At 41.9% G+C, this 56899-nt stretch overlaps 2 protein-coding genes across 2 annotated transcripts; both read left to right on the top strand.

The window, feature by feature from the left end:
- The first annotated feature begins 417 nt into the window (after positions 1-417).
- Positions 418-22247, top strand: LOC133367329 (vomeronasal type-2 receptor 26-like). Its single transcript, XM_061591431.1, has 7 exons — positions 418-1063; positions 1597-2222; positions 7676-7851; positions 9391-9682; positions 11660-12520; positions 15706-15832; positions 21346-22247. The coding sequence occupies exons 1-7, from the start codon at positions 418-420 to the stop codon at positions 22245-22247; spliced, it is 3630 nt and encodes a 1209-aa protein (XP_061447415.1).
- An 11888-nt stretch (positions 22248-34135) lies between these two features.
- Positions 34136-54297, top strand: LOC133366169 (vomeronasal type-2 receptor 26-like). The gene is made up of 5 exons (XM_061588959.1): positions 34136-34299; positions 44558-44849; positions 47793-48647; positions 52777-52903; positions 53396-54297. Exons 1-5 carry the CDS (start codon positions 34238-34240, stop codon positions 54295-54297), a joined length of 2238 nt encoding a protein of 745 aa, XP_061444943.1. The 5' UTR covers positions 34136-34237.
- The last annotated feature ends 2602 nt before the right edge of the window (positions 54298-56899 follow it).

Below are 56899 nucleotides of genomic sequence, written 5' to 3' on the forward strand. Positions count from 1 at the left end.
GTAGATGGAGACTCTGCAGTGGCTGAGGATTCCGGAGGCATGATAAAGGCAAGCCTGTAGTGTAAATCTTCTCCCTCTCTCTCCTTGTCGGCATAGATAACATTACCAAGACAACGTGTTTATCAGTCTTAGCCCACCGTCTCTTTGAGACAGCATCTTTCTAACATTACCTCTTCAAGTCAAGGCTAACCTCTAAAGCCCTAAACTGCTAAAGCTGTTAATGACGAGATAAGATAAGATAGTGAAGTGACCAGTAAAGTAGCAGTAGCCAGTAGATTCTGGTGGAATTTTACAACTCATTATACTGCTGGATAGGAACTTGTGCTACAAACTGGTCTCTTATTTATAAGGGCGACGGAATACTGTTACATTGAGTGGGATTTACCCTGGCTCACAGCTGAAGTGGCAAAGTCAACAATGGTCTTAACAAGGAATGCTCAGAAAGCCCTGGGTGATATCCCAAAACTAGAGAGACTGCCCCTGAGTGGAGAAGTAGGAGGAAGGGACCAAGCTCAGGCCTCAACATCCAGCAATAAAACCTCAGTGAAGATCCAGAGGGGCCAAGCAAAAATTACAAACTTTTTTACTGCAAAGGAGGGAATTAAAGGGAACCCTATGCCAGATATACACCTGCCCCTTGATTGGTCTCTCTCCACCAGGGACATTACCCAGGCAGTAATTGGGGAATACTCTTCAGTAAGTTTGGCTGCGGAAATTGCACAGGCAGAGAACCCCCAACCAACTTACCCAACTCTCCTGGCTAGAACCAGCTCACCCATCAAAAACACCCTAGCCCTTAATAAAAGCAGTGGCAAAGAGACAGTTTCTGGAATTCTGTTACAAATGGACTCTCGTAAGGAACTATCCTGGACACAGCCTAACAACTTGGCTGACGTTCCTATCGATGAACCCCCCACAACAAAGGAGATGCAAACAGATACAAAAATTGGTGAACAAGGCCACCTTCAGCAACCAGATACACCCGGACATGGAATATCAATCTCAGGCTGGTTGTACCTAATAGCAATGGATATCGATCACATGAAGACTTTCCTGAGGGAATGTAATAATCTTTTAACGACCTTAGTCAAATCACATCGAAAGGGAGCCCTGAGCCCTGAGGAGCCATCCACATCTGAAAGGAATTTACAAAATGTTAAACGCAAGAAGGGGGGAATTAACACACAAAAACCCAAGAAGACTAGGAGGGGGAAAATCAACATCAAAAAGTCCAAAAACCTAAAAAACCAAAAGACAGCCCGAGGTCATAAGATGAATTTTAAAAAGCTATTTGAATTGCTGGATAGACCCTCTACCCAGGCAGTGGTGAGAACTCCTCATGAGATCTTAAGTGGAAATACCTCTACAAATATTGGTGAAATTCAAGGCAGGTCTATATCTATATCTGCCCTCCCCCTTCATACCCCAGTATCCTCACCATCACAGGTGTCTCTTCCGGTTCTTCGAAACTTGCGGCCGGATGCCCAAATAAAGGAGACCACGAAGCTGTTAGAAGTGGATCCTAAAAAAGTTTCAAATTGGAATCTGATATTGAATCCTTTTAAATTGGTTTGGCAAATTTCCCCAAACCTAAAGGCTCCTTGCCTCAGTTCAAGCGTAAACTACATCTACAGGATTTATTAAGGAAACTCCTCTCAATCCAGCTAACTGTTTCAGAAATTGAACTGATAGAGTATCTATACTATGACGGCAGAAGAGCCTGCGCTGTGATCTCTTTCACCACTCGAAGTGTGGCAAATCGAATACTCAACTGCAAGATCCTTCTTGCTAAGGCTGGAATTGCTACTTTGAGATACTTTGAGGACAAGGCCCTCCCAGTAGCTTTAATTCCCTCCAGCAATCCATGTGCTGGACCTTCGAAAGAAGAGATGGTGGAGAAGCAGGAAAACTCTAATAAAATACTGGGGCCAGAAAGTGCAAGTATGGGCCAGAGTGTTAAAGAACCAGTTAAACACATTGGGAATATAGCAAATGAGCATCAGGGAGGTGACCAACCCTACAGTAAGCTTGAGGTTACCTTTGATGAGGAAGAGCAAATGCTGATTGATTCCTTTGGAAAGTTATCACCTGGAGGCCAAATTGATATCTTGAAAAGACTCGACCATCTCAAGTCACATCTGATACACATTTTTAAACAGAAGAATTCCTCCCCTGACACCAATGTAGGGGCAACGGAACCAATCCCAAGGGTCCCTAAGAGTGTGAGTACCCACGACAATGCTAAGGGAGGGTTGGTTCCCTTTGGGACCCAGATCACAACTATGAACTCTAAGGGGGTATCCCCTACCTCCCCGTCTAGCAGTCTGGGGGACCACGGAAAAGCAGGGTGGTCTTTATATGAGACAAGTTCCCCCCGCCCTGTTACCAATACATCACGGACAGTAAGGCCCTCTTCAGACCCGTGGTCGATAAGTCTATCAAGATGCCATCTATCCCCAATACAGTGGAAGGAAACAATAACTCCAGGTCTTTTAGCCACTGGCTTAACATGCTCACCCTGGAAGAGGAGGAGATGGGCTCACCCGAAAGACCTACCTCGCTCAGTGGGGCAACTAGCATCAAAGGCCAGGTTCCGGTGGAAGTAAATTTCATCTTACACAAGTCTTCTTCTAACTTCACTACAAGCCCCTGGGAGTCTGAAACAGTAGCCACAGGACCAAGCAATCGTCATCCTGCCAATACTATACCCAGTAAAGCAAATGGCTGTGTTTGCGGCTCCAAGGACCTTGATTTAATTACTTCATTTTGACTTCTGCCGATCTTATCTTGGAATGTACTGGGTTCGGAGAATAAGCAACACAATACGGACTTTGTCTCTTACCTCCAAAAATTTCAAATCCTATGCTTACAAGAAACATGGGCGGTCAAATCTAATTTACCAGTCTTACAGGGTTTTCGCGCATTATCAATACCAGCTGTAAAACGCAACTTAAAAGGCCGAGGCAGTGGCGGCCTTACCACCTTTATCTCTGCAGATCTACCAGTAGAAGTCCAGCAGCTGACCAGTATTTCTACACAATATGTACAGATCCTGAGGATTAGGGGTAATCCCATAGGATCCTTAGTTTGCATTAACGTATACTTCCCTCCTCCTATTGCTAAATGCTTGGGGATAAATAGTATATGGGATCAACTATCAGATTCCTTGTGTCAAATCGAGAACCACTTCCCTAATACAAAACTGCTGCTACGTGGAGATTTTAACGCTAGGCTAGGGGATCTAAGATCAAACACAGAGGCGACACTAAATCATGGGCCTAACTCGCAAGCCCCCCAAATTAACAGGGTTTCCCAAGATAAAATCTTTAACAACCAGGGGAAGAAATTAGCAGAGCTCTTGCAACTGCATCTTCTAGAAAACCTTCATGGCTCAGAAATAGATAAGACTAAAGGCTCATTTACCTATCTGACCAATAGGAGGGCCAGTACTATTGACTATATGTTTGTATCTAACACCCTGTTTACAGATGTTCTCAGGTTTGACGTAAACAGGTAAACAGGTTTGACGTAAGTAGAAAGTGACCACTTTCCATTACAGATGATTGTGAGCCTTCCATACTCTCACTCACACCAACCTTTGCTGCCATTAGAGGGGATGCAACTGGCAGAACGGAGAATACGTTGGACTACTGACCTGTGTTCTGTCATCTCCCAACGCCTAGCCAGTAACCCTTTTCAAACCCTTCGACAGGGTATTATGAACTCCGAAACGGATGCTCTAACAATATATCAAACTATTGTAAGTCAACTAAAACCCCTGTTAGTACAGAAAAAACAATGCATGGCTAACTGCCACCCAGGCAACAAATGGTTCGACCAAGAATGTAAGATAGCCAGGAGCCAGATGCTGAATTATTCTCGGCAGGCCCTTAGAAACCCGGGGAACTACTCGCACTCACACTTAGTCACTCTGAGATCGCAATATAAGCTTTTATTAAAACAAAACAAGGCCGCGTATGCCAAAACACAATGGCAACGACTAAGCATGGCTGTGTCAGAAAGGCGTGGGAGGCAGTTTTGAGACCTTGTTGCTCTTGGGATGGGAGTGTCCAGACCATTAATTTTTGGTCAAATATCAACTACGACTTGGCACTCTCATTTCAGTAAGCTCTATACATCTCCACCTGAGGATAATGAGCTCCCCCCTCCCCTGTTTGATAACTTAAATATGCCTCAGTGGCCTCTCGTGACCCCCTCCCAGATCAAAACTCTTATAACAGCTTTAAGCCCGGGCAAAGCACCAGGTGAGGATATGTTACCACCAGAGATTTATAAAAACTTTCCAGACTGTTGGGCTCCCCTCTTGGCCAAGTTATTCAACCAGATTAATAGTACGGGTATAGTACCAGAGGGTTGGAAGCAGAGTATAGTCATCCCTATATACAAAAATGGAGACAAAAGCGACCCCAAAAACTACCGCCCAATTAGTCTTTTGGACATAGGATCTAAACTATACTCTAAATACTTTCTGAACAAGCTAGAAGATTGGGAATCGGCTAATCAAATAATTTCCCCAGAACAAGTCGGCTTTAGGAAAGGTAATAGCCCTGTTGACCATTGCATGACCCTTCACTACTTAGCCAGACAATGCATAGCCAGCCCTACTAAACACCTATTTGTAGCCTTCATCGATCTTGCCACGGCTTTTGATTCAATAGATAGGAGTTTAATGTGGGCCAAATTAACAAAAACCAACTTAGACAGACGACTCTTGGCCCTGATAAGAGAACTGCACATGAACACCAATGCCCGAGTTAGGGTGGGATTATCTGGCTCTCTAACAGACCCTATTGTCGCAAATAAGGGGGTGAAGCAGGGATGTCTACTGGCCCCATTCCTCTTTAATCTTTATTTAAATGACATAGTTTTAGAACTATTGGATCCAGCCTTCTTTCTTCCTTCAATCGGATCCAGGAAAATATCTATATTACGATATGCGGAGGATATGATATTACTTTCTATCACCCACAACGGATTAAAGAGGATGTTGTTAAGACTCAATGATTATTGTACTAGGGGAAAGTTACAGATCAACTATAAGAAGACAAAGGTGATGGTCTTTGGTAAAAGGGATGCTAAATTTAAATGGTCAATAGCAGGCAATACAATTGAACAATGCCGAGTCTTTAAATATTTGGGCATATACTTCTTTGACAATCTTTCCTGGAAGAAACAAACGGAAATGTCCAAGGCAATAGCATTAAGAACAAGCGGAGCTATAGTCAGATTTTATTGCTCAGCAGGGGGTAACTTAATTGCCCCCGCGCTAAAAATGTTCAGATCCAAAGTCCTCCCGCAGATATTATATGGTGCGGCAGTTTGGGGATGGGATGAAGCTCAAGCAGGCAGTCTTGAGGCAATTCAAAATTGCTTTATGAGAAGACTTCTAGTACTTCCCCCTGGCACCCCAGCAGCACTGCTTCGTGCAGAGTTGGGCCTCCCTCCACTCAGAGCCCTTGTACATTGCACTTTGATTAATTTCTGGAGAACTATAAAAGATGCTCCGTTTAAGTTAATACTTAATCTCTGTTACGAACAGGCCTTGGGGGAAAACTACTGGATCTCAAGAATAAACAGGCTGTATCAGACCTATCATATCTCGCCACAGGCCCTTTCCTCACTAAACAACAGAACGAGACTAAGGGATGCAATTATTCAATGTGGAGCCTACATTGATAGATTGGCTATCATAAATTCAAAATTCTCCAAATGGTACTGGATTTATAAACATGATGCTCTTACAGCAACATATTTGGCTCAACCTATATCAGTAAAACTCAGGCAGGTCTTTACGGCATTATGTTTCCAAACCATGCCGAATGCGGTAATGGACGGCCGCTATTCCCAAACACCTTGGCACCAGCGCTTTTGTATATGTGGTGCATTGGAGGTGGAAGACCTGCCCCATTACTTATTGGCCTGCCCACTGTACTCCCACCCACGAGCCAAGTACCTAAAAGACCTGCTGGCTCATCCACACTTAGTGCAGGACCATCACAAAATATATCACCTTATGTCCGACACGGACTCTTCTATAACATATAGGGTTTCGCTGTTTGCCTTGGCCGCTCAAAAGATCCGCGCAAAGCTCAAGTTAGAGACTGTAAATAATTGATGGGTGAAGTTAAGGGGTGATCACTTACCATTATAAATTGAGTCCTGAAGGAAAGCATTACTCTCAGGACATTTTATTTTATGGCTTTATGGTTGAATGAATTTTAACACTCTAGTAATGACATGTAATGAGACGTGGGTTTTAATAGAGATAACTTGGTATCAGATTTTAAGTGTCAAAATTTTACTGTAAAACTTGTTCTGGTTATGCGATGGCCTATGGCTAAGCAATAAAGTTGATACATACAATTGAACTGAAAAGATAAGAGTGTTGGTGCCAGGCGCACCTTGTCAGGGAGATCATTCCATAATTTGGGGGCCACCACTGAGAAGGCCCTCTCCCTTGTTGCCACACTCCCAGCTTCCTTTGGAGTAGGCACCGGGAGGAGGGCCTTGGATGTTGAGTGTAGCGTATCGGTGGGTTCATGTCGGGAGAGGCGTTCCATCAGGTATTGTGGTCCCAAGCCGTGAAACAGCTGTGAAACATTGGTGAAACAGGGATAGCAAAGTTCAATAGTAAGAGTAGTGGGGATGGAGGAGAAATTTATTTGGTTCACATTTTAAGTGTCTGAATGGACAACAGCACCATGAGGTTTGATATTAATACTCAGGCTGCATGATCAGTATGCTCAGTAGATGCACATCTTCATTTTTTTCAGATTGCAGATCTAGTGAATCTGTTACATGTTTCTGGTGCCTGGTATTATGGGTTGTATCCAATGTTAGTCATATACAGAGCAGAACTATTGCAATGAATGAACCTAAATTAATTATTCCATTCATTTCAATGGTCCTACTCTGAGTATGACTAACCTTATGGGTTTTCTTGTTAGGACATAGAACTGTTCTCTAATCCTACTGATTACTAAATGACCACTGAAGTTTTCATTTGGATTTTTGGAAGTATTTTCCTCTTGAAAAAACTGGCTAAATACAAAACCTTGTATGCCACCTATGAATGCAGACTTTGCAAACAAAGTTCCTTGTGGTAGGTTATTCTTCTTCCAGTCTCATTTTTCTAAGGCCTTTTCAGTTGCTCTCAGTTGTTACAAGCTGAAGTCTCTCATGTTGTCCATGTGGTGAAGCTCACGGAAAGCTTCTGTTGAGATGTGATAAACATGTTTTCTTCTGCAAAGTCTCATGCAATGTATCATTCTCAGTAGGCATTGATTGTTCTCAATTATCAACTTAGTCATAATGGTTTGTACTTTACCTCCAAGTCCCGAGGGAGCTTCAGTACTGTACTAATCAACAGCAGAACTATGAGCAAAAGAGGGAAGTAGGATGTTAATATAACTTGTATCATCCCAAGCTGGGGCTTAGAGATAGTCAGGACTCTGTTGGTCTGATCACTGAGCCTTTGTACTGTGCGGTTTGAGCTGTGCATCAACCAGCTATGTGTCTATTGAAATCAGGCTGTGCTACTCAGCATAGGACTTTGCGAAGGGCTGTGTGGGGTCAGGTGAATGGGTCCAGAGGAGGAATTGTTCCTTGCAAGTTAATGGAATTTGTAGTATTAGTCCTAGTGTTTTTCCCTCAGGTAATGTGCAAGATTCCGGAGGTCAAATGCAGCATCAGTGGCCCTCTCCCTGTTCGTCACAAGTTTTACCAGCCGGGAGAGGTTATCATTGCTGGCATTATGTCACAGATATACATATTTTGCAATCCAATATTTTTTGTAAAACGTCCCTCTACTGATCTCTTTGATGAAACTTTGTAAGCCTTTTTAATTCCTCCTTTTTTAAAAATCACACATTACAACAGTCACCAACATGGCACCCATGGGCATGCATGCACCCACAAGGCCTTTCTGGTGCTCATCCCTTACTTCACTGAAATTAGTCTTGAAATGCACCCATTGTACCCAATATTTACTGGTTGTAAATAGAACCACTAAACTGTTTACAAAAATAAGATAAAATAAAATAAAATAAAATATAACCTTGTTGTAACTATAAGAACTAGGCCAAAATTATTATTTCTGATTGTTCATGGATCTTGTCATACTCTTATACTTTATAATGTACAATTTCTGTTCATGTATGTATTCTTTAAAAATGGGTCAATGTATTGTGGATGCATTTGTTTAGTCTTTTTGGAAATCAAAAGTAATTCAGGGCTTTAAAACATGGGGAAAACACTGAATGAGGTGAAGGTTGAAATCCAGACAAGACTGAGATGCTGCTAGTGGGTGGTTCTCTGACCAGATGGTGGATGTCCAACCTGTCCTGGATGGGGTTGCACTCCCCCAAAGGAGCAAATTCATAGCTTGGGGGTTCTCCCAGAATCATCTCTGTCACTTGAGGCTCAGGTAGCCTCGGTGGGACGGAGTGCCTTCTACCAACTTCGGTTGGTGGCCCAACTACTTCCCTATCTGGACAGGGATAACCTGGCTTCAGTTGTCCATGCTCTGGTAACCTCTAAATTAGATTACTGCAATGCACTCTATGTGGGGCTGCCTTTGAAGACGGTTCGGAAACTGCAGCTTGTGCAAAATGCAGCAGCCAGATTGGTAACTGGGACTAGACGGTCCGAACATATAAAACCAATTCTGGCCCACTTACACTGGCTGCCTGTATGTTTCCGAGCTCGATTCAAGGTGCTGGTTTTGACCTATAAAGCCTTACACAGCTTGGGACCACAATACCTGATGGAACTCCTCTCCCGATAGGAACCCACCCGTACACTACGTTCAAAATCAAAAGCTCTCCTCCGGGTGCCTACTCCAAGGGAAGCTCGGAGGATGGCAACAATGGAGAGGGCTTTCTCAATGGTGACCCCCAAATTATGGAATGATCCATGTGACAAGGTGCACCTGGAGCCAGCACTGTTATCTTTTCAGTGCCAGGTCAAGACTTTCCTCTTCCTCTAGGCATTTTAGTATGTGTTTTATATTGTTTTAAATTTTTAAATTGTGTTTTAAATTGTTTTTTAAAAGATGTATTTTAAATTGTATTTGTTTTTAGTTACTGTAAACCGCCCAGAGAGCTTCGGCTATGGGGCGCTATACAAGTTTAATAAATAAATAAATAATAAAAAAACATCCTAATGCTATCCACAATCTTTCAAAACTGTTTTGGATGCATGAACACAGATAATAAAACTCCAGCTCCACAGAACAGTGTTTCTTGATTCATATCTGCATTGGAAATAATTTGTGTAATATATTTTGAAATCCTATATTGAATTGGAGTGTAGTACACCTCAAATTCTGAAGCAAATGCATTGTGACACAGCATGTAACTCTCATTTCAGGTTCATGACTCAGATCTACCAGCATATCCTAGCCTTGATATTTGCTGTAGAGGAGATAAATGAAAATCCCCAGATTTTACCCAACATCACCCTGAGCTTCCATATCTATAATAGCTATTTTATTCCAAGATGGACCTATCAAGCCTCATTGGAACTCTTCTCTACACAGGACAGATTCATCCCTAACTACAAATGTGATAGTGTCAACAATCCAATAGCTGTCATCGGAGGACCTACCCCTGATGTCTGTCTCCACATGGCAACCATCTTGAGCATCTACAAGATTCCACAGGTAAAACATGTGCAACAGAGCATGCAAGTTTAATAAGCCATTTGCACTTTAGCTATCTTTTTATTTATATTTATTTATTTCATAATATTTATATGCTGCTTGATTGTAATAAAACCTGCAAGAGGTTTACAAAAAAGGCATTGATATTTATCAATTAAAAGACAGCTAAACATTTAAAAACATTCAAAATATTATTAAAATCAGCAATAGGCTAAAATGACATGTATTTTAATCTCAAGTTCTACATGTCTCGATAGGCTTGATTAAACAAAATAGCTTTAAGCAGAAGTCAAAAAAACAATAATGAGGGTGCCTGCCTGACGTCAATAGGCAGGACCAATGTTTCTGAGGAACTCTTCTATGCTGATGTCCTGCAAAATTCTTCAAGAACATGAAAATGAAGACAGGAATGTGAGAATGAAAATGACAATATTTGATGAAGACATCATACTTTTCAACCAGGAAAAATAGGCAGAGAACCAAGATGAGCTTTACTGGAAGTTTTGCTATTGTAGCTCCCAGAATCAAGATTCTAGATAAGGAGTTGGGAACCTTTTCCAGGTCAAGGTCCACATTCCCTCATGGAAACCCTTCTAGAGGGATGCATGCCAGGGGTGGGTCAGGCCAGAAGAGGAAGCCATTTTAAATGGATTTAATTTAGGTACAGTTGAATACTGTCCACTTGTTTCAAGTCACTTTCTTTGTATAAATGAAAACAAGAACAAGAACAACTGTTGGTTTGGGACTCAGGTACCTAAAGGAAACCTGTTCCCCATCAATCTCCCTACATACAATTGTATGATTACAGTATGTATTCTCTTTCCCTTTAATGTAATTTTTTGTTTTAATATGCAGCAATGCAAACTACATTGGAGAACACGTGTAGAATGGCTGAATAGATTCCCTCCGCACAGTCTTTTTTATTTTCTTCTATTCTTCCTTTTAACAGAATACAAATAATACCAATAAAATACATACAGTAAGAGAAATTTCATCTAAATCTTGTCTTCTTCACTTTCTTGGTGTGTTTCTGTCCACCTGAAGAAACTAAAAAGAGGTGTTCCTGGGTGATGTTGCAACACAAACCCTTCCTACTGAATTATAATGGTTCTGTTCTGTGTTCCAAATATGACACTTGGCTGCTGAGACTGCTGGAATCCTCTGGGTTTGTTTAATATAATACTGAGGCACAAACAAACACAAATGAAGGGATAACACATTTTAAAGGTCGCAGTCCTACACTTTATATAAGCCACTGAAGGGCAATATAATGATGATATGGTGGAAGACTTGGTAGGGCAATATATGTCACTCCCAAAAACTCTGACCCCACCAGCATATTTGCTATGTCGACTCAGCTCTGCCATCTAATCAGTTACATATCACTATAACAGCATATCAGGGGTATAGCAAGAATGGAGTTTTTTTTTCACCTCAAGGGCTGCATTCCTTCCTGGGCAACCTTTTGAAGGCCATGTGCCAGAGATGGGTGTGGGCAGAAGCAAAACTGAGTGGAGAAATACATGTAAATATTTCCTCTGTATTGTAGGTTATTTTCCACATGCACACCTCTCAATCCTCCAGGTAGGCAAGGGCATTATCTGCCACATTCCAGCCAAGCAAAAGCTTTTGAGGTGTGAAACTGGGCCAGTGAGCAATGAGGCCAGGGAGAGTCTTGAGGGCCAAATAGAGAGGATTGGAGGGCCACATTCAGTCCCCAGGGCTGAGGTTTCCCAACCCTAGTGTAAGTAAATGCTCAGCCTATCTCTGCCTTTGGAATTCCTTCACTAATGCACTCACTTGAAATTTTGAATTGCTTCAGTTCATCAACTCTCAGTCAGTACATATTTTAAAACCTGGGTGAGATCTTAATAATAGTTGTTAATACGATTTTGAAAGAATATAACTATACACAATCCCCCCATTTATTTTGAAAGTATTTCCCCCCATCCCTTCATTTTCCTTTCTTCTCTTTAGTTCATATATGGCTCTGCTCCAGAGATGAATCAGAAACACCAGGTTGTTTCCTACCACCAGATGTTCCCAGATGTGCAGCATCAGTATAAAGGGATTCTCCAATTACTGCTGCATTTCAGGTGGACCTGGATTGGGGTGTTGTCTGTGAGTGATGATAACGGTGAGAGGTTTGTACTGAACGTAATCCCCATATTTGCAGAGAGAGGGATTTGCTTTGATTTCATAGAAAGATTCCCAATAATGTCTCACTCTAATGACATTGCTGACACAGTGGAAAAGGGGATGGAAACACACAATGTTGTCTTGAGAAGCACTGCGAATGTCGTGGTTGTTCATGGTCAAATCGACACTGTAATAATTCTGAGAATGTTTCACAAGTTTTCACAACATGAGAATATACCAATAAAGGAAAAAGGTAAAGTTTGGATTATGACATCTCAAATGGATTTCACATCAGTTCCCTTCCAACGGAGTTGGGACATAGACTTATTCCATGGTGCTATATTCTTTGCTATTCACTCAAAGGAGGTGTTAGGATTTCAGCGGTTTCTTCAGATGAGAAGCCCTACTTCAGTCAAAGAAAATGACTTTCTCAAGGCATTCTGGGAAGTAGCATTTGCATGTTCTTTCCAAAATTCCATGATAGATAATAAAGATGGGAAAATCTGCACTGGGGAGGAGAAGCTGGAGACTCTTCCTTCATCTGTTCTTGAAATGAGCATGACTGGCCACAGCTACAGCGTCTACAATGCAGTCTATGCCGTGGCACATACTTTGCAAGCCATGCATTCAACTAGATTAAGGCAAAGAACAATGGTGGATAAAGGAACAATGAAGTTTCTGAGTCAACAGCTGTGGAAGGTAATGTCCTGAGGATACTGATGCAGGAGAGGTCACCATATCTGTAGGAATAAAAGAGGGAATCCAGACATTGTATGAAGTTATCTATGAAGGCTATTCTGCATCTTAGGGTCAAATCACATGGGGCATTAAATGGATCACTTGGAATTCAATTCCTTTTTACAACTGTAAACAGCAGCTGGTAGGATTTGGGCAGTGGTTCAGAGGGAATATGACCATTTCCTCTTGTAAAAGGGAGTTGTCCCTCCTGTAAAATGGCAGCTACTGTGTGTGTGTTTATGAAGACTTTCCTCACAAGTGTGGTGCAGTCAGGAAGGGTTTAGCCTAATCCTGATTTCTTGTCCATCCACAGCTTCTATTGACACCTTTTAAAAGATCATCTCAAGTCAGAGTGACATCACACAGTTTTGCTCTGAGTCCCAGGCTTATCATAGCTTCCAGTTTGAGTTTATATTGGGTATGTTTATCTGGGAAAGTGTGACTAAACACAGGAAGCTGCATTACACTGAATCACACCATTGATCCATCTAGCTCAGTGTTATGTACACTGGCTGGTATCTCCAGGGTTTCAGATAGGAGACATCCCTAGCCCTGTCAGGGGATTCTGGGGATTGAAACTGGGATCTTCTGCATGCAAAACAGATGCTCGACCACTGAGTTATAGCCCTTCGCTATAAAATAAAGCTGATGATCTACATTTGATTTCAATATTTCTTTTTCAAATTGATGTTATATGATTACTTCACAAATATACCTTGTTTGACTGCGCATGAGTTTTGAGGTAGACAGAATTGAGCTGTCCATTTTGCCTATGAATAGATAATGAGTGAGATTTGTCCTTTTTTGGATGGAGACCAAATATATTATTTATTTAAAACATTTCTATATGTACCTATGTAGATACTACGAAAATGTGCATCATAAGATCCAAAATAGCAGATGAAGATTTGGGACAGATTAAAATGCTTCTATAATTTTTTTTTTTAAAAAAAAACAGAGCCAACTTGGATGGCTTTAGAAGAGGGTTAGAGAAATTCATGGAGGATAAAGCTATTAATGGCTACCAGCCATGATGACTATGTTCTATCTCTACTGGGAATAACAAGAGGGGAAAGTGCTCCTGGGTTCTGTTGCAGCTCGCAGGTTTCCTGCAGGGTTCTGGTTTGCCATTGTAAAAACAGGGCACTGAGCTAGATGGGCCACTGGCCTGATCCAGAAGGTGCTTGTTATGTTCTGTTTGGAATGTGGGCCTCAGGTGAGTCTATTTTGGGAGGCAATTCCACAACCAGGGCATCACTGCAGAAAATATTATCTTTCTTTTCTTTGTATACCTTACCTCTGACAAAGGAAAAGACCTCAGTTGACCAGGAAGAGGCAAGCTGGTGTACAAAAAGATGCTTGTTCAGCTATTTGGTCCCCAGCTGTTTAGGGCTTTAATCGGGCCAATAAATGAAAGGCAGCCAATGATGTGATATGCATAAGCCTGACTGCAGCAATCACAATTTTGGCAGCTGTATTCTGTACCATTTGAACCATCAAAGTCATCTTCAAGAGTAGTCTCACATAGAACACACTGCAGTAATCCAACCAGTAGGTTACCAGAGGATGGGCCAGCATGGCCAAACTATCCTAGCTCAGAAATGGCTACTGCTGGTTAACCAGGTGATGTACAAGGAATTCAGTACCTTTAGTAGAATAGGAAAAAAAAAAACCTGCTTGCAGTTTAAGAACGTACTTATAGCCAACAGATTTTCAGTCAAACTTTAAAAAGCAGGGAACTTGGGCAACTATAGTAAATTCACCAGGGGAGCAGGAGACCTGACTTCCTCTCTGAGATATTCTACTGCCCTACAAAGTTGTAAAAATGCAAACACATTTGGGGTTGGTCTTTCATAGTTCAATCCACTTCTTGTGAAGCTTGGAAGAATTTAGTAACGTGTGCCTCTCAGTTGTTTGGGAAGGAATGGATATAAATTTAAATAAATATATAAATGAAATGTGGTAGGGAGGTTCACAGTCAATCCAGCCTGGATGTAAAACCTCTGACATCCCTAATTACTACTACTATTATTACTATTACTAATAATAATGCAATGTCTAGCAATTTTAGTGCTTAATTGTGTCTAGTACATCTCCGGCTACCTTAGACAAAGGGTCTAATGGGTTTATAACCTATTTGCCAGAAGTGGGAAAGAGCCTTCACCACTGACATCCTCATGTTCTTCTTCTTCTTCTTTTCTTTCTGTCCACAATTTAGCTCAACCCCTTTGTGAGAAGCATCTCATTTAATAATACTGCTGGGGAAAGAATTTCCTTCAATCAAAATGGAGAGTTAGAGGGGTTTTTTGATATCATAAACTGGGTGACATTCCCAAACCAGTCGTTTCTTAGAGTGAGAGTTGGAAAAATCGACCCCATGGCTCCCCAGGAAGAATCCTTCACAATTTCTGAGGATGCTGTTGTGTGGCCCAACAGGTTTAACCAGGTAAATCATTCAGAGTCATCTACACAGTGGTGTACTGACAGAAAGCTCTGGCTCTGTGGTTTTTCAATTGAGAATTGTTAATTTAAACTTTTTAGTCAAATGTTTTCAACAGGTGTGGGAAGCAGCTACAAAAAGGTTGGGAAGCAAGCAAGCAAGCAAGCAAGAAGCTCTTAGACCACTTGTGCAAATGAGAGTTTGGATGAACCATGATTGTGAAAGTTTGTAGTCATGCATGCCCATGTTCCAATTCAATGCTAAACATAATGATGGTCCCCACACATTTCAAACACCAAAAATAATTTCCAAAACTTATAAAAACACATATTTAATTCTCATAGTGAAAATGCACCATGCAAGCAATTAATAACACCCCCTTGTGTGTGTGTGTGTGTGTGTGTGTGCGCGCGCGCATTATATGGTACTCACTAGTATAGAGTACCATCACATCTGTTTTTGCTGCACATGTCAACACAAAAGCACTGACCAAAACAGTTATTATGGTATACTAGTAAGAATCCATTTCAAAGGTGTGCAGTATTCATCAAGTTTTTCTAAAAGTCCTAATTTCTTGGGGGGGGGGAGAGATCTTTTTGTGCAGAACTCAAAAAGGAATGTTGACAGATTGCTCCAGATTGCATAGTGAGCCCAAACCCTCCCACATCCCTAGTAACAAATAAAATCTTCTTTCATTTATGGACAGGCACAGCCTCTTTCCGTGTGTAATGACAATTGCCATCTAGGGTTTAGGAGAGCCAAGAAGGAAAGGGAGCCTTTTTGCTGCTATGATTGCCTTCCTTGTCCAGAAGGCAAGATCTCAAACCGGAAGGGTAAGAAATTCCATGAACAGAGTTTATCATGCATAATCGCATTAGGATGTAACACTTTCTCTTGTGTCAAAAAGGTTCACAATTCTACAGTGGTGGTAGATGCTGATAGAAATGAGGAAACACAAATGGTAGGTAGAGCATTGGACTATGACTTGGGAGAACATAGTTCAAATCCCAACTCAGGGGGCAATCCAAACCCAAGATCTGCCAGGATAAGTGAGTTGGGATCTGGTGGATCTCCTCCTGAGCTGACCAGTTCCCTACTTAGCTGGGTTATGCTGGTGCAACTAGGTCAGCCCGGTTGACCTAGTTGGGGCTCAGCCAGGTGAGCAGAGACCAGCATAACTTATGGTGGTGTAAACTCAAAAGATGGGCATTCCAGGGGAGTGGCAGGGGCGGGGCTGGGGACGGGACTTACAATGGATCCCAACTCTGTTCAGCTCAGTCACATGACCTGGCAAGCTGGCTGAACTTACACAGGTGTAAGTCAAACTCTATTTTACAGGCTTGTTTTCCCTCTACTGGAGTTGGGACAGCTCAGCTGGCAGTACCTCACTCTTGAACAGGGTTTGGATCTGCCATACTTTGCACTGGCTTAATGTAAACTGGTATAAATTATTCTGGGTTCCATAACTCAGGATTGCTGTGTCAGCTTTGAAGCTTCCTGGGTGACCTTGGGCCAGTCACAGTCTCTCACCCTAGCCTACTTCAGTTGTTGTGAGTATAAAGTGGAGAGAGAAGAGAACCAGGTGCCCCAGCTTCAGCTCCTTGGTGGAAAAGGTGGGATATAAATGTAATAAACAATAAATAATAAACTAACACGTAGTTATATAGCCCACCCAAACGAAATAATATTTTTATTTATTTGTTTCAATTTATGAATCATTTTCTATGAAATATCTCAAAGTCAATTAACAATAATATTAAAAATAAAGCAACAATTTCATGTATAAACCCAATTAAAACAATTTCATATATAAAAGCATATCTACTTACAAGGCTTGCTGAACAAGGACAATAGAGAGAACTCCCATATAAAGGAAGGGAGTTCTAAAGGTTAGGTGGCACCATAGTCAATCCCTGAATCCTACATTGTATAGAATGAACATCCTGATGACATGGTACCTTCAAGAGGCTTTCTCCTGCTGAATGTAGTAATTAATTGGATATATAAGATGTGAGATGAGAGCCAGTGTAGTGTAGTGGTTAGAGTGTTGGACTACACCATAGGAGACCAGGGTTCGAATCCCCACACAGCCATGAAGCTCACTGGGTGACCTTGAGCCAGTCACTGCCTCTCAACCTCAGGGGAAGGCAATGGTAAACCCCCTCTGAATACCGCTTTCCATGAAAACTCTACTCATAGGGTTGCCATAAGTCGGAATCGTCTTGAAAGAAGTCCATTTCCATTTTCCAAGGTGTGAGATAATCATTTAGGTATTCTGGTTCCAAGCTGTACACATTTAGTCCACTAGTGCATTTCTGAATTCGCTGCAGCTTCCAGGCCAGCCTCAGGGGAATCCCCACATTCAGTGTATTTCAGTAGTCCAACATGGAGGTTACCAGTGCATGGACACAGTGGTCAGCCCATCCTGGTTCAGAAGTGGCTGTAGCTGTCATACCATCTGAAGCTCATAAGAGAAAATGGATGCTTAAATACATTATATTACAAGGAATCTTTTTAAAAAAGACAATAAGATAAGCAGATTAATGCATGGAATGGAATGGAATAGAAATATGTGAAAGTGGCATAGATCAAATATATTTATTCATTTATTTGGAAGAGGGGGGAAACCCGACAGGAGCTGAGGAAGGTCCGGTTCGGAATAAACCTCCCCCCTGTGATAAAAACCAAAGAAATGTTGAAATGTTAAAAGGGGTAGGCCTAGAAGTAGGCATTGTGAGAGCAGGGACACAGGATATAAATTCAGAAGAGCAAAATTACCACAGGCCAAACCACAAGTGCCAAAGACACTTGAAGAGAGACACTGCTTACACGTGCCTGTACGCTAATGCTAGGAGCCTCCGAACCAAGTTGGGAGAAATGGAGTGCTTGGTCTTAGAGGAGAGCATTGATATAGTTAGCATAACAGAGACCTGGTGGAATGGAGAAAACCAGTGGGATACGGTTATCCCTAGATATAAACTATATCGGAAGGACAGGGAAGGACATACTGGTGGCGGAGTCGCTCTATATGTGAAAGAAGGCATTGAATCCAGCAAGCTCGAAACCTCAAAAGAGGCGGACTCCTCCACAGAATCGTTGTGGGTGGTGATACCGTGCCCCAGGAGGGACTTAATACTGGGAACGATCTATCGTCCCCCTGATCAAAATGCTCAGGGAGACCTTGAGATGAGATATGAAATTGAGGAAGCATCCAAACTAGGAAATGTGGTAGTAATGGGTGACTTCAACTACCCGGACATAGACTGGCCGCATATGTGTTCCAGTCATGACAAAGAAGCAAAGTTTCTAGATATTCTAAATGACTATTCCCTAGACCAGTTGGCCATGGAACCGACCAGAGGGACAGCAACCCTGGACTTAATCCTCAGTGGGGACCGGGACCTGGTGCGAGATGTAAGTGTTGTTGAACCGATTGGGAGCAGTGACCACAGTGCTATTAAATTAAACATACATGTAAACGGCCAATTGCCAAGAAAATCCAACACGGTCACATTTGACTTCAAAAGAGGAAACTTCACAAAAATGAGGGGATTGGTAAAAAGAAAGCTGAAAAACAAAGTCCAGAGGGTCACATCACTCGAAAATGCTTGGAAGTTGTTTAAAAACACTATATTAGAAGCTCAACTGGAGTGCATACCGCAGATCAGAAAAGGTACCGCCAGGGCCAAGAAGATGCCAGCATGGTTAACGAGCAAAGTCAAGGAAGCTCTTAGAGGCAAAAAGTCTTCCTTCAGAAAATGGAAGTCTTGTCCGAATGAAGAAAATAAAAAAGAACACAAACTCTGGCAAAAGAAATGCAAGAAGACAATAAGGGATGCTAAAAAAGAATTTGAGGAGCACATTGCTGAGAACATAAAAACCAACAACAAAGAACTCTATAAATACATTCAAAGCAGGAGACCATCTAGGGAGGCGATTGGACCCTTGGATGATAAGGGAGTCAAAGGTGTACTAAAGAATGATAAGGAGATCGCAGAGAAGTTAAATGAATTCTTTGCATCTGTCTTCACAGTGGAAGATATAGGGCAGATCCCTGAACCTGAACTAACATTTGCAGGAAGGGATTCTGAGGAACTGAGACAAATAGTGGTAACGAGAGAGGAAGTTCTAAGCTTAATGGACAATATAAAAACTGACAAATCACCGGGCCCGGATGGCATCCACCCGAGAGTTCTCAAAGAACTCAAAGGTGAAATTGCTGATCTGCTAACTAAAATATGTAACTTGTCCCTTGGGTCCTCCTCCGTGCCTGAGGACTGGAAAGTGGCAAATGTAACACTAATATTCAAAAAGGGGTCCAGAGGGGATCCCGGAAATTACAGGCCAGTTAGCTTAACTTCTGTCCCTGGAAAACTGGTAGAAAGTATTATTAAAGCTAGATTAACTAAGCACATAGAAGAACAAGCCTTGCTGAAGCAGAGCCAGCATGGCTTCTGCAAGGGAAAGTCCTGTCTCAGTAACCTATTAGAATTCTTTGAGAGTGTCAACAAGCATATAGATAGCGGTGATCCAGTGGACATAGTGTACTTAGACTTTCAAAAAGCGTTTGACAAGGTACCTCACCAAAGGCTTCTGAGGAAGCTTAGCAGTCATGGAATAAGAGGAGAGGTCCTCTTGTGGATAAGGAATTGGTTAAGAAGCAGAAAGCAGAGAGTAGGAATAAACGGACAGTTCTCCCAATGGAGGGCTGTAGAAAGTGGAGTCCCTCAAGGATCGGTATTGGGACCTGTACTTTTCAACTTGTTCATTAATGACCTAGAATTAGGAGTGAGCAGTGAAGTGGCCAAGTTTGCTGACAATACTAAATTGTTCAGGGTTGTTAAAACAAAAAGGGATTGCGAAGAGCTCCAAAAAGACCTCTTCAAACTGAGTGAATGGGCAGAAAAATGGCAAATGCAATTCAATATAAACAAGTGTAAAATTATGCATATTGGAGCAAAAAATCTTAATTTCACATATACGCTCATGGGGTCTGAACTGGCGGTGACCGACCAGGAGAGAGACCTCGGGTTGTAGTGGACAGCATGATGAAAATGTCGACCCAGTGTGCGGTAGCTGTGAAAAAGGCAAATTCTATGCTAGGGATAATTAGGAAAGGTATTGAAAATAAAACAGCCGATATCATAATGCCGTTGTATAAATCTATGGTGCGGCCACATTTGGAATACTGTGTACAGTTCTGGTCACCTCATCTCAAAAAGGATATTCTAGAGTTGGAAAAGGTTCAGAAGAGGGCAACCAGAATGATCAAGGGGATGGAGCGACTCCCTTACGAGGAAAGGTTGTAGCATTTGGGGCTTTTTAGTTTAGAGAAAAGGCGGGTCAGAGGAGACATGATAGAAGTGTATAAAATTATGCATGGCATTGAGAAAGTGGATAGAGAAAAGTTCTTCTCCCTCTCTCATAATACTAGAACTCGTGGACATTCAAAGAAGCTGAATGTTGGAAGATTCAGGACAGACAAAAGGAAGTACTTCTTTACTCAGCGCATAGTTAAACTATGGAATTTGCTCCCACAAGATGCAGTAATGGGCACCAGCTAGGACGGCTTTAAAAGAAGATTAGACAAATTCATGGAGGACAGGGCTATCAATGGCTACTAGCCATGATGGCTGTGCTGTGCCACCCTAGTCAGAGGCAGCATGCTTCTGAAAACCAGTTGCCGGAAGCCTCAGGAGGGGAGAGTGTTCTTGCACTCGGGTCCTGCTTGCGGGCTTCCCCCAGGCACCTGGTTGGCCACTGTGAGAACAGGATGCTGGACTAGATGGGCCACTGGCCTGATCCAGCAGGCTCTTCTTATGTTCTTAAGATTTATAACCCGCCTTTCAGTCTAATGACTCTTGAGATGTGATACAAAAGAAAGGAGAGCAACATTTACACATAAGCACTCAAGCGAGTCCCAGAAGTCCAAAATCTTCTGTCTGATGGGTGGGGAAAACTGTGCTTCCCTACAGTTCTGCAGTCTTAGAAGAATTGGCAATTGGTATAGAATGTTCTTCTAGCAGGCAGGGAGTTAACAGTGGTCCTTGCAGCTGTTCCTGCCCTAGCCAAAGGATACGGCAAGGCCACACCAAACAGACATTAGAGATCCACAAATCTCCATTAATATGTAAGAAGAAAAGACATCTCCAGTGACAGTTGCTCCAGTGCTGATGGTTTGAAAGCCATGTGTTACTCATCTGTGAGAATGGTACCTTGCAAACAATGACATAAGATGACTTCAACTGGACAGCTCTCATTCAGGTCTTTATAATATTAAGATTTGATTATTTTACTGGGCTGCATTAGGACTGCCATATTTCAGACCTCATGTTTTCTTTTCCAGATATGGATTATTGTTTTCAATGTCCAGAAGATCAGTATCCAAACATTGGTCGGGATTCATGCATTCCAAAATACATAACCTTCCTAACTTATGAAGAACCTTTGGGAATCACTTTGACCACTTTTGCACTTTCCTTTTGTTGCATCACAGCTTGGGTGCTTGGCATCTTCATTAAACATCAGGACACTGCCATAGTCAAAGCCAACAACCAGAACCTCACCTACACTCTTCTCATCACCCTCTTGCTCTCTTTCCTTTGTGTTTTACTGTTTATTGGCCAACCTGAAAAGCTTACCTGTCATCTTCAGCAAACTGCTTTTGGCATCATCTTCTCAGTGGCAGCTTCTTGTGTGTTGGCCAAAACTGTCATTGTAGTTCTGGCGTTCATGGCCACCAAACCTGGGAGCAGAATGAGAAAGTGGGCAGGGAAAAGACTGTCCATTTCCATAGTTCTTTCCTGCTCCCTTATTCAAGCCACTATCTGCATTGTGTGGCTGACAATCTCACCCCCATTCCCAGACTTTGACATGCACTCAATGACTGAAGAGATTATATTGCAATGTAATGAAGGTTCAGCCTTCATGTTCTACTGTGTCTTGGGCTTCATGGGCTTTCTGGCTACTGTCAGCTTCACAGTGGCTTTCCTAGCCAGGAAGCTACCTGACAGTTTTAATGAAGCCAAATTTATCACCTTCAGCATGTTAGTCTTTTGCAGTGTTTGGATCTCCTTTGTTCCAACCTACTTGAGCACCAGAGGGAAATACATGGTGGCTGTGGAGATTTTCTGCATCTTGGCCTCTAGTATGGGGTTACTGGGCTGTATATTTTTCCCAAAATGTTACATTATTATGGTGAGGCCTGAGTTGAACAATAAGGGGCAGCTAAGGAAAAGAAATCATTGAAACACCTAACATTCTGTGGCCCTCATCTAGCTCAAATAAGGTATGAATAAACAATTGGATTTTAGGCTGCAATCCTATAGTTACTTAACTGAGGGGGCTTAAGGGCTATTGTGCCACTATAGAGAACCAGATCAACTCTGATCAGTGGAGTTGACATTTTATGAACCTCTACTGTAATGGTGTTTTAGATCACCAGATAAATAATATCTACATCTTTCAGTCCTTAACAGCATGCTCAGAGTGGGCCCCAGTTACACCTGATGAAGTCTTCGCCTTGGTTAAGTCCTTAGCTGATGACAAAGTGCCAGGCGAAGACATGCTCCTGGCAGAAGTATTCAAGTACAATATAGAGTGGTGGGCTCTGATATTGGCCAAACTATTTACCATTATTAATAGGCAGGGAGAATTACCTAAAGGCTGGAGTACTAGCACTGTGGTGCCTATCCACAAGGGGGGACCAAAAACTGATCCTGACAATTTCAGGCCGATCAGTTTACTGGATATAACATCTAAGATCTACACCAAATATCTTTTAAACAGACTAGATGACTGGGCTAATGCAAATTCTACTTTTGCACAGGAGCAAGCTGGGTTCACTAAAGATAAATCTACGATAGATCAATGCTTCATATTACTCCATCTTATACAGAAATATGCTCTACACAAAAGAAAGGAGTTATTTGTAGCCTTCGTAGACTTCTCGGCAGCTTTTGATACGATAGACAGAGAGCATCTCTGGGCAAAATTGTCCAATACAAATATAGATTGACGCTTGCTTTTTTTACTTCAAATTTTACACTCAAATACTTCACTGAGGGTGAGATTAGGGGCAAATGGCCTACTTTCTGAGGAAATCCCTACCAAAAGAGGAGTCCGTCAGGGCTGCCTTCTGGCCCCTTTTCTTTTTAAATTTTATATTAATAATATAGTTCAAGAGCTAGTTGGGGCTCAGTTCTTCCCGCCTGCCGTTTTATCAGATAAATTGTCAGTTTTATTATATGCGGATGACTTGGCTTTAATTGCCACAACCCAGATTGGTCTGAGAAGGCTGCTGGTCAGCCTGGGGGAATATTGTGCTAAGGAACATCTTAAAATTAATTATGATAAGACCAAGGTTGTGGTATTTGGTAAGAAAAGAACCAAACATGTGTGGAGATTGAATGGAGAATTTATTAAACAACAATGTACCTACCGCTACTTGGGCCTATATTTCAATTCCAATCTATCTTGGAACTCTCATTTAGAGGTGGCCCGGTTGAAAGCTGTGCACTCCGCACACCAACTTTGCTGCTTCTTTAATACCAGGGGCGGAAGTCTGGTCACACCAGCTGTTGACATTTTTTACAAGAAAATAATTCCACAACTCAAATATGGGGCTGAGGTTTGGGGGAATGTTAATAACGCTCCCCTTGAAAAGGCCCTGAACCAGTTTCTTAGATTCATTCTGGCGGTCCCCCGAGGTACTCCGATCTCCCTATTAAGGATGGAGACCAGTACTCAATTAGTCGAATCTTTGACCCATGTGGCACTGGCCTCCTATTGGCTGAGGTTGGCATCTATGGACAATTCTGCTCTCCCCAAAAAATGTCTCCTAGAACAAATAAAATCCCCCTCCTCTACCTCCTGGCTAAAATGTGTCAAACCCATAATGGCAGCTTATGGGATAACTGTAGATCTATTACCTACCAACCCCTACCCCCGGGCTAAGAAGCTTCTAAGAGATAGGATATTATTATATGCACAGAGATGGACAACCTATTCGGCAAATTTATCCCCTTTTCCCCCGGGGATTTTCTTGGTATAAAACCTTATTCAATATGGAGCCGTACTTCATTTGCCCCCACACCCAAGAAGACTCGTGACACAAGCTGGAATAATGTTATATTTATTAAATATAACATTCTACATCAAATGCAGATAAGCCAATTCATCAGATTAAATTGCTTCGGGCAGGTGAGGCCTCCTACCTATGTGGGAATAATCCCACGCCTTCTAAAGGCAAATACTCTCTTCAGACCTTAACTCCATAGTCAAGGACATGGGGGAAAACCCCCCTCCTTGCTGCTGAAGTCATCTGTGGTCCCAACCTCCGCACCATGGCCCCGCCGTACAGGCGTTCACCCTGATGCGCAAGCAGGTCCCACAAGGACACTCCTCAGTTCGCCACCAGGCATTAAGCTTTGATGGTTCCCTGGGGAGTGCCCCTTACCTGTATACCTTAACCGCCTCCACATAACCCAATATACCTCACCTGCCCGAATTCCATGCCACAAGAGGGGATCAGCTCAAGCTTGGTCCCCTCAACCCATAGAGGGAAACAAACTCCCTAAACCCAACCTCAAATCCTCTAGGAACAAATCACATCCCAACTCTGACAGGTGGACACCATCGTCCCTAAACAATTGAGGAGAATAAAACCTTATCCTGTCATGAATTATGCACGCCCCCCCAAGGGATGAAACCAAATCCCTGACCTTCCTATTCACCCATTTGCACAACCTATCAATCTGATTTGGGTGCAGAGCACCCCTCCATACTCGTCTCACGAGCATCTCTGACCACACCAAAATTAAAGTAGGATAAGAGCGCCTAAGCCACGTGAGATCATGAGTGACCTTGAGCAGCAAGTCCATACCAGGGCGCTGCACAAGGTCATTCTCCCCCAAATGAATTAACAAAATATGCGGCTGAGCCGCTGACGCCATGGTTCGGCACACCAGTGGCAACAAAGCGTCCCATAACATGCCCCTCCACGCCTCCCAGCTAACTATTGCTGATGCAGAAAGCTGCAGTTGCGTCCCGGCAAACGACGAAGAGGCCCTCCGATGCGCCCAGAACAAGATGGAATGGCCGCACAGAACGATCCGCACAGGGACTGGAAGACTTAAAACACCTAAAGAAAAACAAAATAAATACAACATTAATACCGGATATAAGACTGAAAAGCGGAGGAACGCCACCTGCCGATCGCCTGGATGTCACCAACGATCATGCCCACGAGGGCAGCAGCCGTGGCTGCTCCAATCCGAAATGAATGCAGCCCATAGACTCCAGCATCATGACCAGTGGCCAACAAGGCCCGCCGAACAATGGCCCAAAATTGGAACTGAGTCAGGGCAGAGCCATCCGCATGTATAAAGAGATAACGCAGGCCCGCTGGCCTTAGAAGCAAGAATTGACGCATTGCATACACAGGGCATAATTCCAAAACCTGGCAGCTGCGTAAAGACACAAGACTGCCACGGCCCTTCTGATCAGTCTTAGAGACTCGCAGGGAAAACCTAACCATATCAGCACCTAACGTGCAATCGCCAGAGCATAAGGCCCTATAAGACACATCGCGCTTAGAGAGGACTAACACTTCACTAGGGCGAAAAGCACCATAGAACATCATCAGACTTACTGCGTTGAAAAGGTGCGCCTCATACAGGGATGAGCATAAAGAACGAAACAATGCCAGGATCTGGAGGAGGACATCGGGCGTGATTGGCCTCCTCCGGTCAGCGGGCCTGGGAGCGGAACGCGACCAACCCTCAAGGACCTTTCTGACCCTAAAATCTACAGAATGATCCGGCAGTCCCCGTGCCTTAGAGATAAAGGCCAGCGCAGAGAGGTGCCCAGCGATGGTGGAAACAGAAGAGCCTTGCCCTTTCAAATGCAACATATACTGTAACAATTGATCCACAGGAATAGGCCACGCCATAGGTAAATCAGCACTGATTCTGAAGGCCTGGAACTTCGCAAAAGAGCGCTGATACGCTTTCTGAGTACTGGGAGCAAGAGCAGACGCAATAGCGGCTCCAACTTCTAAGCGCCAAGGTTCCATAAGAAAGGCGGGACCGGGACAGGGTCCAAAGCCGCTCCAGGTGCAAGCTCCCGAAAACGCGCCATCTGTAATCGGGAAAGAGCATCAGCAACGCTGTTTTGTAAACCTGGAACATGCCGAGCAACGAAAAGAATATTAAATCGCAAACATTGCAGTACAAAGATGCGCACTAGACGCATGACACGAGGAGATTTGGAAGTCTGGCCATTGATAACACACAGTGGACAAATTATCGCACCAAAAACGCACTGTTCGGTTTTTGAATGCCTTTGGCCAAACATGAACTGCCACAACTATTGGGAAAAATTCCAAAAAAGTCATATCTCCAGTGGTCCCAGAGGCCTGCCATGTATTAGGCCATCTATCAGCGCACCATTGCGACTGGAACATTACACCGAAGCCTATTCCCCCAGCAGCATCGGAATGTACCTGTAATTCGGCCTCCAAAAGCAATTCTTCGCGCCAGCAAGAAAGACCATTAAAGTCCTCCAAAAACGTAAGCCACATACTTAAATCTGCTCTCATACCAGCAGAAACGCGAATGAAATAGGAACGAGAGCGCAAACCTTTCATGGCGTCGCAAAGACGCCTGAGAAATGCCCGCCCTGGGGAAATGACTTCAGAGGCAAAGACCAGGTGTCCCACAAGTTCCTGCAATTTAGCTAATGTAATCTTTTTTAAGGCAAGTACATCCCGGAGACGTTGCCGCAAAGAAAGCAACTTGTCCTGTGGCAAACAGGACAACTGGGCAATCGTATCTAATTTGATACCTAAAAAGGTAAGTGAAGTAGCAGGGCCCTCAGACTTTTCGGGATCTAAGGGAACACCTAATTCAGTGGTTAGGGCCTCGAAGGATTGCATCAAATATAGGCAATGTGAAGACCCAGCCGGCCCTATGAACAAAAAATCATCGAGATAATGAACTGAGAGGGAAGAAGTCCTCCATCGCAGCGCCCACTCTAAAAATGTGCTAAATGCTTCAAAAGCAGCACAAGACACAGAACAACCCATGGGCATGGCCCTATCAATATAAAATTGGCCTTGAAATTTGAAACCCAATAAATCAATGTCATCGGGATGCACAGGTAAAAGACGAAACGCAGATTTTATATCTCATTTCGCTAATAAAGCACCCCTACCAGCCCTACGGACTACTCTCACCGCCTCATCAAAGGATGTATACCTAACTGATGCATGACGTGGAGAAATGCCGTCATTAACAGAAGCACCTTTGGGGAATGACAAATTGTGTATAAGGCGATATTCGCCCGGCTGTTTCTTAGGAACAATACCCAAAGGCGAAATTCTCAAATTCTCCAAAGGAGGAGAAATGAATGGGCCTGAAATACGATCGGCACTGATCTCCTTGCGGAGTTTGGCCAACACTACCGATGCCATAGGCGTGAGAGAGGGCTGATTCTTTGATGAAGTAGCAACCCTGGGGTCCTGAAAGGGTATACGAAAACCTTCAGTAAAACCTGCCAACAGGAAACTAGCAGCAGACCTATTAGGGTAACCTGCCAACCAGCGAGCCAAGGGAATTAATTTAACAGGGCTACTGGCCTTGCGACGTACCGCCGCTATTGCCAGACCCGCGTTTAGGCTGCTGGTGTTCCCCTGTACCCTGGCGAGCCTGCCTGGCACGCTGACAGGAAGAACTGGGGTGGTTGCCACCACACAGTCCACAAGCGTGTCGAAACCTACATGGACGCCTGAGGCAACGGCCACTGCTATTAAACGTCCAACAGACCTGCTGGGATTGAACCCACTGTCTGCCCTGACCAGAGCCAGCGGCGGAAGTCTGTGCTCGCGCTAACAGGTGTCCACTATCAGCCCTATCACCAAACGTAGGCCTGGCGGCCATCATGGCACGAAGCCACAAACTGGGATGCTCCACGTCCCAACGAAGAGTGGGATCCAATGCCGCCCTTTGCCTAAAATTTTCATCGTACCGCAGCCAAGCGGTGCCAGAAAATTCTCGAAAGGCCCGATGAATGATATCCTGATATTTTATCATAGAGAGGGCCCTCGATGGGTAAGCCTGCGTCATAACTCCCATATAAATCGTGTAAGCATTCAGCCAGTTAGGCCATACACGATCGACTCTCTTTTTTGTGGCTACCTCACGTTCCTTGCCATTCTGACCCTCCTTCGTTTTAACCTCATTCTCGTGAAAGAGGAGAGTAAATAAATCAATGTACTCTCCCCGCCATATTCTTTCCTTTGTTGTGACCAATAAATGGTCACCCAAAGGAATAGAGGTGTCACCCTGAGGATACACACCCTGAGGGAGAGGCAAAGGGGAAGAAGGAAGGCCCACGGCAGCCGCTGATGGCTGCCAAGGAGTCACAGCAGTGGCAGGCCAAGGAAGCTGTGGTTGCCGTGGAACTAACACGCCCCCCCCATGAACACAATAGGTTGGGAGCCACTCTGCGGCAGAGGACCAACCAAAGAAGAATCTAGACTAACACCTGCAGGAATATTATGTGTAACAGAAGTCTGTGTTGCGAGTGGCTCACCTGCATAAGCAGCCGGAGAAGCAACAAGCGGAGAAGTCCCCAAAGCAGAGGCCTCAGACGACCCCGGCAAGACACTGATCGGAGAAGACTGAATCTGTCCCGGAAACGACCCAAGAGCAGGACATGAAGGCACAGAAGAAAAGGACGTAACCGGAACCACAGACGAAGGTAGAGGAGAAGGGAGAACCACAGACTCCTGTACAGGTGCTGCAGCCTCAAGAACACCAATCCTAGAAACCAAAGAAGCAATAATACCTGACTTAGAGCTCCTCTCAGCAATGCGGGCTGACTTCTTACCTGTAGGAGCGGTACTGGGCTCCGCCCCTGCATCGCAAGGCTGCAAACGCTCCCTCTCCAGAGCATCCACCCGCGCCACCAAAGCACGAATGGTGCCCATATCCTCCTCTTCGTCAGACGACTGGCGATGCTGAGCTGAAGGGCGCTTGGAAGCCTGCTTTACTACACGAACGCCTTTTTCTGTTGAACCTTCCTAGGCGGCATGTCTCTTACCAATACGAAGAATACAACAGCAGAAACAACAAATAACAATTAATAAGTAAAACCACTAAAAAAAACAGCCAGCAACTCAGAAACTGTATGAGATTATTATTATTATTATTATTATTATTATTATTTAGAAAGGGGGGGTCAGAATAGATATGAAAGTTAATTAAAAGGGAATATTATATCAACTAATAAAATATTTTTAACTATTGAAAAAAAATTATTATTATTATTATTATATATATATATATATTTAATATATATATATATTATTTATAATAATACTTTACATAAATAATACACGAATAAAGTAAAAACAGAACATATGAACCAAGCTAGAAAACTACCACAACAGACTATGTTATTAAATTTAAAACACGAAAAGAATGAAAATAGTAACCTACAGGGAATTCAAATGCAGCACAACTTGATGGGAACAAACCAAAATTAAGGTGGGGGGGGTGAACGCTCGCAAGCCAACTGCTTAACGGGAATTCGAGCCAAATTAAATAAAGGGATAGAAGCGCAGAACGGGAGCAAACGGCAAGGACAACAAACGAAAAAAAAAATAAAAAACACAAGAAAAGGAGCAAAAAGCCGCGAGCTGGCTAAAAAGCCGCTGGGCGCGTGGGCGCACGCCCGAAGCCCAGCTGATTGGCGGGAATGCGAGCCAAATTAAATAATGGGATAGAAGCACAAGACGGGAACAGGCAGCAAGGACAAAAAATGAAAAAACCCAATAAAAGGAGCAGAAAGCCGCGAGCCGGCTAAAAAGCCGCTGGGCGCGTGGGCGTACGCCCGAAGCCCAGCTGATCGGCGGGAATTAGAGCCGAAGAAAATAATTAAATAGAAACACAGGACGAGAGGAGGCAGAACGGACTAACAAACCAGCCAATAAGGAATATAAACGACCACCAAGAGACGCAGACGGAGCCCTTGCAAGCACCACGCGCTAAAGGTGACGCGAGGCAAAAAAGGCAAACGCTGAGGGAAGGAGCAGCTTTAAATACACCGCTCAATCCCAAACCTGATTGCCCCCCTTGATCCCACGTGGCACTTAAGAAGCTTCGAGATCATTCCCGAGCCTTCTCCTATATTTCGGGTCGAGGCAAAAACGTCCCTATTAAAGGAACGACATTCTCTCAATGGACCCATATCGTGCAAAGATTGAGATTAATATCCAGGCTTGCGTAAAACAGCCAGTTAGTGTGAATATCAGTTATCATCTGCCCTAAGCAGTACATTTATATTTTAATGCTGCCTTTTTTTGCTGTAATTTGAATGAATACATTGCATGATCCTTGCAAACCTCTCCTGTATTGATCAAATTAACCATTATTATTTCTGCATCATCTTCATATCTCAAGGGAGTTGCACTTATAAGCAGTATTGTAACAAATCAGGATAGAAGGATTCTAATAATAATACACCCTGTAGTGTGTGTCTAGGTTTGGTCAATCTATTCATAGATACATTATGCTACACAATCCATTGAAGTTAGCTGTGCAACTCAACACAAGACTGAGAAGGATAATGTGAGGACAGGTGGATTTACACACAGAAGGAATTGATTTATGCAAGATAGTGGGATCTATCGTATTGGTAGCAGTGCTTTTGCCTCCAGTGGTGTGCATCATTGGAGACCCGCTTCCTATTCTTCACAAACATTACCAGTCAGGAGACCTCATCATTGGTGGCATTGTGTCTCAGATCTACAGGTTTTCCAAACCCATAGCTTTCAGAAATCATCCTTCTATTGACCTCTTTGAGAAAAATGTGTAAGATTTTGTATTATGCCACATCATACATCTGTTAAAATAATGAGCTATGTCAATGGCAAACACTTGTTAATAGTTATGACGCCTGTAACTTGGACATAACTATTAACAAGTGTTTGCCATTGACATAGCTCATTATTTTAACAGATGTATGATGTGGCATAATACAGAATCTTGCACATTTTTCTCAAAGAGCCCTGTTGGACAGACCAGTGGCCCATTTAGTCCACCATGCTGTTCTCACAGTGGCCACCCAGATGCCCATCAGAAGCCCTCAAGCAGAACCTGAGTGCAAGAGCATTCTCCTCTCCTGTGGTTTCCAGCAACAGGTATTTGGAAGCATACCACCCCTGGCTATGGAGGCAGAGCATAGCCATCATGACTAGTACCACTGATAGCCTTATCTTCCATGAATTTGTCTAATCCTCTTTTAAAGCCATCCAAGTTGGTGGCTGTCACTGCCTCGTGTGGGAGCAAATTCTATAGTTGCACTATATTCTGTGAAGAAATGTAAAGGTTTTTTTTTAAATGAACTGTCTATGTTTTCTAGGAGCAGTGTAGTCACAAAGTACCAGAATATACAGGTAGTTGACTGACAATTAACTGCCACATTACTTTAAAAACAACAACCACAAGCTATAGCTTTGAGAGTAAGGGCTTATGCATATATACAGTGACCGAGGATTTAAAAATAGTAGATTTCCGTTTGTCTAGTTCATGGGCATTCTTCCTCATCTCATTGCAACAGAGTAATGTTGTGATGAGGTGGGATAATTCCACCCACATTTGAAGTGATTGACTGGAGAGAGGCCCTGGCTGGAAATAAAAGGGCAGTTTCGGGTCCGAGTCAGGGGTAGTTATCTTAAGAAGACAGCTAGCTACCTTAAGACAAAGAGAAGCAGCTGCAGAAGTAGCAAGGCTGAGGACTGTGGCTTGAGGGTCTTGGGAAGCCAAAGAGAAGGCAACAGCTGAAATCACTGGCTGGAGTAGAAGACCAGAGAGTGAGAATCCCAGGAAATGGCCTTCAAGAAGCAAAGAATCAGCAGGGTGTGCTCAGTGCCTGCAATAGCAGAGGGTGCTGCACCAAGGTGAAGACTTCATTTCAACAGAAGTCCTCATAGAAGCAGTGGTGGCTGGTGGCTCCATGTCAGCAGGGCAGTGGGATCAGATTATTTTGAAGTTACAGGGAGCAGTCCAATGTGCTGGGACAGTTCAGAACCTTGGGCAGCTCCTTGAAAGTTTGGCCTAAATCCTACAGTGGATTCCACTGTCCCAATGGCATGGAGCCACCAGCCTCCTCTGCCTGCAAATATAACCCTCTGGGTATAGTTGATGAGTGTTAACTGTGTTGGAATGTATAGAGGGCAATTGGCTAACGGTTTAAACAAGGAAAGGAACTGAACTTTTCAAAGCTGTTTCCTTAAAGATACAGTAACGTTATTGTACAATCATCATGAATGGAAAGAAACTGTAATAAAATTCAGTGTATAGCAACAATATAAGCTAGCATCTGTTTACATTTATAATGAAAAACAATATAAATTATATTTTATTTTAAAGAACACTTAATACTTAATATGGAGTTTGTGCTGTTTGTGCCATGCTTATCCATAACTTTGTGGGTAAAGATAATTGATTTGCTCTTTATTTATATTTATATTTACTGCCTACCCTTTGCCAATAGGTCCCAGGGAAAGTTACAAAATCTTAATATTATAATATTAAAAAGAATTAAAACACATTTCAATCACAATAATAGGTGGCAACAGAAAAAAGGCTTAAGGTGTCAGTGTAGGTGGGCAATAGTTTTCCCCACACCTTGGCTTGGTAGCAGCAGAGTGAGGGGTATAACAAAAGTATTATCACATTGGTGGTAGCAAGGTGATATATTAGAAGCATTGTAATTTTCATATTTTCAGCGTCATAACACATGTCTACCAGCACATCCTGACCTTGATATTTGCTGTACAGGAAATAGATGAAAATTCCCAAATCATACCCAACATCACCCTGGGCTTCCACATCTATAATAGCAATTTTGTTCCAAGCTGGACCTATAGTGCCTCCTTGGAACTCTTCTCTAGATATGGCAGATTCATCCCTATCTACACGTGTGGCATTCAGAGCAATCCAGTAGCAGTCCTGGAGAATCTAACTCTGAAGCCTGTCTCCACATGGCAACCATCCTGTCCATATATAATATTCCACAGGTAAGTTGTATGCATGGAGCATGGGAGTTTACATATCCATTCTCACGTTCTTCTCTACTAGACATGGGTTTATGGTTGGTTCAGGTTTAAAGTGCCTCATGCCTTGTCTATGGCAAAGCTACACAAACCAGACAGATACTACATTGCTACATTACATTATGTCCCACATGTATAGAAGGTCTGATAATGGAAGTAAACAGCACACTGGCCTAGATACAGTAACTCATTGGTCTAGTTGAGCAGATGTTCTTTTTTCTACATCAAGACGTTGGCTGATAAGTTAATAAGGATGACCACATAAGCATATGCAATCACAGGGATTAGACAGTCACATTCAACATATTGATAATTATATTATACATATGCAAATGGTAGACTAGGCACCACCACATGGTACGGTTGGTTAAATGCAGAGCCTACACTGCTAGTGATGCATATGTGGAGGGACACCACTGCTCAAGCCCTCCACTCTGGTCCCATCAGAGGCTGCTGTTGTTGCCAAAATCTTAATTTTCTCAAAATGCATTTCCGAAGAAGTTCTGGTGCATTGTGGGTAAAAAGCCACCCACCATACAAACCTCTGTGTCACTTGCTGCCCCAGTGAGGAGGACTAGAGACAACATATGTTGGGGTGTGATAAACATGTTTTCTTCCGCAAATGTCCCATGGAACCTACAGTTCTGAGTGAGGGTGATTATCTCCTCTGTAATTATTAAACTTACCACAATTTCTTCTAATTTACTTCCAAGTCTCAATGGAAATATAGTCACTACATCAGAACTACCAACGAAGACATATAGCTGCTGTAAATATGGACTGATACATGCAGAGCTGGGGACAGAGAGACACAGGGTCATTGTACTCTGTTCTTTTCACTGAATAAACCTTCTATAAGCCAAATGAGTCCTCGTTCAAATCAGGCTCTGCTACTCAGGAATACGTGAATGATGACCGGGGAATAGAAAAACTAATGCACTTCAAGACATTTCCATGTAAGATGCTGTTGTTACCTGTGTGGATATTAGCATTGCTGCCTCAGATGTCATGCAATGCTCCCATCGCTAAATGCAACATCAATGACCCTCTTTCGATTCTTCACAAGTATTACCAGTCAGGAGACCTCATAATTGCTGGCATCATTTCTCAGTTCTTCATGTTTTCTAGTGAAATAACCTTTGACCAACATCCTTCACTTGAACTCATTAATGATTACTTGTAAGAGCTTCAGGGTTTTTGTTATGTTTTTAAATTAAATATAGGTCTATATATTTATATACAGATAAATATAAATATATAACTATATAAATAATCTTTATCTTCAATGTATTAATTTGGATTGGTTGTCAATCAATTTTTTCCTATTAGGTGTAGATAGATACACCTGGGTAGACATATATATTTTAATGATGGATGTTTTAATGTAGTTCTTTAACTATGGGTGGTAATCAGCTAAATCCTACTTAGAGTAGACCCATTGAAATTAATGCTAAGTCATGTCCATTAATTTCAATGGATCTACTCTGAGTAGGAGTAGCATTATATATATACACACACACACATACATACATATACCCTATGTATTTTAATTGCAGATAGCTGTAGCTGTATTTTATCATAATCATCACCATCCCTTGCCATTATTCTACATCCTCCTCCTCCACATTTTATCTATTATCATTTATTGTTATTATGTTAGATTCAGACTTACCTTGCTCAGAGTATGCTCCCACTGGAAGATTTTTTTGACAATTTCCCCCTTCTCCTGAAGCACCTTCTGTCTCCAGAAAATCAGGTCTAGAGGGTTAGGTGTCCCTCCAGAATTCAGTGGAATCTCCTGGATTCCACAAATTAATATGAAAAATGGGAAAGAATTGGACTTATGAGTGAACACATGCAGAAATGACACAATCTGGAAACAGATTGATCCATCCATCCTGATGTGTTTTTTGTTAATTACTGGTAGCAATCAATGTAGCCTTGACAAACATTGATAAAAGCAGTTTCTGACGTTAAAAGATCCACCATTGAACAGTTATCTGCTGAGGCGAAATTCATATTTCATTGTAAGAACTAACAATGTATTTCCACTATAGTTTCCATGTCCCAAATATTCCTTTTAATTGATCCTCAGGCTGACTACAGTCTGTAGCTAGGGGCTAAAGGAGATGGGGGAATTGGCTAAAGATGATTCCCCCTTCTTAAAGTGTGATCCTCCGCTAGATCAGAGCCTGTTCTGCAAACAGAAGCAATCCTTCTGATCCTCAGTAGCAAATCTGGATTCACACAATATAAGAACATAAGAAGAGCCTGCTAGATCAGGCCAATGGCCCCTTTAGGCCAGCATCCTGTTCTCATTACGGCCAACCAGATCCCTATGGGAACACCTCAAGCAGGATCTGAGTGCAAAAGCACTGTCCCCTCCTGCAGTTTCCAGCAACTGGTATTCATAGAACCATAGAATCATAGAACAGTAGAGCCTATAAGGCCATCGAGTCCAACCCCCTGCTCAATGCAGGAATCCAAATCAAAGCATTCCCGACAGATGGCTGTCCAGCTGCCTCTTGAATGCCTCCAGTGTCGGAGAGCCCACTACCTCTCTAGGTCATTGGTTCCTATTCAGAAGCATAGTGCTTCCAACTGTTGAGGCAGAGCATAGCCATCAGGTTTAGTAGCCACTGACAGCCTTATCCTCCATGAAATTGTCTTTTAAAATCATCCAAGTTGGTGGCCATCACTGCGTCCTGTGGAAATGAATTCCGTAGTTTAATTACATGCTGCATGAAGAAGTACTTCCTTTTGCCTGTCCTGATTCTTCCAACAATCAGTCTCATTGGATGTCCATGAGTTCTGGTGTTATGAGAGAGGGAGAAAAACTTTTCTCTATCCACTTTCTCCATGCTACGCATAATTATATACACTTGTATCATGTTGCCTCTTACTCACCTTGTCTCTAAACTAAAAAGCCCCTGATCTTGGCCCATATGCTTATTTTCACTTGTTTTCATATTATTTTGGTGGCTGCTGTTTTATCGTTTATGGTGATGATGACTGTACTGTTTTTAAAGTTTTATATTTTCTACTTCTTAGCTGCATGAGGCAACGACTAAAACTTAACATTAATAAAACTTGTTCTTATCATTGTCATCCCCTTCATCACTTTCCCTCTTTCATAATAGTTTTCAGCAGTTTCTTTTCCCCCTAGCAGATCCAGTTTTCCAAGTCTCGTTTTGTAAGGAGTGTTAGTTGTTATTAAAGTACTTCCTAGAGATACAGTAGGTGTGTGGAACTGTATTAAATGGAAATGAATCCTTGCATGTCATTTGATCTTTCAGGGTTGTTCATGTGTTTTTTTAAACAATGCTGTGCATGAGAGAGATTGTACAATCTGTTATGGTAGCTGAACTAGGCTATTTGCTTTGTTGGTTTAGCAGAATTCTGTCCTATTGTAATCTAACAGTCCAAAAAGTCACCATTACTCTCATGAACTAGGTCAGGACATTTGCAGTTTTGGGGTTGGAATGACGTTTGTACTGATACAGTTATTACATGTTCTATTATTCCTATATTTTATGGGAAGCTATTCATACAAGAAATGTATTAATTCTATGTTCTCTTTGTGCTGCTTACAAGTGACTGTTTCTTTGATTAAAATTACACACATGAGAGATACGTAAGGAAATGGATCTTTATGATTTTTGCTCTTAACTGACCAGATATGCATTTCCTAGACTAATGTTTGGATCAGGACGCAAGCTCTCCATCATAAGAACATAAGAGCATAAGAAGAGCCTGCTGGATCAGGCCAGTGGCCCATCTGGTCCAGCATCCTGTTCTCACAGTGGCCAACCAGGTGCCTGGGGGAAGCCCGCAAGCAGGACCCGAGTGCAAGAACACTCTCCCCTCCTGAGGCTTCCGGCAACTGGTTTTCAGAAGCATGCTGCCTCTGACTAGGGTGGCAGAGCACAGCCATCATGGCTAGTAGCCATTGATAGCCCTGTCCTCCATGAATTTGTCTAATCTTCTTTTAAAGCCGTCCAAGCTGGTGGCCATTACTGCATCTTGTGGGAGCAAATTCCATAGTTTAACTATGCATTGAGTAAAGAAGTACTTCCTTTTGTCTGTCCTGAATCTTCCAACATTCAGCTTCTTTGAATGTCCACGAGTTCTAGTATTATGAGAGAGGGAGAAGAACTTTTCTCTATCCACTTTCTCAATGCCATGCATAATTTTATACATTGCTATCATGTCTCCTCTGACCCGCCTTTTCTCTAAACTAAAAAGCCCCATAAGCTGCAACCTTTCCTCATAAGGGAGTCGCTCCATCCCCTTGATCATTCTGGTTGCCCTCTTCTGAACCTTTTCCAACTCTATAATATCAAATTGTCAATGGCTCTGAAATTTGTGCCACAGGTGTTGGCTCAAAAACAAGTGTGAAAAATACATTTTAAAATGCATATTTTGAGATAAATTTAGAAGCACACTTCAATGAGAAAATGCACTGAAAATATGCATTTAAATAAATGTTTAAATGCAAATTATCATATGAATTTCATAGATTAATGTGAAAATGGAAAGGAATAGACTTAGGAGTTAAAGAAATGCAAAAATGACACCAACAGAAATGGGACATCCATTTATGCCAAAGTATTTTTGTGAATTACTAGGAGCAATCAATGTAGCCTTGGAAAGCAGTGATAAAAATAGTTTCTGAGTCAGACTTGAGTTTAGATAATTCTGCTCAGAAGTGACATTGATTTTTCATGATTAGAATTTTCTGTGTATTTCCAATATAGAGTTGTGGGTTTCCCTGCACTGGCTATTCCTTTCATTGGTACTGAAGCTACCCACAATAATTCATCACTGAGCTTTCGAGATTTAGAGGCTTGAAATTCTGATCATCCCTCAGCACTGCTCAATTCTAGAACAGGGTGAAAATTTTCAGCACATAATGAGTAATAACAGCAGTACTAGTAAATACAACTAGCTTTCTGAAAAGTAGGTCCCACGCTGGCTAATTCTACTGCATGACGGCAAATGGAATTTTGTCCCAAATTTAGTTTTGTCCTTGGTCTGTTGTGGAGAGATGCCTGCATTTATGAAATGTCGTGTTAAAGTTTATTTCCAAAATGGCACAAAAGAAATGCATAAATAAAAACAGTAAAGAAAAATGTTGCAATCAAAAGACAGCAATGATATCACTATGTAAAGTTTGGATCATTGGAGATAACGGAACTAAAGAAAAGCAACATAAAGCAGCTTAATCCTAGGATGGTCTCCATGGAGAACAAAACTAATGGCTACTAGGCATGATGGCAGAGTACTACCTCCAGTAGGATGCCTGTGAAAGCCAGTTGTTGAGGAATCACAAGTGGGGAGAGTTGCAAGCAGGTCTCATTTGCAAGCCTCCCATCAGCATCGGGTTGGCCACTGTGAGAACAGGATGCTGGGCTAGATCAGAGCTTGGAAAAGTTACTTTTTTGAACTACAACTCCCATCAGCTCAATCCAGTGGACATTTGGTGATGTCCGCGTGTACAGTCATATTTTTGGTTGCTCAAAAATGTGTTCACAAGAAACAAATCATTGGCTTCACAGAATTCAATAAGTCTTTCTCCTGCTTCATTTCTGTCTCCTAAGCCCCATTTCCCCATAATTCCTAGTTCTTCTCTGTTCCCTACTTTTGTATTTCAGTCCCCCATGATTATCAGCACATCTTGTTTTGGTGTGTGATCAATTTCTTTCTGCACTTCTGCATACTTTCCAATTCCTCTTCTTCTGCATTTGATGTTGGAGCGTAGACTTGGATGATGGTTTTGTTAATAGGTTTCCCGTTTAATCTCATTGATATAACTCGCTCAGACCTTGCGTTGTAGCTCCTAATTACTTTTACTACATCACTTCTCAGTATTAAAGCAACCCCATTTCTTCTTAATTTCTCATTTCCTGCATAAAATATTTTGTAGTTGTCTGATTGAAAATGTCCCATTCCTGTCCATTTTAATTCACTTACGCCAAGTATTGTAATGTTGATACATTCCATTTCTTGCTTGACAATTTCTAACTTTCCCTGGTTTATGTTTCTCACATTCCATGTTCCTATTGTGTGCATTGTACAACTCCGGACTTTCATCTGTGTGCATCAGCCTCTGGGCTTCCTTTCGGCTTTGACCCAGCTGCATCATTAGTCACAGTGCTACTCGGACTTGTCAGTTGTTCTTCCCCAGTAGCTCGGTGAGTGCCTTCTGACCTGGGGGTCTCATCTTCCAGCACTATCTCGTATTGGATTTTGGATACTCTGTTCATGTGGTTTTCATGGTAAGAGGTATTCAGAGGTGGTTTACCATTGCCTTCCTCTGAGTTTGGATGCATCTTAGTCTGGTGTTTCACCTTTGACCATTCCGCCTTGGATGCCCCTGCTAGGAGTCTAGCCTCTTGGTCTAGACTCATGATGGCATTGCTCTCTGCTTCTTCAGCACTCTCAAACCCCCTCACCATGTTAAGGTGTGCATCCTAGAGGGGGTTACCAGTTAATAAGCCATTCATTGCCCTTCCCTAACAGGTTTTTCATAGTCCAGTGGTGATTGCTGACAAAATAACACAGTTTAATCAAACTACTTTCATGTACATGCTCTTGTGTATAGCACATCACTTAACTGAAACTAAGCAAGTGTTACAATAAATGCAGATAAAGTGGAAATCATATTTAAAGTAAGATAAGTGCAACAACAAAGCACATGCACAATATCTGAAGATTTCATTGATTTTTTCTCTTGATATTTTTCAAAATCAAAATCATTTTCTCATTAACTGAAGGAGAACACTGGAAAAAATAAGTGGAAGAATTATTTTTTTTGGCACAGGACAATAGCTAAGCCAGTATTTCAAGATAAAGACACTTGTTTGTGATATTTATTACATGTACAACCAAGGTTTCACAGCTCCTCCACCCCAGTACAGATGTAACCTCATATAAATTGTTTGTGATGGGTTAACCTGAGAGGTAGTGACTGGTTCAAGATCACACAGAGCGCTTCAAGGCTGATAGACTTCTTTTTGGATCTCAACAGATCTAGTCTTACACTCTGACCTCTCTGCTACAATGGTTCTCCAATGAGAGAAGTAACTTCAGTGATGGGTTTTCTAGGAGGCCAACAACCTTGGTTGCCCTTGGAACATGAATGCATGCTTATAGGGTCTTGTGGGGATGGCACCCTTCTCCTTCATATTTTGATCAAGCAGCTTATCTACTGTAATAAACTATACTTTGGGCTTCTATATATAGAAAAATGTGTTTTGTTTTCAGACATGGACGACTGCTTTCGATGTCCAGAAGGACAATATCCGAACAATGAGAAGGTTTTTTGCATTCCCAAACGAATACACTTCTTGTCTTATGAAGAACCTACGGGGATCAGTTGGGCCATTGTTGCCCTTTCCTTTTCTTCTGTCACAGCTTTGGTGTTTTGGATCTTCATTAAGCACAAGGACACCCCCATAGTCAAAGCCAACAACAGGGACCTCACCTACACTCTCCTCATCTCCCTCCTGCTCTCTTTCTTTTCTTCTTTGTTATTCATTGGAAAGCCTCAGAAGGTGATGTGTCTACTTCGACAAACAATGTTTGGTGTCATCTTCTCAGTTGCTGTATCTTCTGTGTTGGCCAAAACCATTGTTGTAGTTCTGACTTTCATGGCTACCAAGCCTGGCTCTAGCATGAGGAAATGGGTGGGGAAACAAGTAGCTAACACAATCATTATTTTCTGTTTCCTTGTTCAAACTACTATTTGTACTGCATGGCTAGCAACCTCTCCCCCATTTCCAGAATTTGACATGAACTCAATGCCTGAAGAAATTGTATTAGAATGTAATGAAGGGTCTGTTACCATGTTTTATTCTGTTCTGGGTTTTATGGGTGTACTTGCTTTTGTCAGCTTCACTGTGGCTTTCCTAGCCAGGAAGTTACCAGATGGTTTCAATGAAGCCAAGTTTATCACCTTCAGCATGTTGGTCTTCTGCAGTGTTTGGCTGTCCTTCATCCCAACGTACCTGAGCACAAAGGGGAAATATACAGTGGCTGTGAAGATCTTCTCCATCTTGGCCTCCAGTGCTGGGTTACTGGGCTACATCTTTTTCCCCAAATGCTATATCATTATCCTGAGACCTGAGCTGAACAAAGATATGTTAATAAGGAGAAATAAGAATACACTAAACCAATTCTAATAAGTTCTTATAAATAACGTGGCTTATGATATGAAATTGCATATTATTTCAAAGCACTGGTGAAGGACCAGTATATAAGTACTTGAAATAAATAATTTTGCTGTTCTTGAAATAGCACTGCCATCTGGTGTGAGCTTTGTGTCAAAACTGAGATGCCTTTTTCTGTAGTGAGACCCCCGGTGTGGAACTACTCATAACAAATTTATTGTCTTTAGGCACCAGGTGATCTATCAATCCTGTCAAATAAAATAAAACAAATAAGTTTTAATGTCTCAATTTCATGCCATTATTTATTGTTCTTTGTTACAGGTTTATCTTCTTAAGGTGCCTTTCTCAATAGGATAGCACATTAGCTACATCATTCATTCTCTTAAAAACCTTACTTTTTAAACCTCCAGCATTTTTGTATCTAAGTGGTACAAATGGAGAATAACTGAGCAGATTTTGTTTAAATTTAAGGTCCAGTAAAAATAGTTTTAATTGCTACAAGAAAAATACAACCAAAGATGCTTGTCAGATCTCCGGGAAGAGACTTCCGCCCCCATTTAAATTATTCCCAGTGTCAAAATTGCTTAAGTATATACAGTGCTTTTTGTGACAGTATTCACTGGTATGGAGTACCATCACCTCTCCTTTTTTGCTGCCAAGGCAACTGTTTTGTGCTGTCACCCACAGCATGGTTTTCAAGATATGTATAATGGCACCTGCATTTTTTTTACCAAAGAAGAAGAAGAAGATGAAGGGGGGAATCATGGGTTATATGCCATGCAGGGGATGGGGGGGCATGCTTGTTAAATATAAGTTCAAAATTGGTATAGACAAATGGAAGTAGACAGCGTCTATGCTGAAATCTGTTCTTTTGCCAATTGATGAGATCTGATTATCACTGTCTGGAGTAGTGATGGACAACTTTCCTCTTCCTTTGTATTTGTGCTGGGAAATGACCAGCTTACATTCTGGTCCCACCTCACTCCAGAGGTCTCCCACCCAAGAGAGATTTCTAAAAAGCTATAGCATCTACATCCCCACAGACTACTAGGGACTTTCTTCCTTGTATGCTTTCAGCATACCAGAGAGGAAGAGGAAGGAGAAAACTCCCTCCTTCCCTCTTCCTGTGTGTCCTGAGCACCACCATTGCCACCTGTAAGTGTTGCTTAAAGGGAAGAGAGAGGGGGTTTGCAGATTGGGAAGACTGGAGAGTTGGGAGAGTCTTGCTTCATCTTGGTAACCTCTGACTCCGCTTTGACAGGGCCCTAAGTAGATCAGTCCCTCAAGTTATCACAGGTAGTATCTCCATTAACTCTCAGCTACAGGCTGCAATCCTATGCATACTTACCTGGGATTAAGTCCTATTGAACTCTCTGGAGCTTAGTTGTGACTAAACAAGCATAGGACTGCACAGTCAATGTGCTATTGTTAAAATACTAAAGAGAATTAGGGTGGGGATGAATGGTCAGCAAATTATCTACATCAGTATATTTTAGGCTGCTTGAGAGTATGTAATAATAATATAAAATATCAGTTTTATATTCATTGGCATTTGTGTTTAATAAACTTGTCTCTGCAACCTTTTATGGACATCCACCCCACACACACACACACACTGCTGCCAAATGTACTCATTTCTGGAATATCACTCTGATGAATTATCAACAAATTGTTTTATTTTAGTGAAGCTGAAGAAAAATGTGGTTACATTAGCAATTCAAAATGTAATGTACAGTAAAAACCCACGCAGAGTCATCTGTGACTACTAGGGTTGCCAGGTTCAGGACCTGAGACTGATCCTGTATCTTTAGGAGAAGAGAAAGTCAGCCAAGTGCAGGTGTTCTAGCAACACTGTAATGGGAAAAACCACAAGGTGGAATTCTCCCTTCCCCCTGCACAACTTTTAAAGATACACAAGACCGCTTGGTTGCCAGGCCCAGCCTCCAAGAGGTCTTCTGTATCTTTAAAAGTTGTGAAGGGGAAAGGGACAATGCCACCTTCCCATTTACATTTTTCCCATTACAATGTTGCAAGAACACCTGCACTTGGCTGACTTTCTCTTCTCTTCTCTCTTCTCTTCTCTTCTCTTCTCCTAAAGATATAGGATCAATCTCAGCCCTGAGCCTGGCAACCCTAGCACAACTGAATTTTTCATTCATATTTTAAAGAGTTGCATTTTGGAGGAAAGTGTCCCAGTTTAGAACTTGTGCAAGAGTACAGGCCTTGAAAGGTGCTTCCTCTTTGCTGCTAGTATTTATTTTTCAAGGCCTGTCTATCAGGTTATAATTTCTTACCATGGATCATTACAAGCCAGGCTGGTCCCACTGAACAGGAGCAGGAGAGACTTCTCTCAAGTTGTGATAAACATGTTTTCTTTTGCAATTACTTTCAGAACTAGTAATTCTGTGTCAGTTATCTTCCCTGTAATTACCAAGTGAATGATGACTACTTCTATTTCTTCTTGAAGTCCCCAGAGAATTCAAGTACCACTTCCATAACTGTTAACCAAGTTTGAGTAATGCTATTAACATCTCAGGTGTCATGCAGAGGTGGAGATAGAGGCAGCGAAGGTTGTACCTGTTTGTCCTCTGATACTTTCCATTGTATAGTTCTGGTTTTAAATAAGACCAACTTATTAATATTATTATTAAAATCAAGTTGTCCAGCTCAAACAACGGAAATCTTTGGTGTAGGAACAGGTGAAATGGCATCTTGAAGGAAGGTATTCAGGCAAGATGGTGACATTTGTGATATTGGTATTAGTGTTGCTGCCCCCAATGGTACATAGTGCTGCTACTGTTAGATGCACCACCAGTCACCCTATTCCTATTCATCATAAGTATTATCATGCAGGGGATTTTATCATTGCTGGCATTATATCTCAGCTTTATATAATTTCCAATCCAATCACCTTTGGAAAAAATCCTTCACATGAGGCGTTTGACAATACCATGTAAGGAAATCTATTGTTGTGTTGTAATTGTTTGCTTGCTTGTTTGTATTTATATATTATATATATATATATATTGTCAGGCAAGCTGATGCAATTTACTTTATTTTCAGAAAACCAGAAAAGATATATTGTCTCTGCATCATAGTCTACATTCCTAAGAAGGTACCCTACCCTACTGTATTTTGACAATGAGAAAATTCTCAGCACAGTAATTTCAGGAAGAAAACCCATATCCTAAGTCTCTTTCTTTAAAGCATTTGGAAGAATTTGTTTTGAAGATGAACTATGATGCATCATTTATTTCTCATTGCAGTGTACTAACTCAGAGCTACCAGCACATTCTGGCCTTGGAATTTGCTGTGAAGGAGATCAATGAAAATCCCGGGATCTTGCCCAATATCACCCTAGGCTTCCACATCTATAATAGCAATTTCCATGCAAGATGGACGTATCTCGCCTCAATGGAACTTCTCTCCACACGGGGAAGATTCATACCTAACTACAAGTGTGACATACAAGATAATCTGATCACTGTCATTGGGGGACCCAATTCTGACATCTGTCTCTACATGGCAACCATATTCTGCATTTACAAGGTTCCCCAGGTAAGATATACTATGAAGCATAGGAGTTTAGCTAATAGTGGTTGGTGGAGTAGCGTAGGTGGGGTGGCATTGCTGATCTGCCTTCTAAACAATATGCACTGCTGCCAATTCTGAGAGGGTAAGGGGTAGGTATGGAAACATCTGTCAGTTCCAGTTCTATCACTTTCCAATTTTTCCAATCTTAAATTCAGTTCTGCAGCAATTTGCGATTTTAAAAAAATCCTCATGAGAACTCTTCATCATTTTAGTGCAATTTTCTCCTGAACACATTTTGTGTCAAGTTTTGACTGATGTGCACATTTCTGCAAGCAATTTATCCTAATATAATGAATTTTTCACTAATGCATTCATTTTCATGCACATTTTCCCTTAATGTATGCATTTTTGCAAACTTTGGTTGAAGAACTACACCACAAAGTTTGGATTAGTATGAATTTTAAAGGATGGCATGTTTGGGTTCTGATACTGTTATTGAGTGAGAATTTGATACATTCAGCTTTAATTGTGAATTGAAATTCTCCCGCATCCCTAGTGAGGGGTGAGATGCAGGGAGCTCAGTGCAGATGCAGGTGCAATGATGAAGCCAGTTCGAAGCTCCTACCATAGTTTCTGCACTTTGCTGAGCTCCACACACCTCATACCTTCCCTTCTCCATCTCATGAACTGGCAGCAACACTCATAGTTTGGGAAGGCAGGCAATCATTGCCACCCTGCCTATGGCACCGTACTGACTGCTACTGAGTTTAGCAAGCTCTTTGCCACCTCCTTAGCCTTTTAGACATGATTTTGCCAGTGATACTGGAGACTGAAAGTGTTATGATTAAAATATGTAGGGCATTGCGTGCATGCCCTTGAAGTTGGCTCAGAAACTGTGGAAATGGAAATGGACTGCCTACAAGTCGATACCGACTTATGACGACCCTATGAATAGGATTTTCATGGTAAACGGTATTCAGAGGTGGTTTACCATTGCCTTCCTCTGAGGCTGAGAGGCAGTGACTGGCCCAAGGTCACCCAGTGAGCTTCATGGCTGTGTGGGGATTTGAACCCTGGTCTTCCAGGTCACAGTCCAGCACCTTAACCACAAAATGCAGCAGTGCGACTACTCATCAGGGCAGATTATCATCACTATACTACTCTGCTACTGAAATAATTGCAATGGATGTCAGTTAGTTACTAAAATAAGTTCAAGGTGCTGACACTGGCCTACAAAGCCCTATACAGCTTGGAACCAGGATCCCTGAAAGATAATCTCACCCCTTATATACTCAATCAATCACTGTGTTGTGCAGGATAGAAGCATGAAAAAATGCAGACAAAAACTATACTTTATGGGGAACTATGTATAATCTAAATGTGAATTGTCCATGCATTTCTTTTTAAATGAGGGGGAAAAAGCCCCAAAACAAATCAGGACAGGACCAGCCTATGCTTGAGCATATGTGAAACTATGCTGGCCTGTTAATTCTTATTGCAAACTCATGTTAAGTTCTTTGATGCTCATAAAGTACTGGATGTTCTGGAACTGACAGGAAAGTGGAATGAATAATGCCACTTCACTCATCCCTCTCCAGCCCAAACCCCTGTATTCCTGGGAAGAGGAATGCTGAAATCATCAGGGGATTCAGAGGGGTCTGCATGTGCCATGATAGGGAAAATGGTTGGGGAAGCAGAGTGCATCCTGCACTACAAAATATGCACCAGATTGTAGTCAATGCTAGGTTTATTCACTGTAGAGAGACCCATTGAAATTAATGGATGTGACCAACTCAGGTCCATTCATTTCAGTGGGTTTGCTCTGAGTAAAGCTATTTTCAAATATTTTTTCTCTTGGGAATCATGCAGTTACTTATGGGATAAAAGCAGTGAATGACTGTATCATGTTTCTGCAGATAGACCTGGAGTCTTGCAATTATTAGCTTTTTCTAGTCATGGTTGGATATAAAGGCAACAAGTGGAGTTGAGTTTGAAATGAGAATCACCTAGAGATCAAGTAGCAGAATGAATCATAAAGACCTTGAAATGTTTCACCCTTCTTCACACAAAACAGAATGTGGTGTTAATGACAGGCGAAGATAGAATGTCAGTTGCTTGTCCTGGAAGGCAGTATCCAGAGAGGTATGGGATTGATTAGTGTAACTGACCTGTAGTCTAGATCATGTCATCAGCACAGTGATCCCTGCTCTGGTAACCTCCAAGTTAGATAACTCTAAAGGCTTGGGTGGATTCAGTCCACTGGTTCCTGAATATAGCACTTATATGAAGCATAAGGTTGTTAACTGATTCCCAGCAAGAGTGTTTGGTGCAGCAATAATAGGTCTCATTGTGAAACTTCCAGAAAGACTTTTAGATGCAAATCATCCTTACTATAATGTTTCAAAAGTTTTTTTAAAAAAATGATATAAAGAAGAAAGGGAGGGGAGAATAACATTCTGTTACAGAATCACTGAGCAATGGTTATGGCAAGTATGATATATGTTATGTATGGAATAGGAGGACAGTGTCATTGCAAAGCTTACTACAGCACATAAGCAGATCACCATGCTTTGGTCGGCTCTTGCCTCTAGCCTTGGATACAGGTGAAGTGTAGGACTAGTTCTATGTGGCTCCAGGCCCAATAGCCTTTAGGTTCTTGTGCAAGCATGCCAGAGAATCCCACTAAGCCACATATGGCAGCTCTGCTGCAGATGGACCATCCATGGAGTAAAGACCCTCTCATCCCAGAATTTTGTACGTTTCTGGCTTTCTAATTCCTTATATGGACCAAGAAGATTTTGAATTTTCCTGGCTAACAAATGTGCATTGACCTCTGGCTTGAATCTCAGTTCTGGTGGCCAAGGTGGCCAAGGTTCACAATATGGCAAACCAATCAGTAAACATACACACATTTTATTTTGGAAATATCCCTATCATGTCAACGACTTTTGTTTTTATTTTCTTTAGCTCACATATGGCTCTGCTCCAGTGACGAGTGATGAAACCTATGGAGTTTTTCTCCGCCAGATGTTCCCATATGGAGATAATCAGTATATGGGGATTGTCAAGCTACTGTTGCATTTCCAGTGGACATGGATTGGAATGCTTTTCATAAATGATGACAGTGGAGAGAGATTCAGAGAAAATGTACTTCCCATTTTCTCCCAGAAAGGCATCTGCTTTGATTTCATAGAAAGATTCCCACAACTAACATTTTCTAGTGGAATTAATGAAATGGTGTGGGAAGGCTTCCAAACGATTAGCATTGTTATGGGAAGCTCTGCCACTGCAGTGGTTGTAAATGGTGAAATTCAGACTATTATTGTTTTAAGAATGTTGCTCCACCTATCAAATTTTGAGGAAGTACCCATGAAAACAAAAATCTGGGTTATGACAGCCCAGGTGGATTTTACATCACTTGGCTTGCAAAGAAGTTGGGACATCCACTTTATCCATGGTGCTATATCCTTGGCAATTCACTCAAAGGATCTTTTAGGATTCCAGAAATTTCTAAAGACAAGAAACCCTACTATGGGAAGAGATGATGGCTTTATCGGGGTCTTCTGGGAAAAGGCATTTGGATGTTCTTTTGCCAGTTCAACCTTAGAAGAGACAGCTGGGGAAATTTGCACTGGGGAGGAGAATCTGGAGTCTCTTCCTCAGTCACTTTTTGAGATGAGGATGACTGGCCACAGCTACAGCATCTACAATGCTGTCCATGTAGTGGCAGAAGGTTTGCATGCTATGCATTCATCCAAGTTCAAAAACAAAGCAATGGTGGATGAAGGACGATGGAAGCTTCTGAATCAACAGTCATGGCAGGTAACATCCTGACAACACTCATGCAGGAGAGCTTGTTTTATCTATGGGTTCAGCAACAGTCCCTAGACTGTACAGAAATATGTCACTCTATCATGGCTAGGTGTCCGAGTTCTGTTTCTTTCATACCTGCCATTTAATAGCCAGTTCACTGGATCACATTTAAACTATACTGTCTGATAATGATAATTAAGCATTACCAGTCTTATATTATTACATCTGCCTGCATCTGTGAGGCTCCTCAAGCTAAATCAATGCACAACTGGCCTCTTGAAATGTTGAGTGTCTGTTAAATCTTATTCTCTAGTCTTGATTGTAATTCTTCAATATATTATCCATCCTATTTTTCAGCAAAACACTCTGTGTGCTGACAACAACAAGTCCTCAGAGGTTCTGCTGATACTACCAGTACTATAGCAGATACTACTACTAGCAGTAGTGGACCTATTAATAGCTGGTACTACAACTGCTACTATTACGACCTTGTAAAAAACTGTTGCTACTACTTATACTACTAACAGTACTGCTAATAAGAGCATAAGAAGAGCCCTGTTGGTTCAGGCCAGTGGTTCATCTAGTCCAGAATCCTGTTCTCACAGTGGCCAAACCTATGCCTTTGGGAAGCCTGCAAAGCAGGACTTGAGAACAGCAATTCTCCCCACTTCCAGTAATACCATTTGTACTCCTAGCACTAGCTTGTATAAATGTGACATTCATGTTTTCATATGTAATACTGTTTCCTTTTTTATATGTTGCACACTGCCTTGAGGCAGCTAACAACTGGATTTAATAATCAAACAAACAAACAGACTGTTGAAATGTGACTTCCCTACAGCCCACAGTGTTTAGCAAAGCAATTATTTCTTATAACAACAACAACAAAAGGATCTATCTTAGATATTCCAAAGTGATTTGGGAAATCCACATCCCAGATAATGGCACTGAGAGCATTATGGCAAGTGATTGCAGCGCTCCCACCCCATCAACAAGCCTTCCATGAACCCCCATCTTCCTGCAGTCCCCTTTCTATCCCACTTATCCAGAGCTTGGAAAAGTTACTTTTTTGAACTACAACTCCCATCAGCCCAATCCAGTGGCCATGCTGGCTGAGGCTGATGGGAGTTGTAGTTCAAAAAAGTAACTTTTCCAAGCTGTGCACTTATCTAACTTCACATATACACTAGTGGGGTCCAAACTGATGGTGACTGACCAAGAAAGGGATCTTGTGGTTTTGTCAAATAGCTCAAATAAAATTTTGACCCAATGTTTAGCATCTGTGCAAAAGGTGAATTCCGTGTTAGGGATCATTAGCAATGAGCCTTGAAAATAAAACTCCCAATATCATCATGCCTTTACACAAATCTATAGTGGAATGACACTTGGAATATTATACGATTCTGGTCACTGCACATCACAAAGGGTATTATACAGCAGAAAAAACTGAGAAAAGGGAAAGCAAAGTGACAAAGGTGCTGGACCATCTCTCCAATGGGGAAAGGTTACAAAGTTTGGGACTGCTTAGTTTAGAAAAGAAAGATGAGTAAAGAGGAACATGACAGAGAAAACTATACACAGTATATAGCATCTGGATAAAGGGAAGTCTGTGGGTGCAGACCAGGAAGAGGAGAGACATCACAGAATGAGTTGAACAATGATTACTTTTGTTACAGACCTACACAGGAAAATGAGTTTGGCAATCTAGTAGGGCTGTGCACTGGATTTGGCCAAATCCCAAACTGAATCAGGCCATTTTTTACTTTGCTTGTTGAGAGCTGTAGGGTTAGAATCTCACCCCACCCAACATTCTCCAATCACAGTGATTGGTGGAAGGAAGGTGAAGTTCTGTCTCGGCAGGGCAATCCAAACCGGCATAAGTAGTGCTGGAGCTAGAGAAGCTGGTGTGAAGTTCCACTGCATCCAATCGCCATTCAGGGACCTCTGAATTGGCTGAACGCCAGCTCAGCCAAGAGAAGCACACAGGGACAACAAAGTAAAAGCCTGCTCTTTCAAATAAGCCCTGTATGTTGACTTCTTAGTTTATTTTCTTAGACTGACCTTTCTCTGGGCATAACTTTCACCTGAACTGGGGCCTGCAAGAAGAATGTGCCCTAACTGCCTCACCTCAGCCCCTGCCATGACATACCCCCAACACACTATGGGAACCTCCTTTTTGGGGACTTATGCCCGGTTTACTTATGCCAATGTCGGCTGAGCTGTCTGAACCCCAGCTGGGTCAGACTGGGCCAGCTGAGCCCCGGCTGATCTGGGCTGAGGGACTTATGCTGGCATAGCCCACCTGAGCCAGGACCCAGCAGGTATAAATGTCAATTAATGACATTTATTCAGATCTGTTTCTGTTTCTTTCACAATACTCTATCCAGCCTCACAACTATTTGTTTTCTATCCTTTCCGAATCAATTCCAGTCCCTTTCCCCTGTTCAGCACCCAGCATGTCTGCAAGTGTCTTGGCCCTATGTGAAAAAACAAGATAGTTATGGTTGTTATGGTTTCCCAATGCAAATCAATGGAAGTTCTCGAAATTTATATTTTTTGGATCAGGTCCATATCAGTCCAGACAGAATTAGGTCTAATCCAGATTTACAAATTGGGCCTACAACTGTGTTTGGTGTCAATGCACAGTTGTAAAATCTATTTCCCCACATTACCTAACAAGCTACTAAGCCTTATGTTATTGAGTATGTCTACCTTGACAGGGGAGGAGATAGTGAATATACCATTCAATATACAAAGCCAAGCCTCTTCGGGTGAGATGAAGGCCTTCCTGACTCCCTTGGCGACCTACATCTTCAAGGTTGGCCTCCAAAATAAAAATAAATCAAAACTTGCCCAAAGTCCTGAAACGTAGGACACATAAGGTGCCCCAGGGTGCTTCCTATTCTCCCTGTCTGCCTGCTACATTTTCCACACAAAACTGTCAAAGTGACAAAAAACAATTAGCCTATTTATTTTGGCAACATGTTTCTTCCCTCCACAAGCAGTGTAGAGTAGTCATAAAATAATAATTAATCAAACTGAAAGTCAAACTCATTGGAGGCTTCTGTGCAAACCTTCAACTCTCACTGATATCCTTTATATGAACATCAAATGCCCTGAAACATTGCAGTGTTCCAGGTTCCAATGAGGGAGGTGCCCCAGCTCAAATGAAGATACAACGGTTTAAAATATTTTCATCTTTTCACATCTCGGCATCACTTCATCTATTTCTCTCTCATTCTTAAATTTAGCTTTACCACTATCTGAGAAATTTCTCATTTAATAACAGTGCTGGTGAAAAGGTATCCATTGACCAGAATGGGGCATTAGAAGCTGGGTTTGATATTATCAACTGGATCACATTTCCAAACCAGTCCTTTCTTAGAGTCAAGGTTGGAAGGATAACATCACAGGCTTCCCCAGAGAAATTGTTCACCATTTCTGAGGATAACATAATATGGCCCAAGAGTTTGAACCAGGTACAGTCGGTTCACATTTTGGGATTGATCAAATTGTGACAGTGCCTCTTGCTAGTCTAGATGGAGGATGGAGGTGTGTGTGTGTGTGTGTGTGTGTGTGTGTGTGTGTAGACATTTCATGTCTGGAATGTGGCATATTGTATGAAGAGACCATGTCACAGGAACCCAATTAACAAAAAGAGAGGTGATCATGGGTCTAAACATACAAAAATGAGAGAGCGTATACTTTACAATTACAAATTATCCAAGCCGAGACCACTAAATATACAAAAGCAGAAGCCACTACATAAACAATGATAACTTTCTCCAGGTAATACAGGGATGAGATCTCCAGGATTGCACCTCTTTACATAATTCATCAGACTCAGATTGGAGACAACACATGGATGGCAGTCTTTCACCTCTTGTTGCCTCAACTTTTCTTTCTAGATTTTTCTTCCTTTCAAGAATGAATCATTCCTGTAGATCCTGCAGATAATCTGCTATTAGTTCCTGGGCATTTGAGTACAACATAGAAGGTTGTAATTCCAAACTGTGCTCCAAAAATAGAGAAGAGTGGATAGGGATGAGTATGTTGAGAAGCTGTTTATTATTTCATGCCATCAAGCTATTGTTTACCTCTAGAATGGTAAAAATTCTCCTGTCTTATTTATGGACAGGTAAAGCCACTTTCTCTGTGTAATGACAACTGTCATTCAGGTTACAGAAAGTCAAAGAAGGAAGGGAAGCCATTTTGCTGCTATGATTGCCTCCCATGCCCAGAAGGGAAGATATCAAATGAGAAGGGTAAGAGATGTTATGTATAGAGCATGTAACATATATTGGCTGCTTTATTTGTGCCCTTCCATATATATATTATTTAGTTAGTTAGTTAGCTATTTCAACTATTTAAATATACTGCTTAATCACCAGTGTTTCTAAATGGTATACATAACAATGCTAAAAAAAGCATACAGTGGGTAAAATCAATCACAACCATAAAATCAGAAAATCCTTGAAATGCATGCTGAAAATTCAGCAGGGAGGGGGCCTGTCTGAGAGAGAGCTATATAGAATTGGACCACATTACGGAATGCATGGCTCCTGGTGGATATGAGCCATGTATAATTGACAGAAACCAGGAAACTATTCTGGTATATTTTGTGCAGGGAACAAAGAGATAATGGTAAATATCTGGATTTCAGTATAAGAAGGTTGATAACAACTCTTTCAATCTGGCAACCTGTAGTCATGGCTTTTAACACAGAGCTGGGCTGTAACCAATGTTTTATTTTACAGACATGGATGACTGCTTTAACTGTCCAGAAGACCATTATCCAAACAGTGACCAGGATATGTGTATCCCTAAAGCTCTGGTTTTCCTGTCATTTGAGGAGCCATTGGGGATCACTCTGACTATTTTTGCTCTTTCCTTTTCTTTCATCACAGTTTTGGTGTTTTGGATCTTCATTAAGCACCAGGACACTCCCATAGTCAAAGCCAACAACAGGAACCTCACCTACATTCTTCTCATCTCCCTCCTGCTCTCCTTCCTTTGTACTTTGCTATTCATTGGCCAACCTGGTAAGATCACATGTCTTCTTCGACAAACTACTTTTGGCCTCATCTTCTCAATGGCAGTTTCTTGTGTGCTGACTAAAACCATCATTGTAGTTGTAGCTTTCATGGCCACCAAACCAGGGTCCAGAATGAGAAGATGGATGAGGAAACAACTGGCCAACTCCATTGTTCTTTGCTGCTCCATATTTCAAGCCTTTATTTGTATGGTGTGGCTGTCAACCTCTCCCCCATTCCCAGACTTGGACATGCACTCCATGACTAAAGAAATTGTTCTGGAATGTAATGAAGGGTCAGTCATCATGTTCTACTGTGTCTTGGGTTTTATGGGCTTCCTGGCCACTGTCAGCTTCACTGTAGCCTTCCTAGCCAGAAAGTTACCTGACAGTTTTAATGAAGCCAAATTCATCACTTTCACCATGTTGGTCTTTTGCAGTGTCTGGGTGTCCTTTGTTCCAACCTATCTGAGCACCAAGGGGAAATACATGGTGGCTGTGGAGATCTTCTCCATCTTAGCTTCCAGTGCTGGGTTATTGGCCTGTATATTTTTCCCCAAATGTTATATCATAGTATTGATGCCAGAGTTAAACAATAAGGGGCAGCTAATAAGAAAACAACATTGAGGAAACCACAATCTATGTGGTAGTGGCTCTTTTGACTCTTTTGACCAGAACACTCATGATTGACTGATTATGTTTATGTTACTTCATTATATTTTCATATTTTTGTTTATTTTTTCCAATATGTATTAATATGCATCCTTGTTATATCATCTGAGCATTGAACCTTATGTTTGTAACCAGCTGACTGTAAATAAAATTGGATTGATTGACTGAACAGTCTATGAAGTAGTGAGCCACTTCCTGGAATAAATGCAGCCTGTGAAATGGAGCATCACAATGCTTGTGGAATTTCCTCCTCACATAGGTATATCTTGCACCATTGTTATATAGATACTGCCATATGCTGAAGACACACCTTTTTACCCTGGTCTTGACACTTGAGATATGTGTTTTCAGGAATCCATCCTATGTCTTTTACTGTCATTTTCTTTAACTGTTTTAATATGGAATTTCAAATTATTGTAATCTACCCCTGGAATTTCTGGTGAAAGTTAGGTAACAACAACAACAACAACTCTGAACTTCAGCTCAATGTTTATGGTCCTCCTTAATGGGGTTTTGTCACTGAGTGTACATATATGAATTCAGTAAATAACTTTTAAAAGTTGTTTGCCACATGGCATGGTGATTGGGATGTTAGAAGAAAAAAAAAAACCTAAGCCACCTTGGGAGTATTGAATAAGCTGCATGATTGACCAGGTCTGATGTATGCTGATGCTATGGTGCTCAAAGGCACGTTATCAAATTCTTCCAAGCTACACAGGAAGTGGATTGGACTGTGAAAGATCAACCCAACTTGTGTATGCATTTTTACAAATCTGTGGGGCAGTACGATATCTCAGAGAGGAGGTCAGATCTCCTGCTCCCCTGGTGCATTTACTATAGCTGCCCATTTCCCTGCTTTTCAAAGTTTGATAGAAATATATGTGGGCTATATGTATGTTCTTAAACCACAAGAAGAGGGGCTGACTGTTACCACTCTTGCCACTGGAGCTGTGTTGGGGGAATAGCTCCAGTGGCAAGAGTGGTTTAACAGTCAACCCTTCTTCCCAGAGAATTCTGGGGGCTGTAGGTCAGTGAGGGAAATAGGGTATCTCCTAATAACTCTCAGCACCCTTCACAAACTATACTTCTCAGGATTCTTTGGGGGAAGCCATGGTTGTTTAAAGTAGAATAAATATCTGATGTGGGTGTGGCCCCCTGATTAGCCAATCCAAACAACTGTTAGTCTGACTTTTAGAACACTGACAGTTGGTTCTTACTGAGCATTCTTAACAATTAAAAATCAACCATGCATTTTTAAAACTTTTAAATGGCAGAAAATGAAGGGCAGAATATGGGGTAAGGTCAGTAATAACGTTCTAGATACTCTGTGAACATGGCTGATTTTCAATTAATTTCAACAAATTATGAGACCACTCACACACAAAAAAGTCCAACAGGGGTTGGATTTTTTTCTTTCTCTTACACTTTGAAATATCTGTTTGTGTATTGCCATGAAAATTTAGAGGGCTGTTAAGCAAGCATTTCTGAGTTCAGGACTGTAAGTTTTTGTAAGTTTTGTTTTGAAATGAGCTTATGGGAAGCAGCAGAATGTCATGAGAGGTATTTGCAATTTAACATGGTAGAATGTGAGAAATCCATGCTGACTATATGACACAGCCACTCTTGTGGCTGTATAATATTTGTCATGGTGAAAGAAGATGAGGATGGGAGAGAAATTTGATTCATTTCACATTTAAAGGCGAACCTACACAATCACACTTTCTGAAACCATACACAAACTGAAACACAGCTATCCTTCAGAATTCACGCTTCTCCAGATATTGTAAAGTGTGCAAAAATGCATTTATTAGGAAATGTGTACATAGAAATGCATTTATTAGTGAAAATAACATAAAATGTGATCTATTAGGAAAAAGCTTTTGCAAAAATGTGTATATCAGGCAGAATTGCACACAAAAATGTGTATGTTAGGAGAATAACGTTCATGCATTTTTGCAAGGGGTGAGTTTGCCACCACCCTACTTCTGAGAAGACTCCGGAAGGTTCGAGAAAAATTTGTAATTGGTCAGGTGGTGCACCTTGACCAATTGGGAAAGGGTTTGAGCAGCTATATATAGTCTGCTCCTCCCTAAGAATGCGCCTTTTTTGCCTTGCGGCACTCTTGCGATTTAGCTCCCTCCTTGGCTTGCTTCTTCTCCTTGGCTTTCTCGTTCCTGCTTCGCTTTCTCCGTTTGGACACAGCTCAACTGTTGTAGCCACGGTGCTGGTTTGTGGCGGTTTCCCGCCTTCCTCGCCTCGTGTTCCACTCCCATTCGCCACCTCTGGAGTGTTAGGGAGTGTGCGTGGGGGGAGGAGGGTTCGTCTTTCTCCCCCATCCCCACGCATCTGCTCTGCAGAGGGGAATTGTCTCGCGGTATAACAGCAGGCGGGCGTTTTAAATGTGCCATTTGCTTGTTTTCCTGTGAGTTATAGAGAGTGGGGGGGCGGTTTCCTCCCCCTTTTTATCCCCGTGCGTCAGCTGTTCAGCGGGTGGATAGTTTCATAGTATAACACGCAGGCGTTTTAAACATGCCACTTGCTTTGTTTCTCCTTTTGC

The sequence above is a fragment of the Rhineura floridana genome, chromosome 11 (genome assembly GCF_030035675.1).
Source record: "Rhineura floridana isolate rRhiFlo1 chromosome 11, rRhiFlo1.hap2, whole genome shotgun sequence".
NCBI lineage: Eukaryota > Metazoa > Chordata > Lepidosauria > Squamata > Rhineuridae > Rhineura > Rhineura floridana.

What these genes read in the sequence shown, in the direction of transcription:
- LOC133367329 (XM_061591431.1), top strand. Translation starts at nt 418, where the DNA reads ATGGTCTTAACAAGGAATGCTCAGAAAGCCCTGGGTGATATCCCAAAA. An exon ending in GAAGACTTTCCTGAGGGAAT is followed by an intron (nt 1,064 to 1,596) that starts GTAATAATCTTT and finishes CCAAACCTAAAG; the next exon opens with GCTCCTTGCCTCAGTTCAAG. An exon ending in CAAGATCTCAAACCGGAAGG is followed by an intron (nt 15,833 to 21,345) that starts GTAAGAAATTCC and finishes TTTCTTTTCCAG; the next exon opens with ATATGGATTATTGTTTTCAA.
- LOC133366169 (XM_061588959.1), top strand. Translation starts at nt 34,238, where the DNA reads ATGTTTTCTAGTGAAATAACCTTTGACCAACATCCTTCACTTGAACTC. An exon ending in GAACTCATTAATGATTACTT is followed by an intron (nt 34,300 to 44,557) that starts GTAAGAGCTTCA and finishes TTCTCATTGCAG; the next exon opens with TGTACTAACTCAGAGCTACC. An exon ending in TGAATCAACAGTCATGGCAG is followed by an intron (nt 48,648 to 52,776) that starts GTAACATCCTGA and finishes ATTTATGGACAG; the next exon opens with GTAAAGCCACTTTCTCTGTG.